This window comes from Erinaceus europaeus, chromosome 11 (assembly GCF_950295315.1).
Source record: "Erinaceus europaeus chromosome 11, mEriEur2.1, whole genome shotgun sequence".
NCBI classification, from domain to species: domain Eukaryota; kingdom Metazoa; phylum Chordata; class Mammalia; order Eulipotyphla; family Erinaceidae; genus Erinaceus; species Erinaceus europaeus.
Genome location: NC_080172.1, coordinates 71,041,198 through 71,111,136, shown reverse-complemented (window position 1 = coordinate 71,111,136; position 69,939 = coordinate 71,041,198). Strand labels below are relative to the sequence as shown.

At 46.4% G+C, this 69,939-nt stretch overlaps 17 non-coding genes across 17 annotated transcripts; 5 read left to right on the top strand and 12 right to left on the bottom strand.

The window, feature by feature from the left end:
• Nucleotides 1-358: 358 nt before the first annotated feature.
• On the bottom strand, nt 359-432 carry TRNAN-GUU (transfer RNA asparagine (anticodon GUU)). Its single transcript has one exon. It is a non-coding gene; the product is annotated as a tRNA-Asn (tRNA).
• Nucleotides 433-912: 480 nt separating this feature from the next.
• On the top strand, nt 913-984 carry TRNAH-GUG (transfer RNA histidin (anticodon GUG)). Its single transcript has one exon. It is a non-coding gene; the product is annotated as a tRNA-His (tRNA).
• A 4,323-nt stretch (nt 985-5,307) lies between these two features.
• TRNAE-UUC (transfer RNA glutamic acid (anticodon UUC)) lies at nt 5,308-5,379 on the top strand. Its single transcript has one exon. It is a non-coding gene; the product is annotated as a tRNA-Glu (tRNA).
• Nucleotides 5,380-7,754: 2,375 nt separating this feature from the next.
• On the bottom strand, nt 7,755-7,826 carry TRNAQ-CUG (transfer RNA glutamine (anticodon CUG)). The gene has a single exon. It is a non-coding gene; the product is annotated as a tRNA-Gln (tRNA).
• A 7,211-nt stretch (nt 7,827-15,037) lies between these two features.
• On the bottom strand, nt 15,038-15,110 carry TRNAV-CAC (transfer RNA valine (anticodon CAC)). The gene has a single exon. It is a non-coding gene; the product is annotated as a tRNA-Val (tRNA).
• A 2,865-nt stretch (nt 15,111-17,975) lies between these two features.
• TRNAQ-CUG (transfer RNA glutamine (anticodon CUG)) lies at nt 17,976-18,047 on the top strand. The gene has a single exon. It is a non-coding gene; the product is annotated as a tRNA-Gln (tRNA).
• Nucleotides 18,048-20,424: 2,377 nt separating this feature from the next.
• On the bottom strand, nt 20,425-20,496 carry TRNAE-UUC (transfer RNA glutamic acid (anticodon UUC)). The gene has a single exon. It is a non-coding gene; the product is annotated as a tRNA-Glu (tRNA).
• Nucleotides 20,497-24,812: 4,316 nt separating this feature from the next.
• Nucleotides 24,813-24,884, bottom strand: TRNAH-GUG (transfer RNA histidin (anticodon GUG)). The gene has a single exon. It is a non-coding gene; the product is annotated as a tRNA-His (tRNA).
• Nucleotides 24,885-25,364: 480 nt separating this feature from the next.
• TRNAN-GUU (transfer RNA asparagine (anticodon GUU)) lies at nt 25,365-25,438 on the top strand. The gene has a single exon. It is a non-coding gene; the product is annotated as a tRNA-Asn (tRNA).
• Nucleotides 25,439-27,479: 2,041 nt separating this feature from the next.
• TRNAE-CUC (transfer RNA glutamic acid (anticodon CUC)) lies at nt 27,480-27,551 on the bottom strand. The gene has a single exon. It is a non-coding gene; the product is annotated as a tRNA-Glu (tRNA).
• A 741-nt stretch (nt 27,552-28,292) lies between these two features.
• On the bottom strand, nt 28,293-28,365 carry TRNAV-CAC (transfer RNA valine (anticodon CAC)). Its single transcript has one exon. It is a non-coding gene; the product is annotated as a tRNA-Val (tRNA).
• Nucleotides 28,366-32,865: 4,500 nt separating this feature from the next.
• Nucleotides 32,866-32,937, bottom strand: TRNAQ-CUG (transfer RNA glutamine (anticodon CUG)). Its single transcript has one exon. It is a non-coding gene; the product is annotated as a tRNA-Gln (tRNA).
• Nucleotides 32,938-33,871: 934 nt separating this feature from the next.
• LOC132541497 (U1 spliceosomal RNA) lies at nt 33,872-34,035 on the bottom strand. Its single transcript, XR_009552662.1, has one exon. It is a non-coding gene; the product is annotated as a U1 spliceosomal RNA (small nuclear RNA).
• A 9,989-nt stretch (nt 34,036-44,024) lies between these two features.
• On the bottom strand, nt 44,025-44,098 carry TRNAN-GUU (transfer RNA asparagine (anticodon GUU)). Its single transcript has one exon. It is a non-coding gene; the product is annotated as a tRNA-Asn (tRNA).
• A 4,715-nt stretch (nt 44,099-48,813) lies between these two features.
• TRNAE-UUC (transfer RNA glutamic acid (anticodon UUC)) lies at nt 48,814-48,885 on the top strand. Its single transcript has one exon. It is a non-coding gene; the product is annotated as a tRNA-Glu (tRNA).
• Nucleotides 48,886-50,079: 1,194 nt separating this feature from the next.
• TRNAG-CCC (transfer RNA glycine (anticodon CCC)) lies at nt 50,080-50,150 on the bottom strand. The gene has a single exon. It is a non-coding gene; the product is annotated as a tRNA-Gly (tRNA).
• Nucleotides 50,151-67,115: 16,965 nt separating this feature from the next.
• Nucleotides 67,116-67,186, bottom strand: TRNAG-CCC (transfer RNA glycine (anticodon CCC)). Its single transcript has one exon. It is a non-coding gene; the product is annotated as a tRNA-Gly (tRNA).
• Nucleotides 67,187-69,939: the final 2,753 nt, after the last annotated feature.

The window sequence follows — 69,939 nt, the reverse complement described above, 5'->3', positions numbered from 1 at the left end:
AAGTAAAAAAGAAAAGTACGTTGGTCCGAGAGGTGGTACAGTGAACAAAGCATCAGACTCTCAAGCATAGGTCCTCAGTTCAATCCCGGGCAGCACATGTACCAGAGTGATGTCTGGCTCTTTCTCTCCTTCTATGTTTCTCATAAATAAATAAATAAATAAATAAAACTTTTTTTTTAAAAAAAGTGTTCTTAGGCAGTAATCTTTCTTTAAAGAATTGTACAAACAATTCAGAACACAGCACAGGAAAGGGGAGGGTGGAGAAAAGACATTTGAACGATCACATGATGATTCTTAGCTCTTAACAATTTTTTGTTTCACGCTGCAGAATTTATCCTGAAGAACTAAAAGCCACTGACGTCCCTGGGTGGGCTCGAACCACCAACCTTTCGGTTAACAGCCGAACGCGCTAACCGATTGCGCCACAGAGACTCACGGAGATGTACGTTGCAGTCAGTCTTGAGAGTGAGCATTTACTCAACGCCGGGCGGAGCACTTGGTCCCAGTACCGCGAGCTGGTGCCCAACCACGCGAAGCAAATGCTTGGGGGTCCAAGCGGCGCGCTCGGCCGAGGGGAGCGGGAAAGAGCGCGGTCCGCCTGGGGAGAAGGACAAGACCGAGCGGCCGGAGAAAAACCGGGGAGACGGGGCCCACGAGCGCTAGTCCTCTCGGTAGACCAGCGCAGACGCCGGGCCAGATACCCGGCACTCGATGAGCAGTGGGTAGTCTGTAATCTGTAGTCGGGGCTGAGAGTGGAGGAAGGGTGTCGGTAGGGTCGAGAACGCGAAAGAGTGAAAAACATAATATAAAAGTCCGTCCGCACACTCCAGGGACAAAGCTGGGCGGCGGCTGGAAAGAAGTCACGTCAGAAGGAAAGAACCATGACGTCTGTACTCACAGGCAGCATGGCTTGCCGTGATCGTATAGTGGTTAGTACTCTGCGTTGTGGCCGCAGCAACCTCGGTTCGAATCCGAGTCACGGCATTTATGAGTTGCCTGTTCTTTTACACTACCCTATCTTGAGGGTTAGAGATACCATCCTCAGTCCTGCTGAGGAAGAAAACGCAGCAGCCCTCAGGTAAACCAGAAAATACACCCCCAAAGTCACAGCTACTAGTTAGCACAATGTCTATGTGTGTCCTTTTTTTTCTGCTACAATGTTTCAAGTATCATCAGAGCGTTAGGGGCATAGATACACGAAGACAACCAGCTTTTTTTAGAATCTTACGATTAAGTTCAAAACCTTACGAAGAAATTCAAAGCACGCTCTCAACACAGATCAAATGGGCTGACCTCAGCTTGTACCCCAGTTTTTTATGCTAACAGGATGCTACTGAAGCATACTTTACAGAGGAGAAAACACACAGTTTAAAAAATACATCTATTTATTCATTCCCTTTTGTTGTCCTTGTTGTTTTATTGTTGTAGTTATTATTGTTGTCGTCGTTGTGGGATAGGACAGAGGGAAATGGAGAGAGGAGGGGAAGGCAGAGAGGGGGAGAGAAAGATAGACACCTGAGATCTGCTTCACTGCTTGTGAAGCGACTCTCCTGCAGGTGGGGACCCTTGGGCTCAACCTGGGATCCTTACTCCAGTCCTTGCACTTTATTCCATGTGAGCTTAACCTGCTGCACTACTGCCCGACTCCCAAATGCACATTTTTTTTTTCAAACAAAAATATGTGTGCAAATTTTTGAAAGTATGTATTTGTGGGGTGGGGCATAAAAAAGAAAAAAGTATACAATTGCTAAATCACACACACACACACACACACACACACACACACACATCTTTAAAGCTCAGTGGCTTGCCTTTTCACAAATGTCATACACATGAGACCTTGTAACAGAAAACTGTCACAAGCCCAGCAAGGTTCTTAGAGCCCCTTTCCAGACAGTGTCCTCCTCCCCCTTATTAGGACACAACTATTGTGACAACTGTCTGGGCAGATGAGTTTGACTTTTGTTTTTTGCCTCCAGGGTAATCACTGGGACTCAGTGCCAACACTACAAATCCACTGTTGCTGGAAGCCATTCTTTCCCATTTTGTTGCTCTTGTTGTTGTTTTTATTGCTATTGTTGCCATTGATGTTGTTGTTGGAGAGGACAGAGAGAAATCGAGAGAGGAGGGAAAAACGTAAAAGGGGAGAGAAAAACAGACACCTACAGACCTGCTTCACCACTTGTGAAGAGAGCCCCTGCAGGTGGGAAGCTGGGGGCTCAAACTGGGATCCTTACACTGGTCCTTGGGCTTCAGGCTATGGAATTTAACCTCTTTTTTGAAGTCACTCAATGAGGGTGCAGATGCCAGAAGATGAGAAAAGGGAAAAGGATGGAGAGAGGTCACAACAGAGTGAAAAGCACAATGGTCCACATCTGTCAGGAGCATCTGAATTTTCTGTTAAAGAATATATTTAATTTCTTTTATTTTAGTGAGAGAGATACAGAAAGAGACCAAAGCAGTGCTCAGCTCTGGTTTATGATGATTCATGGTGCATTGAACCTGGGACTTTGCATAACCATTATGCTATCTCCCCAGCTCAGACATTTTTTTTATTATTATTATCCAGATTTGTTTATTTATGAGAGAGAGAACCAGAGCACCACTGTACTATTTGCAATGTTGGGGAACAAGCTCTGAACCTAATACGTTTGTGTCCAATGCTTTTATCTATTGTGTTACCTCCCAGCCGGTGGACTCTGTTTTTTCAGTGAATATCATGCTTCTGAGATCCATCCATGATGCTGCAATGATAAGCCGTTGGTCATGCTGCTCATGGGTGCCACTACAACATGGGAAGCATCTCAGCTAGCTATGGACTGTGTGAAAATAAACACTTTTGAACACTCCTGCACCAACTGTTTTGTTCTGTTTCATTGTTTCTGCTTCATTGTACATCAAATGCTAGAGATGCCTAGGCAGGGGGCAAGTGCCATCTTAACTTTGACAGAAATTCTGGGGTCTGGGGAGATAGCATAATGGTTATGTGAAAGAGTCTTATGCCTGAAGCTCTGAAGTCTCAGATTTAATCCACAGTATCACCATAAGCCAGAGCTGACCAGTGCTCTGATCTATGGGTCTGTTTTTCACTTAAACAGGCAAGCAGTTTCCTAGAATAATTTCTCTGCAGCAAGGACAGTTATCCTGCATTGTGGTTTCCATTCTATGTTCTGTGTCTTTGAAAATGTGCTTGTACTAGGTAAATAATAGTGTCACGGTGATGGCTTAAATCCCTGTTTCCTGATGAGAAATGAAGTGGTACATAAATGTTCCTTTTCCCAGCTGGTTAAGTGCACATGGTGCAAAGCACAAGGACCACCATAAGGATCCCAGTTCAAGCCCCCGGCTCCCCACCTGCAGGGGAGTCCCTTCACAGGTGCTGAAGCAGGTCTGCAGGTATCTGTCTTTCTCTCCCCTTCTCTGTCTTCCCCTCCTCTCTCCATTTCTCTCTGTCCTATCCAACAACAATGACAATAAGAATAACTACAACAATCAAACAACAAGGGCAACAAAAGGGAATAAACAAGTAAATATATATATGTATATGTATATGTATATGTATATGTGTATGTGTATGTGTATGTGTATGTGTATGTGTATATATATATATATATATATATAATGATGCAGACTTTAAAAGAAAAACAAAAACAAACTTCTTTTTCCAAGCTGGTTCCAGAGCAGGTTGGATTTCAGGATATTAGAGATACTGACATCTTATTAACATGTTCTTCTCTTTTCTTTGAAATCTCAACCTATCCTATAAGAGAACGATCACCACTCTCTTACTCTCATCAGAAGTCTTGGGAAAGGGAGGCTATGCAGCTGGTTTCTCCTAGGCCAGAGGCAAAGGGCTTCTCTGGAGCTCTGGCTCATCTGGGAAGTAACTTTGGGTGGGTGGGACCACAGAGGGCCCTGAAGGCTGCATTGAGAAGGCTGCATTGAAGAGGGAAGGAGTGGATATGGATGCTTTGGCTCACACCACAATTAAGCTTCATTCTTTCTGTGGAAGGCAATGCATACCTGCTCATCAGGATTTAATGGGAGGCCAAATAAAATGCCCTTTGAAGACTCTCTCCAGATGAAATGAACTTGCAGAAGAAGGAGCCGTGCCAAGAGAATACTGCCTTCCACCTGGCTGGTTCTTATAGTCACACTCAAAAGAAACTTTTTATTTATTTATTTATTTTATTTAAATTTTAAAATTATTATTATTATTTTGATTTTCACTAGAGCACTGTACAGCTCTGGTTTATGGTGGTGTCAGGGGATTGAATCTGAGACTTTGGAACCTCAGGCAAGAGTGTCTCTCTGCATAAGCATTATGCTACCTACCCCACTTGAAGTTTGTTTTATTGTTATTTTTGTTGTTGTTGTTATAAAACCAAACTAATGAAAGGCTCAACTCTCGGTAATCTCAGGAGCTCCTATACATGGTCCCAGACCCTAAGGTCTAGTTGAGCCACAGTCATCAAAGAGAAAGAGAGAGCTGAGTGGATCTACGGGAGCTGTGGTGAGATCCTTCTACCACAGTTCAGTGACCAAAACCCGAGAGCTGTGCACTCCAAGAGTTTTCAATAGGGGGTTGATTTGGGCCTGGTGGCCACTTCTCCACCCAAGCAAGTGACGTCACATAAAGTCCTAAGCCATTGCTGCCAGATGGTGGTTAGACGTCCTGCCCACCAAGGAGAAGCCCTCCCAGTGGAGAACAGGAGAATAAATAACCTGACCCAAAGCCACCACCCTGCAGAGGGTGAAAACCCTGGCGCCGAGCCACGTCCACACACCTGAGCAACCGGACGTGAGGAGTGGCTTGCTGGCATGGCAGGTTGGCAGGTGGGCAGGTGGGGAAGGAGGGACACCCCCGCCTCCTCGGAGGAACCCAAGATTTGGGCCTGAGCGTCCTGAAGGGGGCGCTGGCGTCAGTCGCGATGGGAGACTGCAGGATCCGGGTCCAGCTCCGGGCCGGGAGTCTTGGTGGAGAGGGGGCTCCTGCCACGCGGTGTGGGTTCCTCAGCCCCGAGTCCTTTATGTAGTTGGGGTCCCGGGTCTTAGTCTGTACCTCTCCTCGCCGCCGCCGCCACCCAAAGGCGCCTCTCCCGGGCGGCCCTCGGAGCCGGCGGCCTGGAGGAGGCTAGTGAGTGGCCACAGGCTGTTTTTTGAAGCAAGTGGGGGCGGAACAGAATGGCCTTTTGCACCGATTTGGAGACCACGGGGGGACTGCCGCCACTGCCAGCCCGCCGGCCCTTAGGATGTCGGTGCAGGCGCAGTCCCGTTAGACAGAGAGAAAGGCCGCTTTGCAAGGTCTCCCTGGTGGTCTAGTGGCTAGGATTCGGCGCTTTCACCGCCGCGGCCCGGGTTCGATTCCCGGTCAGGGAAGCTTTTACCTAGCTAGCTTCCCTCATAACTTATCTTCACTTACTCTAGAAGGAGGAAAGTAAATAAACCAACCACACAAGTCAGCAAATTTCTCAGGCCGATATGCGTTTTGCTCACGTTTACTCCTGTATGTATTACAACTTAGAAAGTATTCACTACAACTTCAGGCTCCCAACCCTGTTTAACAAACGAGTATAGTCGTGATAGTAACGTCAGTAGTCCCTTTGTAGTTTCGCCGTCACTTAACAATGAAAATGTAGAATCACAGTGTAAGAAAATTAATCCATTTTACATTAAAAAAATATTCCACGGATAGTGCACTTTTTTTTTTTAGATTTCTTTAATATTTGTTTATTTATTTCCATTTGTTGCTCGTGTTGTTTTATTGTTGTAGTTATTATTGATGTCGTTGTTGTTGGATAAGACAGAGAGAAGTGGAGAGAGGAGGGGAAGACAGAGAGGGGGAGAGAAAGACAGACACCTGCAGACCAGCTTCACTGCCTGTGAAGCGACTCCCCTGCAGGTGGAGAGCCGGGGGCTCGAACCGGATCCTTACGCCGGTCCTTGCGCTTTGCGCCACCTGTGCTTAACCCCATTTTACATTTTAAAGACAAAGAGAAAAGTCCAGAGTATCACTGAGCTTCTTGGGAGCCACAGATCTCCACAGATTTGTACGTGACATTTGTTCACCCCTAGTCTCTCTAACAACCACAGCCTCAGGCCCCTGAAATCAGAAAAACTTCAGAGGACCGAACAAGAGACCTAAAACAACTCTCAGCAGCTCCCTCCTGCAGCAATCGGCGGCTTTCCCTTATTAAAGGTGTCATGTACAGGCTGCCGCCTGCTGCTACACAGGGACACGACAGGGACAGAGACAGGAACTCCGCTGGGTCCCCGAGGAACGCTCTGCGAAGCCACTTCTCGAGGCCGAAGTGGCTGAGGAAGTTGGCACGTCGGGTAGTAGACGTGGCTCGGAGCGACCCGGGGGCCTGTGTCGGCTCTGCGAGAGGCCCCTCGGAGCCCCTGGGCCTCTTCGCCGCGGGCTGCTCGCCACTCGCCTCCCCCGCAGCTCGGGCGCTCCTGCAGGGCCCGCCTCCCCTGCGTCCGGCTCCACAGCGAGACCCGGCCCAGCTCCCAGCCCAACGCCCAGCTTGTGATGCTGACCTCGCGGCGCTTCGGGTCCCTGGGGTCCTCCACACAAAGGCTGCGGGTAGCCGTGGGACAGTGGCCTTAGGTGCAAATATTCACACTCGCAGGCTCAGCGGAGACTTCCCCCCAAGGAGGAGTTGGTTGCTGTGTCGCCGGCTGCAAAAAGTTACTCCATAGAGGGGAGGCTGCAGTTTAGATACAGTGTAGAAGGAGGGACTCCTCATTGCCCAGTCAGAAATGTTCTTTGTTGTTAAGTTGTCGCTGTAGGACTACTAGTGTCAAAACCTAAGACATTAAATAATTCGAAGTTTTAGGTTCAGTCCCATAAACCAAAGCTGAGTAGTGCTCTTGTAAAGAAAAAAAAAATGTTTAAGATGTAATTTAAGACAGTCCCTCCTCGAAAGTACTAGGTAACATCACTTTTGCTTATATGTAGTTTTCGGACTATATATAAGCTAGAACTTATTCAAGGACTATACATAAGCTAGAACTTATTCAAGGGTCCAAATGGTGAAGGAATATATATATATATATATATATATATATATATATATATATATATATATATATATTCAATGGCCTGTATTTCTCTTCTTGGCTGGACTTGGGACCAAAGGAGAATTCTGAGAGGTCAAATTTCTGGAAATTCGGACTACGCAAGACTAGAATATACTGCAGTTGAGACTAAGAATGATCATTAGAACGACAACAGAAAAATACTTCCAATTTAGCTTGCCAACCCTCCATACAACGACTAGGAAGCTGCCAGTCACTGTAAGCCCCAGCCAGACTTGTACTCTAGAGAGCCCTTCCTCAGACTCACCAGGTAACAGGCCTGCCTCAGGAGAGCACCTCCTACTCTTGGGGTTCATGGGCTCAATCTCTGCCTTTCAACCAAATGGGCCAATGACTGGTGGGCCTTTTGACTGATGGGCAGAGCTGCAAGGACTGTGAGGTTGTGTGTGTGTGTGTGTGTGTGTGTGTGTGTGTGTGTGTGTGTGTGTTTCAACCACTCTTGGAATCAGTCCAATGTCCTGTGAGTCCAACTACTCGGAGCAATAGGTTTCTGGAAGCCTTAGTCCTGAGGTGGCAGCAATTCAAAGATGTGGGAGGGGTGGGAATAAACAAAACTGGGGGGTGGGTAAGATTGCAACTTCCTTCCTGTAACTGGATACTGGATCAAGAGGAGATGAATCTCTAAAAACCTGCTGTGTTTCAGCTAAACAAGGTCCCACCGAGACTTGAACTCGGATCGCTGGATTCAGAGTCCAGAGTGCTAACCATTACACCATGGAACCCCTCTGAACATAGCTCCATTACTTGTCTAGTAGTGGTGAGCGATGCATTCCTATCTAGTGTATTTTCTACCTGGAATCTAAGATATTGCTTAGGATTCAATTGATTCGTCATCAGTAAAATAATATAGAGATACAAAGTCATGCTAAGTGTTTAAGGACACTGGGAAAGGACACTGGTCTAAGGGGATTAGTTCCCTTTCTGCAACTGTACCAGCTCCCTCCTAGACCTAACAGACCACACATACAAGAGTTGCAGCCAGCAACAGATGGCAGCATAGATGTGCGGTGCATGTGTCCTTTGTGTGTCCTGCACACTTACTGTAGGATCAGGACTAAGGGATAACATTTCTCAGCACCACTCCTCCTCTGCCCAGAGAGCATGGACATCTGTAGATCTTTTGTGCAAACCCTAGTGAGGAAAGCCTGTCTAAAGAAAAAGTGTCTTGGGGCAAGGGTAGAGAGCATAATGGTTATGCAAAGAGACTCTCATGCCTGAGGCTCCAAAGTCCAAACTTTTTGGCCTAATGGATTCATTGTTTCCTTTGTGCATGGATAGTGCTCTGTAAACACATCTATAGCTAACACAAACTTGTGAGCCTGAAAGCAGCTCTCTACAAGCACAATCTGACGGTTCCCTGATTGAGGTCCTAACCTTGATTACCTAGTAACCAAGTCTTTTCACTTCCTTTTTTTAAATATTTATTTATTCCCTTTTGTTGCTCTTGTTGTTTTATTGTTGTAGCTATTATTGTTGTTGATGATGTCATCATTGTTGGATAGGACAGAGAGAAACTGAGAGAAGAGGGGAGACAGAGAGGGAGAGAGAAAGGTAGACACATGCAGACCTGCTTCACCACTTGCGAAGCGACTCCCCTGCAGGTGGGGAGCTGGGCCTGAACCTGGATCCTTATGCTGGTCCTTGTGCTTTGCGCCATGTGCGCTTAACCATCTTTTCCCTTTTTCACTTTCATCAGGGCCTTTGATTTCAGTAGACACTGGTGATGACAGATTCCTTCTCTGGGGAGGAAGCAGCCTCCCCACATGCAGGGGAATCGCTTCACAGGTGGTGAAGCAGTTCTGCATGTGTCTGTCTTTCCCCCTCTGTCTTCCCCTACTCTCTCATTTTTCTCTCTGTCCTATCCAACAATAATGACATCAATAACAACAATAATAACCACAACAACAATGAAAAACAACAAGGGCAACAAAAGGGAAAATCAATAAATATAAAAAATAAAACAAAATAAAGAAGAAAAGCTGTTAGACTGAGCTCCAGAAAAGATATGCTACCCAACATAGACAGTTGAAACAAAGGGAATAATGTCTGAAGTTATTTTGGCCATACCAAGGTCACACAGATGGTCAAAACCTAGGGCAGGGTAGGCCGTCTCAAGACCAAAGAAACTTTCAAGGAGATATTTGTCTATTATGATAATAATGTCTGGAGTTATTTTTATTGTTAATAATAATAGTTTTTCTTAAATGATGTCAACAGGATCCTTGATGTTAATGAAAACAATTATACAGGATGTCAGCTGTATCCAGGGAAAAAGTATTTAAATAAAGCTCTGCAGAGAGACAGCAGAGACACTTCTCTCCAGCACTTAAAGCAGCTGATGTGTCACTCACTTCATTTCTTCAACACCCACTCTCCTCCCCTTCAGGACATATCTTAGTAACTGTGTGGGGGGCTGGCTCCCAGCAGAGCCTGGTTGGAGCCCCCAGCTCCCCACCTGCAGGGGAGTTGCTTCACAGGCAGTGAAGCAGGTGTGCAGGTATCTGTCTTTCTCTCCCCCTCTGCCTTCCCCTCCCCTCTCCATTTCATTCTGTCCTATCTATCCAACCACAACAACATCAATAATAACTACAACAATAAACCAACAAGGGCAACAAAAGGGTATAAATAAATAAATATTTAAAAATAAATAAATAAATACATTTTAAAAGTGTGTGTTAAGGCTAAGAAAGAGTTAACTATCTAAACACCTGTAGGAAGCCCAAATGTACAGAAGAGAAGCCCCAGGCCTGTCTGGTCAGATAACACAAGAAGACCTCGAGGAAGGTCTCCCCCACTCCGGTGTTGGTCGTGGCAAATGCCCGCGGTTCCCCTTCTTCCCCCCCCCCCCCCCCCCCGCCCACCCCTCTGTTTTTCTGCTCTCCAGCAGGCAGGAAGATGGGCGTTGCGACACAGGGGTGCCTAATTTAATACCCGCACTGACTGCGTGTGGCCTGTGGTGCTCTGCTTTCTCTTCCTCTATCTCATGTAAAGCTCTCTCCTCTCTCAGTTGTAATAGACAAAATAAATCTGAAAGAAAGGAGGTGGAGAGAGAGAGAGAGAGAGAAAGAGGATATCTGGACAGGAGTGGAGTCAGTGCGGAGCAGGGATGGACTCATAAGGGGGTCGCGTCCACAAGGGAGGCGGGTGCTGTGAGATAGTGTCTACATCGCCTATACCTGCCGCTTTCCCAAGCAAGGAAGCGAGTGGGAAATCACAGGACCGCTTAGTTTAGAAAGAGGAGCACTGGATGGACAGAGGATACCCAAGGCAAAGGGTGTCAAGTGTCCTACTTTGGGGGAGTGGGATGGGATGGCCAAACTTAAGGTAGGGTTTCTGTGTTATATGGGGGCTGTTCGTTTGTTGACGAAGAGAGAAAGAGAGAGAGAGAGAGAGAGAGAGAGAGAGAAGAGAGAGAGAGAGAGAGAAAGAGAAAAGCAAAAAGGAAAGAGTGTAAGATAAAAGTTGGTGAGCAAAACAATAGTAGCAAGATTCAAGGATCGCTTGAGTAAATCCTCCAGGGGCGTCACTGTTACAACGCCTACCAGCAGAGTTTCCGTAGTGTAGTGGTTATCACGTTCGCCTCACACGCGAAAGGTCCCCGGTTCGAAACCATACTTTTGCCCCCATGGGAAATGGCCTCACTCAGGACAAAACAACACCTCGCCCGTGGGACCCGGGCTGGGGTCAGGAGTAGGGAGCGGAGCTCGTCCAGCGGCCTGTCGTGTCACCACAGACGCTGGGACCCCGTGCTCGGGCGATTCACCCGGCTGGGGCGCCACTCACCCTGAGCCACGCCGCCGTTCCGGGAGGAACAAGTTCCCCGCACTCTGTTCCCGCCGCAAAGCTGCAGCCTCTCCTGCCCCACCGAGGCCTTCTCCCTCCACGCCGCGCTTCCCGGTAACCCGCACTGGGCGCCGGCACTCGGCCTCCAGGGACAAGGGGCGCGAACCAGTGCCGGGCGCGGGTGCGCTGCTCCCCTTGGAGGTCCCCGGGCCTCTGTCCCCGCACCCCAGCCCGTTCACACCGCGCAGCTAACCGGGTCCCTTGCCCTCTGCGCGCCCAGCAGACGCGACTGCTGCGGAGGTCGGGTTGCAGACACAGCGCGTCTTTCTTGGCCGCGGGAGCGGGAGGCGCCAGAGGGCCACCGCGCTGCCCTGGGATGGAGGTGACGCTGGGGAGCCGGGCAGCGGAGAGCCCGCAGGCAGCGCTGGGCCGCGGGGCGCTCGCCTTCCTCCATAAGTGGCTGGGCTGCTCTTGACAGGGTCATGGTGACCTATTAGAGGTGTGATTGGGAGTTTTAGCTTCATCCTTGACTTTAATGACCCAGATGCATTTGTTACCACCTTCATGGTGCTCTGAAAGACATCAGGATAAAGAGAAGTACACTTTCCCCGTCATCTGCAACTCCCAATTCCATCTGAGATGTGGTTTCCAGAGAGAGCATCCCCAAAGGCATTGGCCTTACTTTCCATCCCTCTTTGTTTTTGTTTTTTAAAATCTTCTATATTAGATGAAAAAAATTTAAATTTCTTTGTTGGAGGACTAATGGTTTACAGTCAACAGTAAAACACAATGGTTACTAGTACATGCATAACATTTCCCAGTTTTCCATATAACAATGCAATCCCCAATAGGTCCTCCTCCACCATCATCTTCCAGGACCTGAACCCCACCCCCTCCACCCCAGAGTCTTTTACACCAACTCTAGTCCAGGTTCTGCTTAGTGTTTTCTCTTCTGATCTTGTTTTTCCACTTCTGCCTGTGAGTGAGATCATCCCATACTCATCCTTCTCTTTCTGACTTATCTCAACATGATTCCTTCAAGCTCCATCCAAGATGGGGTGAAAAATGTGAAATCACCATTTTTAATAGCTGAGTAGTGTTCCATTGTGTATATATACTACAACTTATTCAGCCACTCATCTGTTGTTGGACACTTGGGTTTCTTCCAGGTTTTGCCTATTACAATTTTTTTTTTTAATTTTTAAAAAAATATTTTCCCTTTTGGGGAGTCGGGCTGTAGTACAGCGGGCTAAGCGCAGGTGGCGCAAAACACAAAGACCGGCATAAGGATCCTGGTTCGAGCCCCGGCTCCCCACCTGCAGGGGAGTCGCTTCACAGGCGGTGAAGCAGGTCTGCAGGTGTCTATCTTTCTCTCCTCCTCTCTGTCTTACCCTCCCTCTCTCCATTTCTCTCTGTCCTATCCTCTGTCTTTTCTTTCTTTCTTTCTTTCTTTTTTTTTTAAAAGATTTTATTTATATATTAATGAGAAAGATAGGAGAGAGAAAGAACCAGACATCACTCTGGCACATGTGCTGCTGGGGAATAACCAAAAGCTAATAACCAAAATATATAAGGAATTCACCAAACTCAGCAGCAAGAAAACATATGACCCCATCCAAAAATGGGGAGAAGATATGAACAGAATACTCACCATGGAAGAGATCCAAAAGGCTAACAAACATGAAAAAATGCTCCAAGTCACTGACTGTCATAGAAATGCAAATAAAGACAACTTCACTCCTGTGAGAATGTTATACATCAGAAAAAGTAGCAGCATCAAATGTTAGAGAGGTTGTGGGGACAAAGGAACCCTCCTGCACTGCTGGTGGGAATGTAAATTGGTCCAACCCCATGTGGAGAGCAGTCTGGAGAACTCTCAGAAGGTTAGAAATGGACCTACCCTATGACCCTGCAAATCCTCTCTGAGGATATATCTTAAGGAACCAAACACACCCATCCAAAAAATATTTGTGTATACCTATGTTCATAGCAGCACAGTTTTTAAAAAAAAAATTTTTTTGTTTATTAATGAGAAAGATAGGAGGAGAGGGAAAGAACCAGATATCACCCTGGCATATGTGCTGTTGGGGCTTGAACTCAGGACCTCATACTTGACAGTTCAGTGCTTTATCTACTGAGCTGTCTCCCAGATCACCACAAAAAAAAAAAAAAAAAAAAAAAAGGGAGTCAGGCGGTAGCGCAGCAGGTTAAGTGCACGTGGTGCAAAGTGCAAGGACCGGCATAAGGATCCTAGTTCCAGCCCTGGGCTCCCCACCTGCAGGGGAGTTGCTTCACAAGTGTTGAAGCAGGTCTGCAGGTGTCTATCTTTCTCTCCCCCTCTCTGTCTTCCCCTCCTCTCCCTGTTTCTCTCTGTTCTATCCAACAACGACGACATCAACAGCAACAATAATAACTACAACAATAAAAAAAAAAAAAAACAAGGGCAACAAAAGGGAAAATTTTTTTAAAATTTTATTTATTTATTCCCTTTTGTTGCCCTTGTTTTTTTTTTTTTATTGTTGTAGTTATTATTGTTGTTGTTGTTGTTGTTGGATAGGACAGAGAGAAATGGAGAGAGGGAGGGTAAGACAGAGAGGAGGAGAGAAAGATAGACACCTGCAGACCTGCTTCACCGCCTGTGAAGCGACTCCCCTGCAGGTGGGGAGCCGGGGCTCGAACCAGGATCCTTATGCCGGTCTTTGTGTTTTGCGCCACCTGCGCTTAGCCCGCTGTACTACAGCCCGACTCCCCAAAAGGGAAAATATTTTTTTAAAAATTAAAAAAAAAAATTGTAATAGGCAAAACCTGGAAGAAACCCAAGTGTCCAACAACAGATGAGTGGCTGAATAAGTTGTAGTATATATACACAATGGAACACTACTCAGCTATTAAAAATGGTGATTTCACATTTTTCACCCCATCTTGGATGGAGCTTGAAGGAATCATGTTGAGATAAGTCAGAAAGAGAAGGATGAGTATGGGATGATCTCACTCACAGGCAGAAGTGGAAAAACAAGATCAGAAGAGAAAACACTAAGCAGAACCTGGACTAGAGTTGGTGTAAAAGACTCTGGGGTGGAGGGGGTGGGGTTCAGGTCCTGGAAGATGATGGTGGAGGAGGACCTATTGGGGATTGCATTGTTATATGGAAAACTGGGAAATGTTATGCATGTACTAGTAACCATTGTGTTTTACTGTTGACTGTAAACCATTAGTCCTCCAACAAAGAAATTTAAATTTTTTTCATCTAATATAGAAGATTTTAAAAAACAAAAACAAAGAGGGATGGAAAGTAAGGCCAATGCCTTTGGGGATGCTCTCTCTGGAAACCACATCTCAGATGGAATTGGGAGTTGCAGATGACGGGGAAAGTGTACTTCTCTTTATCCTGATGTCTTTCAGAGCACCATGAAGGTGGTAACAAATGCATCTGGGTCATTAAAGTCAAGGATGAAGCTAAAACTCCCAATCACACCTCTAATAGGTCACCATGACCCTGTCAAGAGCAGCCCAGCCACTTATGGAGGAAGGCGAGCGCCCCGCGGCCCAGCGCTGCCTGCGGGCTCTCCGCTGCCCGGCTCCCCAGCGTCACCTCCATCCCAGGGCAGCGCGGTGGCCCTCTGGCGCCTCCCGCTCCCGCGGCCAAGAAAGACGCGCTGTGTCTGCAACCCGACCTCCGCAGCAGTCGCGTCTGCTGGGCGCGCAGAGGGCAAGGGACCCGGTTAGCTGCGCGGTGTGAACGGGCTGGGGTGCGGGGACAGAGGCCCGGGGACCTCCAAGGGGAGCAGCGCACCCGCGCCCGGCACTGGTTCGCGCCCCTTGTCCCTGGAGGCCGAGTGCCGGCGCCCAGTGCGGGTTACCGGGAAGCGCGGCGTGGAGGGAGAAGGCCTCGGTGGGGCAGGAGAGGCTGCAGCTTTGCGGCGGGAACAGAGTGCGGGGAACTTGTTCCTCCCGGAACGGCGGCGTGGCTCAGGGTGAGTGGCGCCCCAGCCGGGTGAATCGCCCGAGCACGGGGTCCCAGCGTCTGTGGTGACACGACAGGCCGCTGGACGAGCTCCGCTCCCTACTCCTGACCCCAGCCCGGGTCCCACGGGCGAGGTGTTGTTTTGTCCTGAGTGAGGCCATTTCCCATGGGGGCAAAAGTATGACGTGTTTCCGCCCGGTTTCGAACCGGGGACCTTTCGCGTGTGAGGCGAACGTGATAACCACTACACTACGGAAACTCTGCTGGTAGGCGTTGTAACAGTGACGCCCCTGGAGGATTTACTCAAGCGATCCTTGAATCTTGCTACTATTGTTTTGCTCACCAACTTTTATCTTACACTCTTTCCTTTTTGCTTTTCTCTTTCTCTCTCTCTCTCTCTCTTTCTCTCTCTCTCTCTCTCTCTCTCTCTCTCTTTCTCTCTTCGTCAACAAACGAACAGCCCCCATATAACACAGAAACCCTACCTTAAGTTTGGCCATCCCATCCCACTCCCCCAAAGTAGGACACTTGACACCCTTTGCCTTGGGTATCCTCTGTCCATCCAGTGCTCCTCTTTCTAAACTAAGCGGTCCTGTGATTTCCCACTCGCTTCCTTGCTTGGGAAAGCGGCAGGTATAGGCGATGTAGACACTATCTCACAGCACCCGCCTCCCTTGTGGACGCGACCCCCTTATGAGTCCATCCCTGCTCCGCACTGACTCCACTCCTGTCCAGATATCCTCTTTCTCTCTCTCTCTCTCTCTCCACCTCCTTTCTTTCAGATTTATTTTGTCTATTACAACTGAGAGAGGAGAGAGCTTTACATGAGATAGAGGAAGAGAAAGCAGAGCACCACAGGCCACACGCAGTCAGTGCGGGTATTAAATTAGGCACCCCTGTGTCGCAACGCCCATCTTCCTGCCTGCTGGAGAGCAGAAAAACAGAGGGGTGGGCGGGGGGGGGGGGGGGGGGGGGGAAGAAGGGGAACCGCGGGCATTTGCCACGACCAACACCGGAGTGGGGGAGACCTTCCTCGAGGTCTTCTTGTGTTATCTGACCAGACAGGCCTGGGGCTTCTCTTCTGTACATTTGGGCTTCCTACAGGTGTTTAGATAGTTAACTCTTTCTTAGCCTTAACACACACTTTTAAAATGTATTTATTTATTTATTTTTAAATATTTATTTATTTATACCCTTTTGTTGCCCTTGTTGGTTTATTGTTGTAGTTATTATTGATGTTGTTGTGGTTGGATAGATAGGACAGAATGAAATGGAGAGGGGAGGGGAAGGCAGAGGGGGAGAGAAAGACAGATACCTGCACACCTGCTTCACTGCCTGTGAAGCAACTCCCCTGCAGGTGGGGAGCTGGGGGCTCCAACCAGGCTCTGCTGGGAGCCAGCCCCCCACACAGTTACTAAGATATGTCCTGAAGGGGAGGAGAGTGGGTGTTGAAGAAATGAAGTGAGTGACACATCAGCTGCTTTAAGTGCTGGAGAGAAGTGTCTCTGCTGTCTCTCTGCAGAGCTTTATTTAAATAAAATATTTATTTAAATATTATTTAAATATTTAAACTTTTTCCCTGGATACAGCTGACATCCTGTATAATTGTTTTCATTAACATCAAGGATCCTGTTGACATCATTTAAGAAAAACTATTATTATTAACAATAAAAATAACTCCAGACATTATTATCATAATAGACAAATATCTCCTTGAAAGTTTCTTTGGTCTTGAGACGGCCTACCCTGCCCTAGGTTTTGACCATCTGTGTGACCTTGGTATGGCCAAAATAACTTCAGACATTATTCCCTTTGTTTCAACTGTCTATGTTGGGTAGCATATCTTTTCTGGAGCTCAGTCTAACAGCTTTTCTTCTTTATTTTGTTTTATTTTTTATATTTATTGATTTTCCCTTTTGTTGCCCTTGTTGTTTTTCATTGTTGTTGTGGTTATTATTGTTGTTATTGATGTCATTATTGTTGGATAGGACAGAGAGAAAAATGAGAGAGTAGGGGAAGACAGAGGGGGAAAGACAGACACATGCAGAACTGCTTCACCACCTGTGAAGCGATTCCCCTGCATGTGGGGAGGCTGCTTCCTCCCCAGAGAAGGAATCTGTCATCACCAGTGTCTACTGAAATCAAAGGCCCTGATGAAAGTGAAAAAGGGAAAAGATGGTTAAGCGCACATGGCGCAAAGCACAAGGACCAGCATAAGGATCCAGGTTCAGGCCCAGCTCCCCACCTGCAGGGGAGTCGCTTCGCAAGTGGTGAAGCAGGTCTGCATGTGTCTACCTTTCTCTCTCCCTCTCTGTCTCCCCTCTTCTCTCAGTTTCTCTCTGTCCTATCCAACAATGATGACATCATCAACAACAATAATAGCTACAACAATAAAACAACAAGAGCAACAAAAGGGAATAAATAAATATTTAAAAAAAGGAAGTGAAAAGACTTGGTTACTAGGTAATCAAGGTTAGGACCTCAATCAGGGAACCGTCAGATTGTGCTTGTAGAGAGCTGCTTTCAGGCTCACAAGTTTGTGTTAGCTATAGATGTGTTTACAGAGCACTATCCATGCACAAAGGAAACAATGAATCCATTAGGCCAAAAAGTTTGGACTTTGGAGCCTCAGGCATGAGAGTCTCTTTGCATAACCATTATGCTCTCTACCCTTGCCCCAAGACACTTTTTCTTTAGACAGGCTTTCCTCACTAGGGTTTGCACAAAAGATCTACAGATGTCCATGCTCTCTGGGCAGAGGAGGAGTGGTGCTGAGAAATGTTATCCCTTAGTCCTGATCCTACAGTAAGTGTGCAGGACACACAAAGGACACATGCACCGCACATCTATGCTGCCATCTGTTGCTGGCTGCAACTCTTGTATGTGTGGTCTGTTAGGTCTAGGAGGGAGCTGGTACAGTTGCAGAAAGGGAACTAATCCCCTTAGACCAGTGTCCTTTCCCAGTGTCCTTAAACACTTAGCATGACTTTGTATCTCTATATTATTTTACTGATGACGAATCAATTGAATCCTAAGCAATATCTTAGATTCCAGGTAGAAAATACACTAGATAGGAATGCATCGCTCACCACTACTAGACAAGTAATGGAGCTATGTTCAGAGGGGTTCCATGGTGTAATGGTTAGCACTCTGGACTCTGAATCCAGCGATCCGAGTTCAAGTCTCGGTGGGACCTTGTTTAGCTGAAACACAGCAGGTTTTTAGAGATTCATCTCCTCTTGATCCAGTATCCAGTTACAGGAAGGAAGTTGCAATCTTACCCACCCCCCAGTTTTGTTTATTCCCACCCCTCCCACATCTTTGAATTGCTGCCACCTCAGGACTAAGGCTTCCAGAAACCTATTGCTCCGAGTAGTTGGACTCACAGGACATTGGACTGATTCCAAGAGTGGTTGAAACACACACACACACACACACACACACACACACACACACACACACACACAACCTCACAGTCCTTGCAGCTCTGCCCATCAGTCAAAAGGCCCACCAGTCATTGGCCCATTTGGTTGAAAGGCAGAGATTGAGCCCATGAACCCCAAGAGTAGGAGGTGCTCTCCTGAGGCAGGCCTGTTACCTGGTGAGTCTGAGGAAGGGCTCTCTAGAGTACAAGTCTGGCTGGGGCTTACAGTGACTGGCAGCTTCCTAGTCGTTGTATGGAGGGTTGGCAAGCTAAATTGGAAGTATTTTTCTGTTGTCGTTCTAATGATCATTCTTAGTCTCAACTGCAGTATATTCTAGTCTTGCGTAGTCCGAATTTCCAGAAATTTGACCTCTCAGAATTCTCCTTTGGTCCCAAGTCCAGCCAAGAAGAGAAATACAGGCCATTGAATATATATATATATATATATATATATATATATATATATATATATATATATATATTCCTTCACCATTTGGACCCTTGAATAAGTTCTAGCTTATGTATAGTCCTTGAATAAGTTCTAGCTTATATATAGTCCGAAAACTACATATAAGCAAAAGTGATGTTACCTAGTACTTTCGAGGAGGGACTGTCTTAAATTACATCTTAAACATTTTTTTTTTCTTTACAAGAGCACTACTCAGCTTTGGTTTATGGGACTGAACCTAAAACTTCGAATTATTTAATGTCTTAGGTTTTGACACTAGTAGTCCTACAGCGACAACTTAACAACAAAGAACATTTCTGACTGGGCAATGAGGAGTCCCTCCTTCTACACTGTATCTAAACTGCAGCCTCCCCTCTATGGAGTAACTTTTTGCAGCCGGCGACACAGCAACCAACTCCTCCTTGGGGGGAAGTCTCCGCTGAGCCTGCGAGTGTGAATATTTGCACCTAAGGCCACTGTCCCACGGCTACCCGCAGCCTTTGTGTGGAGGACCCCAGGGACCCGAAGCGCCGCGAGGTCAGCATCACAAGCTGGGCGTTGGGCTGGGAGCTGGGCCGGGTCTCGCTGTGGAGCCGGACGCAGGGGAGGCGGGCCCTGCAGGAGCGCCCGAGCTGCGGGGGAGGCGAGTGGCGAGCAGCCCGCGGCGAAGAGGCCCAGGGGCTCCGAGGGGCCTCTCGCAGAGCCGACACAGGCCCCCGGGTCGCTCCGAGCCACGTCTACTACCCGACGTGCCAACTTCCTCAGCCACTTCGGCCTCGAGAAGTGGCTTCGCAGAGCGTTCCTCGGGGACCCAGCGGAGTTCCTGTCTCTGTCCCTGTCGTGTCCCTGTGTAGCAGCAGGCGGCAGCCTGTACATGACACCTTTAATAAGGGAAAGCCGCCGATTGCTGCAGGAGGGAGCTGCTGAGAGTTGTTTTAGGTCTCTTGTTCGGTCCTCTGAAGTTTTTCTGATTTCAGGGGCCTGAGGCTGTGGTTGTTAGAGAGACTAGGGGTGAACAAATGTCACGTACAAATCTGTGGAGATCTGTGGCTCCCAAGAAGCTCAGTGATACTCTGGACTTTTCTCTTTGTCTTTAAAATGTAAAATGGGGTTAAGCACAGGTGGCGCAAAGCGCAAGGACCGGCGTAAGGATCCGGTTCGAGCCCCCGGCTCTCCACCTGCAGGGGAGTCGCTTCACAGGCAGTGAAGCTGGTCTGCAGGTGTCTGTCTTTCTCTCCCCCTCTCTGTCTTCCCCTCCTCTCTCCACTTCTCTCTGTCTTATCCAACAACAACGACATCAATAATAACTACAACAATAAAACAACACGAGCAACAAATGGAAATAAATAAACAAATATTAAAGAAATCTAAAAAAAAAAAGTGCACTATCCGTGGAATATTTTTTTAATGTAAAATGGATTAATTTTCTTACACTGTGATTCTACATTTTCATTGTTAAGTGACGGCGAAACTACAAAGGGACTACTGACGTTACTATCACGACTATACTCGTTTGTTAAACAGGGTTGGGAGCCTGAAGTTGTAGTGAATACTTTCTAAGTTGTAATACATACAGGAGTAAACGTGAGCAAAACGCATATCGGCCTGAGAAATTTGCTGACTTGTGTGGTTGGTTTATTTACTTTCCTCCTTCTAGAGTAAGTGAAGATAAGTTATGAGGGAAGCTAGCTAGGTAAAAGCTTCCCTGACCGGGAATCGAACCCGGGCCGCGGCGGTGAAAGCGCCGAATCCTAGCCACTAGACCACCAGGGAGACCTTGCAAAGCGGCCTTTCTCTCTGTCTAACGGGACTGCGCCTGCACCGACATCCTAAGGGCCGGCGGGCTGGCAGTGGCGGCAGTCCCCCCGTGGTCTCCAAATCGGTGCAAAAGGCCATTCTGTTCCGCCCCCACTTGCTTCAAAAAACAGCCTGTGGCCACTCACTAGCCTCCTCCAGGCCGCCGGCTCCGAGGGCCGCCCGGGAGAGGCGCCTTTGGGTGGCGGCGGCGGCGAGGAGAGGTACAGACTAAGACCCGGGACCCCAACTACATAAAGGACTCGGGGCTGAGGAACCCACACCGCGTGGCAGGAGCCCCCTCTCCACCAAGACTCCCGGCCCGGAGCTGGACCCGGATCCTGCAGTCTCCCATCGCGACTGACGCCAGCGCCCCCTTCAGGACGCTCAGGCCCAAATCTTGGGTTCCTCCGAGGAGGCGGGGGTGTCCCTCCTTCCCCACCTGCCCACCTGCCAACCTGCCATGCCAGCAAGCCACTCCTCACGTCCGGTTGCTCAGGTGTGTGGACGTGGCTCGGCGCCAGGGTTTTCACCCTCTGCAGGGTGGTGGCTTTGGGTCAGGTTATTTATTCTCCTGTTCTCCACTGGGAGGGCTTCTCCTTGGTGGGCAGGACGTCTAACCACCATCTGGCAGCAATGGCTTAGGACTTTATGTGACGTCACTTGCTTGGGTGGAGAAGTGGCCACCAGGCCCAAATCAACCCCCTATTGAAAACTCTTGGAGTGCACAGCTCTCGGGTTTTGGTCACTGAACTGTGGTAGAAGGATCTCACCACAGCTCCCGTAGATCCACTCAGCTCTCTCTTTCTCTTTGATGACTGTGGCTCAACTAGACCTTAGGGTCTGGGACCATGTATAGGAGCTCCTGAGATTACCGAGAGTTGAGCCTTTCATTAGTTTGGTTTTATAACAACAACAACAAAAATAACAATAAAACAAACTTCAAGTGGGGTAGGTAGCATAATGCTTATGCAGAGAGACACTCTTGCCTGAGGTTCCAAAGTCTCAGATTCAATCCCCTGACACCACCATAAACCAGAGCTGTACAGTGCTCTAGTGAAAATCAAAATAATAATAATAATTTTAAAATTTAAATAAAATAAATAAATAAATAAAAAGTTTCTTTTGAGTGTGACTATAAGAACCAGCCAGGTGGAAGGCAGTATTCTCTTGGCACGGCTCCTTCTTCTGCAAGTTCATTTCATCTGGAGAGAGTCTTCAAAGGGCATTTTATTTGGCCTCCCATTAAATCCTGATGAGCAGGTATGCATTGCCTTCCACAGAAAGAATGAAGCTTAATTGTGGTGTGAGCCAAAGCATCCATATCCACTCCTTCCCTCTTCAATGCAGCCTTCAGGGCCCTCTGTGGTCCCACCCACCCAAAGTTACTTCCCAGATGAGCCAGAGCTCCAGAGAAGCCCTTTGCCTCTGGCCTAGGAGAAACCAGCTGCATAGCCTCCCTTTCCCAAGACTTCTGATGAGAGTAAGAGAGTGGTGATCGTTCTCTTATAGGATAGGTTGAGATTTCAAAGAAAAGAGAAGAACATGTTAATAAGATGTCAGTATCTCTAATATCCTGAAATCCAACCTGCTCTGGAACCAGCTTGGAAAAAGAAGTTTGTTTTTGTTTTTCTTTTAAAGTCTGCATCATATATATATATATATATATATATATACATACACATACACATACACATACACATACACATACACATACACATATACATATACATATACATATATATATTTACTTGTTTATTCCCTTTTGTTGCCCTTGTTGTTTGATTGTTGTAGTTATTCTTATTGTCATTGTTGTTGGATAGGACAGAGAGAAATGGAGAGAGGAGGGGAAGACAGAGAAGGGGAGAGAAAGACAGATACCTGCAGACCTGCTTCAGCACCTGTGAAGGGACTCCCCTGCAGGTGGGGAGCCGGGGGCTTGAACTGGGATCCTTATGGTGGTCCTTGTGCTTTGCACCATGTGCACTTAACCAGCTGGGAAAAGGAACATTTATGTACCACTTCATTTCTCATCAGGAAACAGGGATTTAAGCCATCACCGTGACACTATTATTTACCTAGTACAAGCACATTTTCAAAGACACAGAACATAGAATGGAAACCACAATGCAGGATAACTGTCCTTGCTGCAGAGAAATTATTCTAGGAAACTGCTTGCCTGTTTAAGTGAAAAACAGACCCATAGATCAGAGCACTGGTCAGCTCTGGCTTATGGTGATACTGTGGATTAAATCTGAGACTTCAGAGCTTCAGGCATAAGACTCTTTCACATAACCATTATGCTATCTCCCCAGACCCCAGAATTTCTGTCAAAGTTAAGATGGCACTTGCCCCCTGCCTAGGCATCTCTAGCATTTGATGTACAATGAAGCAGAAACAATGAAACAGAACAAAACAGTTGGTGCAGGAGTGTTCAAAAGTGTTTATTTTCACACAGTCCATAGCTAGCTGAGATGCTTCCCATGTTGTAGTGGCACCCATGAGCAGCATGACCAACGGCTTATCATTGCAGCATCATGGATGGATCTCAGAAGCATGATATTCACTGAAAAAACAGAGTCCACCGGCTGGGAGGTAACACAATAGATAAAAGCATTGGACACAAACGTATTAGGTTCAGAGCTTGTTCCCCAACATTGCAAATAGTACAGTGGTGCTCTGGTTCTCTCTCTCATAAATAAACAAATCTGGATAATAATAATAAAAAAAATGTCTGAGCTGGGGAGATAGCATAATGGTTATGCAAAGTCCCAGGTTCAATGCACCATGAATCATCATAAACCAGAGCTGAGCACTGCTTTGGTCTCTTTCTGTATCTCTCTCACTAAAATAAAAGAAATTAAATATATTCTTTAACAGAAAATTCAGATGCTCCTGACAGATGTGGACCATTGTGCTTTTCACTCTGTTGTGACCTCTCTCCATCCTTTTCCCTTTTCTCATCTTCTGGCATCTGCACCCTCATTGAGTGACTTCAAAAAAGAGGTTAAATTCCATAGCCTGAAGCCCAAGGACCAGTGTAAGGATCCCAGTTTGAGCCCCCAGCTTCCCACCTGCAGGGGCTCTCTTCACAAGTGGTGAAGCAGGTCTGTAGGTGTCTGTTTTTCTCTCCCCTTTTACGTTTTTCCCTCCTCTCTCGATTTCTCTCTGTCCTCTCCAACAACAACATCAATGGCAACAATAGCAATAAAAACAACAACAAGAGCAACAAAATGGGAAAGAATGGCTTCCAGCAACAGTGGATTTGTAGTGTTGGCACTGAGTCCCAGTGATTACCCTGGAGGCAAAAAACAAAAGTCAAACTCATCTGCCCAGACAGTTGTCACAATAGTTGTGTCCTAATAAGGGGGAGGAGGACACTGTCTGGAAAGGGGCTCTAAGAACCTTGCTGGGCTTGTGACAGTTTTCTGTTACAAGGTCTCATGTGTATGACATTTGTGAAAAGGCAAGCCACTGAGCTTTAAAGATGTGTGTGTGTGTGTGTGTGTGTGTGTGTGTGTGTGTGATTTAGCAATTGTATACTTTTTTCTTTTTTATGCCCCACCCCACAAATACATACTTTCAAAAATTTGCACACATATTTTTGTTTGAAAAAAAAAATGTGCATTTGGGAGTCGGGCAGTAGTGCAGCAGGTTAAGCTCACATGGAATAAAGTGCAAGGACTGGAGTAAGGATCCCAGGTTGAGCCCAAGGGTCCCCACCTGCAGGAGAGTCGCTTCACAAGCAGTGAAGCAGATCTCAGGTGTCTATCTTTCTCTCCCCCTCTCTGCCTTCCCCTCCTCTCTCCATTTCCCTCTGTCCTATCCCACAACGACGACAACAATAATAACTACAACAATAAAACAACAAGGACAACAAAAGGGAATGAATAAATAGATGTATTTTTTAAACTGTGTGTTTTCTCCTCTGTAAAGTATGCTTCAGTAGCATCCTGTTAGCATAAAAAACTGGGGTACAAGCTGAGGTCAGCCCATTTGATCTGTGTTGAGAGCGTGCTTTGAATTTCTTCGTAAGGTTTTGAACTTAATCGTAAGATTCTAAAAAAAGCTGGTTGTCTTCGTGTATCTATGCCCCTAACGCTCTGATGATACTTGAAACATTGTAGCAGAAAAAAAAGGACACACATAGACATTGTGCTAACTAGTAGCTGTGACTTTGGGGGTGTATTTTCTGGTTTACCTGAGGGCTGCTGCGTTTTCTTCCTCAGCAGGACTGAGGATGGTATCTCTAACCCTCAAGATAGGGTAGTGTAAAAGAACAGGCAACTCATAAATGCCGTGACTCGGATTCGAACCGAGGTTGCTGCGGCCACAACGCAGAGTACTAACCACTATACGATCACGGCAAGCCATGCTGCCTGTGAGTACAGACGTCATGGTTCTTTCCTTCTGACGTGACTTCTTTCCAGCCGCCGCCCAGCTTTGTCCCTGGAGTGTGCGGACGGACTTTTATATTATGTTTTTCACTCTTTCGCGTTCTCGACCCTACCGACACCCTTCCTCCACTCTCAGCCCCGACTACAGATTACAGACTACCCACTGCTCATCGAGTGCCGGGTATCTGGCCCGGCGTCTGCGCTGGTCTACCGAGAGGACTAGCGCTCGTGGGCCCCGTCTCCCCGGTTTTTCTCCGGCCGCTCGGTCTTGTCCTTCTCCCCAGGCGGACCGCGCTCTTTCCCGCTCCCCTCGGCCGAGCGCGCCGCTTGGACCCCCAAGCATTTGCTTCGCGTGGTTGGGCACCAGCTCGCGGTACTGGGACCAAGTGCTCCGCCCGGCGTTGAGTAAATGCTCACTCTCAAGACTGACTGCAACGTACATCTCCGTGAGTCTCTGTGGCGCAATCGGTTAGCGCGTTCGGCTGTTAACCGAAAGGTTGGTGGTTCGAGCCCACCCAGGGACGTCAGTGGCTTTTAGTTCTTCAGGATAAATTCTGCAGCGTGAAACAAAAAATTGTTAAGAGCTAAGAATCATCATGTGATCGTTCAAATGTCTTTTCTCCACCCTCCCCTTTCCTGTGCTGTGTTCTGAATTGTTTGTACAATTCTTTAAAGAAAGATTACTGCCTAAGAACACTTTTTTTAAAAAAAAAGTTTTATTTATTTATTTATTTATTTATGAGAAACATAGAAGGAGAGAAAGAGCCAGACATCACTCTGGTACATGTGCTGCCCGGGATTGAACTGAGGACCTATGCTTGAGAGTCTGATGCTTTGTTCACTGTACCACCTCTCGGACCAACGTACTTTTCTTTTTTACTTTGGCCTATTTAGATGTTTCAAATTAAGTGTGCTCTATGGTTGTATACTTACAACTTGGGCTAATCAATTACAACTTGAGGTAATCAATTCTGCATACCTTTTTATACACAGGAGAGAGTCCGGGAAGGTCACTTAAATTACTTAATCTTCCTGTGTGTACTCTCTTCCTCTGTTTGCTTTGGAGACTTTCCCACCCAAAGGATTTGGATGATTTCATTCTAATGTGACTAGGTATGCTTTTCTCCTGCTCTTGTACTGGTGTATATTGGTTCTTTGTATTTAGTGGGTTTAGAGTTTTCCTTATAAGTGGAATACTTTTTATAGCTGGGCCTCCCCACCCCCTTCAGTTTGTTCAGGTAGGAGCGCAATGACAAACAGCTGCCACCAGGTGGTGTCTGCCACCTGTTGCCTTGTGGGTGACCCTGGAGGCTGCTCTTCTTTCTCACTGAAGTGTTCCCTTTATACCTGACCACTTGCAGGCCTCAGTCTTAGGCTCTAGACAGGTACATAGGTGCTTTTGGACAGTCCCAGGTACTGTGGCTGGTGTCCCCACTGGCTAGGTCATCATGCTGTGTTGGTATGCTTAAAAAACCCCTTCTGTTTCATTAGTTTAATCCCCCCTGCTTAACACCGTATTCTATTTACATAACCTCTGTTAACAAGCACCACCTTCCCTCCAGGGCATTGGTGGTTTAGTGGTAGAATTCTCACCTTCTCCACCCCCTCTCCTTGTCATACCCTGATTTTCACCAGTCACTTTTCTCTCCACCCTCTCTGCGTCGCATCCTGTTCCCACCCTACTGGGCTAGTATATTTATAAGGACAAGATTGTAGTTTTTAGTTTAGCTTAGCTTGGCTTAGATTGTGCTGCGTCCTGCATGAATAAAGAGATACTGTGTACAACCCAGCCATGAGTCCCGGGTCGTCTGTTACCCGCCTGTGAAGCCAGCCCGTTGAAAACAACACTGCTGAATAAGGAGTGTGTGACTAAGGCCTTGGGCAGGGCCAAGTTCAATCTGTTGCCTCCCAGAATCTGAACACCTCCAATTAGTAGGCCCTCAAGTTGAATGTGTATGAATTTGAGGATGTGGTGGCTAAAAAGAACCTCATTGCATGTGGCAGTATGAGTGAAATACATCCATAGTGGAGTCGCTAGAGGAAGGACAGGCCCTGTGCTCAGGAGTGTCAAGATCCATGCAGGGCAGAGAGAGGCAGACAGGAGCCAAGGGCTCAACTGTGCTCTGTTATCCAAGGTGAGTGCTTCTAGAGCTCAGGCTGCCCCAGGACTCCCACCACACACAAAGCCATGGGAAGTGTGGATGGTGGCCTGCACTGGGAAGATGACAATCCTAGTATTCCTACAAGCACAGGAGGAGTTTTATCTGCACTGTCAGGTGGATAAAACAGGGTTGGGGACATGAAGGGAGGGGGCGAGGCAAAGATCAGGTGCCACTGTGACCTGAGCAAAGGAGGCTGGAAGTTGCCTTCCTATGATTGGTCGATTGATACACATGGAGACAGTGTGCAACTTGGTGGAGCTGAGCAGTGCTCCTGCAAAAAGAAAAGAAAAAAAAAAAAAGTGGTGTGGGAAAACGCTAAGTAATTTAAAGGTTGTATGGTCTCCTAGGTGTTAATTATGCGGTGTGGCTACGGAGGGCAGATGACAGGGAATTCTAAAACGGATTCCCTGACCGGGAATCGAACCCGGGCCGCGGCGGTGAGAGCGCCGAATCCTAACCACTAGACTACCAGGGAGAGCGCACGTAAAAACTTCTCCCGTCCCTGACAAGCTTCAAGAGTGACCCTACGTAGAACCCGGAGCAGGAGGGAGCCGAGCGACCCGGCCCAGCGCTTCCTGCCGGCTCCCCGCTGCGGGGCACCCCATCGTCACCTCCATCCCAGGGCAGCGCGGTGGTCCCCGCCCGAACACGGGGAGTGGCCCGGGGCCCTCTGGCACCTCCCGCTCTGGCGGCCGAGAAGGACGCGCCGTGTCTGCAACCCGAGCTCCGCAGCAGTCGCGTCCGCTGGGCGCGCAGAGGGCGAGGGACCCGGTTAGCTGCGCGGGTGTGAACGCGCTGGGGTGCGGGGACAGAGGCCCGGGGACCTCCAAGGGGAGCAGCGCACCCGCGCCCGGCACTGGTTCGCGCCCCAGCTGAGAGCAGCGGGGTTTTCCCTTGTCCCTGGAGGCCGAGTGCCGGCGCCCAGTGCGGGTTACCGGGAAGCGCGGCGTGGAGGGAGAAGGCCTCGGTGGGGCAGGAGAGGCTGCAGCTTTGCGGCGGGAACAGAGTGCGGGGAACTTGTTCCTCCCGGAACTGGCGGTGGGGCTCAGGGTGAGCGGCGCCCCCGCCGGGTGAATCGGGGTCCCAGCGTCTGTGGTGACACCACAGGCCGCTGGAGGAGCTCCGCTCCCCCCATCTGCCCCCAGCCGAGGTCCCATGGGCGAGGTTTCGTTTTGTCCTGAGTGAGGTCATTTCCCACGGGGGCAAAAGTGTAACTTGTTTCCGCCCGGTTTCGAACCGGGGACCTTTCGCGTGTGAGGCGAACGTGATAACCACTACACTACGGAAACCCTGCTGGTAGGTGACATAACAGTGACCCCTGGAGGATTTACTCAAGCGGTCCTTGAATCTTACCACTATTGTTTTTGCTCACCAACATTTATCTTATACTCTTTCCTTTTTTCTTTTTCTCTTTCTCCATCTCTCTCTCTCTCTCTCTCTCTCTCTCTCTTCTCCCCCACCCCCGTCAACTAATGAACAGCCCCCCCATATGACACAGAAATCCTACCTTAGGTTTGCCCAACCCCATCCCACACCCCCATAGTAGGACTCTTGACACTCTTTGTCTTGGGTATCCTCCGTCCATCCAGTGCTCCTCCTTGGAAACTAAGCGGCCCTTGCTTGGGAAAGCGGTGTAGGCGGTGTAGACATTGAATTATCGCACGGCCCCCCTTTTGGGTCCATCCCTGCGCCGCACTGAATCCGGTCCAGATATCCTCTCCCTCTCCCTCCCTTTCTCCCCACCTCCTTTCTTTCAGATTTATTTTGTCTCTTACAACTGAGAGAGGAGAGAACGTTACATGAGATAGAGGAAGAGAAACCAGAGCACCACACGCCCCACGCCGTGCGCGGATTAAATTAGGCACCCCCGTGTCGCAGCGCCCACGTTCGTGCCCGCTGGCGAGCAGCAAAGGGGGTGGGGGGGGGCGGGGAGGAAGCCGACCAACACCGGAGTGGGGGAGACCTTCCTGGAGGTCTTGTGTTATCTGGCCAGACAGGCCTCGGGCTTCTCTTCTATATATTTGGGCTTCCTGTTACAGGTGTTTAGTTAGTTAACTCTTTCTTTGCCTTAACACATACTTTTAAATTTTATTTATTTATTTTAAAATATTTATTTATTTATACCCTTTTGTTGCCCTTGTTGTTTTATTGTTGTAGTTATTATCGTTGTTGTAGTTGTTGGACAGGACAGAGAGCAATGGTGAGAGGAGGGAAAGACGGAGAAGGGAAGAGAAAGACAGACACACCTGTAGACCTGCTTCACCGCCTGTGAAGAGACACCCCTGCAGGTGGGGAGCCGGGAGCTAGAACCCGGATCCTTATGCCAGGCTTTGCACCACCTGCGCTTAACCCGGTGTGCTACCTACCGCCCGATTCCCTAAAATCTGTTTATTTATGTATTCATTTTATTTTTTAAGAGATTTTATTTACTTATCCATGAGAAAGAGAGTGACATCACACTGGTACATGTGGAGCCAGGGACTGAACTCAGGGCCTCATGCTTGAGCTTGAGAGTTCACTGCTATATCCACTGTGCCACATCCCGGAACACTTAAAATATACTTATTTATGAAAGAGAGAGAGAGAGAGAGAGCAAGAACCAGAGCATCATTCTGGCACATGTGATGCTGAGGACCACACCTTGGATCTCATGCCCAAGAGTCCAACACAACAGTCATTGTGTCACCTCCTGGGCCACTGCATTTATTTTATTTTACCAAATGCACTGCCCTGCTCTGGTTTATGGTGGTGCTGGAGATTGAATGTGGGACCTTGGAGCCTCAGGCTTGAAAGTGTTTTTTTCATAATCATTATGCGGTCTCCCCAGTCCTCACCTATATTTAAATATAATGTAATATACAAACAATATACATACCATGTGAATAATAACATATGTATGTAGGTTTTCAAACTAAGAATTGTCTTTTTAAAGAATTTTTAAATTTTCACTTTTATTTATTTATTTATTTTTAAAGATTTTTATTTATTTATTAATGAGAAAGATAGGAGGAGAGAGAAAGAACCAGACATCAGTCTGGCACATGTGCTGCCGGGGATCGAACTCAGGACCTCATGCTTGAGAGTCCAAAGCCTTATTGCAGTGCCACCTGCCGGGCCACACTTTAATTTATTTTATTACTTTTAATTATTTATTTATTTGTTTATTTTCCCATTTGTTGCCCTTGTTGCTTGCTTTATTGTTGTGGTTATTTTTGTTGTTGTTAGATAGGACAGAGAGAGATGGAGAGAGGAGGGGAAGACAGAGAGGGGGAGAGAAAGACACCTGCAGACCTGCTTCACTGCTTATGAAGCCACTTCCCTGCAGGTGGGAGAGCCAGGGGCTCGAACCGGGATCCTTAAGCCTTTCCTTGTGCTTTGTGCCACATGCGCTTAAGCAGCTGCGCTACCATTGACTCCCTCATTTTTATTTCTTAACCAGAGCACTGCTCAACTCTGGTTTATGATGGTGTGGAGGATTGGACCTGTGGCTTTGGAACCTCAGGCAAGAGAGTCTCTTTGCATAACCATTATGCTATCTACTTCCACCCTTATGTATTTATTTTACCAGAGCAATGCTCAACTCTGGTTTATGGTAGTGCAGGGGATTGAACCTGGGAGTTAGGAGCCTCAGGCATGAGAGTCTCTTTGCATAACCATTCTGCTATGTACCCCTACCCAAACAAAGAATTTTCAGAGATGATTATTTTACTTCCTGCTTGTGCACCGACAGAATACTCCATGGATTTTGTGTCTAAGATGGGAGCTACCCAGCGGCAGAGGTAGTGATGATGCTTGCTCAGTGCTTCCTCCCCAGAGAAGGAATCTGTCATCACCAGTGTCTACTGAAATCAAAGGCCCCTGATGAAAGTGAAAAGATGGTTTTAAGCGCACATGGCCATGCAAAGCACAAGGACCAACATAAGGATTCTGGTTGGAGCCCCCGGCTCCCCGCCTGCAGGGAGTCGCTTCACAAGTGGCGAAGCAGGTCTGCATGTGTCTATCTTTCTCTCTCCCTCTCTGTCTCTCCTCCTCTCTCAGTTTCTCTCTGTCCTATCCAGCAACGACGACGACATCAACAACAACAATAATAGCTACAACAATAAAACAACAAGAGCAACAAAAGGGAATAAATATATATTTTAAAAAAGAAAGTGAAAAGACTTGGTTACTAGGTAATCAAGGTTAGGACCTCAATCAGGGAACCATCAGATTGTGCTTGTAGAGAGCTGCTTTCAGGCTCACAAGTTTGTGTTAGTTATAGAGGTGTTTACAGAGCACTATCCATGCACAAAGGAAACAATGAATCCATTAGGCCAAAAACGTTTGGACTTTGGAGCCTCAGGCATGAGAGTCTCTTTGCATAACCATCATGCTCTCTACCCCTGCCCCAAGACATTTCTAATTTTTTTTTTTTTAAATTACTTTTAATTTACTTATTGGATAGGGACAGCCAGAAAGCGAGAAGGAAGGGGGTGATGGGGAGGAGAGACAGAGAGACACCTGCAGCCCTGCTTCACTACTAGTGAAGCTTTCCCTCTGCAGGTGGAGACAGGGGCTCGAACCCGGCTCCTTGCGCGCTGCAACATGTGCGCTTAGACAGGTGCACTACCGACCTGCCCCTGACATTCTTTCTTTAGACAGGCTTTCCTCACTAGGGTTTGCACATCAGATCTATAGATGTCCATGCTCTCTGGGCAGAGGAGGAGTGGTGCTGAAAAATGTCAGCCCTTAGTCCTGATCCTACAGTAAGTGTGCAGGACACATGCACCACACATCTATGCTGCCATCTGTTGCTGGCTGCAACTCTTGTATATGTGATCTGTTAGGTCTGGGAGGGAGTTGGTATAGTTGCAGAAAGGGAACTAATTCCCTTAGACCAGTGTCCTTTCACACTTAGCATGACATTGTATCTCTGTATTATTTTATTGATTACGAATCAAGTGAATCCTAGGCAATATCTTAGATTCCAGGTAGAAAATACATTAGATAGGAATGATTATTTTTAGATTATTATGATTATTTTAGATTATTTTAGTTTGGGACTATATATAAGCTAGAACTTATTCAAGGACTATACATAAGCTGGAACTTATTCAAGGGCCCAATTGGTAAAGGACCAGAGAGTGAAAAAAAAATATATATATATATATATATATTTATATATATAGTCAACGGCCTGTATTTCTCTTCTTGACTGGACTTGGGACCAAAGGAGATTTCTGGGAGGTCAAATTTCTGGAAATTCGGACTACGCAAGACTAGAATATACTGCAGTTGAGACTAAGAATGATCATTAGAACGACAACAGAAAAATACTTCCAATTTAGCTTGCCAACCCTCCATACAACGACTAGGAAGCTGCCAGTCACTGTAAGCCCCAGCCAGACTTGTACTCCAGAGAGCCCTTCCTCGGACTCACCAGGTAACCCGCCTGCCTCAGGAGAGCACCTCCTGCTCTTGGGGTTCATGAGCTCAATCTCTGCCTTTCAACCAAATGGGCCAATGACTGGTGGGCCTTTTGACTGATGGGCAGAGCTGCAAGGACTGTGAGGTTGTGTGTGTGTGTTTCAACCACTCTTGGAATCAGTCCAATGTTCCTGTGAGTCCAACTACTCGGAGCAATAGGTTTCTGAAAGCCTTAGTCCTGAGGTGGCAGCAATTCAAAGAGGTGGGAGGGGCGGGAATAAACAAAACTGGGGGGTGGGTAAGATTGCAACTTGCTTCCTGTAACCGGATACTGGATCAAGAGGAGAGAAATCTCTAAAAACCTGCTGTGTTTCAGCTAAATAAGGTCCCACCGAGATTTGAACTCGGATCGCTGGATTCAGAGTCCAGAGTGCTAACCATTACACCATGGAACCCCTCTGAACATAGCTCCATTACTTGTCTAGTAGTGGTGAGCGATGCATTCCTATCTAGTGTATTTTCTACCTGGAATCTAAGATTTTGCTTAGGATTCAATTGATTCGTCATCAGTAAAATAATATAGAGATACAAAGTCATGCTAAGTGTTTAAGGACACTGGGAAAGGACACTGGTCTAAGGGGATTAGTTCCCTTTCTGCAACTGTACCAGCTCCCTCCTAGACCTAACAGACCACACATACAAGAGTTGCAGCCAGCAACAGATGGCAGCATAGATGTGCGGTGCATGTGTCCTTTGTGTGTCCTGCACACTTACTGTAGGATCAGGACTAAGGGATAACATTTCTCAGCACCACTACTCCTCTGCCCAGAGAGCATGGACATCTGTAGATCTTTTGTGCAAACCCTAGTGAGGAAAGCCTATCTAAAGAAACAATGTCCTGGCCAGGGGTAAAGAGCAAGCATCATCACTACCTCTGCTGCTGGGTAGCTCCCATCTTAAACACAGAATCCATAATCTTAAAACACAAAATCCATGGGCGTATTCTGCCAAAGTACCAGCAAGAAGTAAGATAAAAAACCATTTTTTTCCTACACACCTTTGGTTTAGGGCACTGAACCTAAAACGACGGAGTCACAGCCCTGAGAGTCTCTTTTCCTAACCATGTCCATCTAGGCCTAGGCCCCCGCCCGCCCCGGTGGGATATAAAGATCCTGCCTGAATGAGAAGACATTTCCTTTCGCTTCCAGTAGCTGCCAAGAAAGAAATACCACCTTATATTGCAATATACAAGTTAAAAACAGGTCTTCCGAGAGAGGAAAGAGAATAGATGCAACGACTTTGCCACTGTCTTATGTGATGCCACCAGAAAAGGACAGAACGACAAATATACAGCTAGGGTACTGTGTCCTGACTTTCAAACTCCACTACCAGGGGAGAGCGCGAACGCAGTCGCCCACTACCACAAATTATGCAGTCGAGTTTCCCACATTTGGGGAAATCGCAGGGGTCAGCACATCCGGAGTGCAATGGATAAGCCTCGCCCTGGGAAAACCACCTTCGTGATCATGGTATCTCCCCTGCCAGGTAAGTATGACTTGCTCGCCCGCAGCCCCTCTACAGCCTCACGCGACATACACTGTAAACTCACGCTCACTTTACCAAACACACTCGCAGCCTCCACACAACTCCCACACACCGAGGACGCTCGCCTGCAAACAACCGGCCTGCACTCGCTCACAAAAGCACCCGCGACCACGCCGCCCTTCATCCGCACAACAACAACCATCAGCCCCTGCGCGCCCTCCCTCATCTGCATAGACGCGCCTGCTGTCTGCGCCCTTAGGAATCGTAGCCCTGCCTTTCACTCCGTGCAACACCCCCCTTTGCTCCCGGAGTGATGTCGCACTCTCTCTTTTCCACCTTCATTATTAGAGCTGCCTATGTATGTTAGGCAGGCCTCTACTGTTGCTGTCGAAAGGTGCTGCATATGTAGATTGCTGATCTAGTATAGTGCCTCTGCACAGGGCCTCTGAGGCAGAAGAGCTTTAGGTTCAAACCCCATTCTCACCAGAAAACAGAGATCCCCCTCTCTGGGGAAAAAAAAAAAAAGTGCTGTCAAAAATTTAGGGATTGTTTTGTTGTTTGTTTTAGTCATAGTCTAACATTTTCAGATAGGGAAGAAATTAAAATTACTTCTGATAGTGCTGAAAATATATTATTGAGGCTGGGTGGTGGGGTGCTTGGTTAACTGCAAGTGATACCATGGGCAAGGTCTCAGGTTCAAATCCTTGGCTCCCATATGTTCTCCCAGTGGGGAACACCAGGAATGGTAAAACAGTGCTGCAGGTGTCTCTTGTCTCTCTCTTCCTCTCTATAACCCTCCCCTCTCAATTGCTCTCTGTCCTTCCTGTCAGATAAATATGATAGAATAACATGTATGATTTAGGGGCCAGGTGGTGGTGCACCTGCTTGAGCACACCTTAGAATGTGCTAGGGCCTGGCTTCAAGCCCCTGGTCCCCACCCGTAGGGGAAAAACTTTATGAGTGGTGAAGCAGTGCCACAGGTGTCTCTCTGTCTCTCCCTTCCCTCTTGATTTTTGTCTGTCTCTATCCAATGAGTAAGTAAAGATAAAATAAAATTAAATTAAATGAATTATTTGCAAATCCTGCTGAGAGAGTCAAGGAGAAATGGACACTAAAGATTTCTATACTGCTGTTGCATGTCAGGTGCAAAGAAGGAGAGCTTGTGTTCTCTGTGTTTGAAGGTGATGAGAAGGACAAGAAGAGTGAGAGTAAATGAGCCAGAAATATGAAAAGAGTGCTTTGGGGCTGTTGTATGCTTTACATTGGGTAGTTCTTCCCCGCCAAGAGAATTGCATCAGTCCTGTTAATTTCGCGGGCCTGCTTGGCCCCGCCCCAAGGAACCCCGAGAGAGGGTTCCTGAGTCCGAGAGAGTTCCTGAGTTCTGGAGATCAGATCGAGAGTTTCAGAGTTACAGAGTAAGAGAGAGTTCCACAGTGGAAGAGTTTCAGAGGGTTCCCCAGTACGAGAGTTCCAGAGTTCCAGAGTTCCAGAGTTGGAGAGTTCCCGAGTTACAGAGTAAGAGGGAGTTCCGCTTGTGCCGCAGCAAAGAGACAGCAGAGTTCTGTTTGGTGATTAGTTTGTCTTAGTTTATGAATCGTTGTTCCTGAATAAAGAAATACAGCTTCCCTGCCCAGCCGTTGTCTCCGCGTCTCTGTTACCCGCCGTGAAGCTAGACCCGCCTGGCAAGAGCCTTCCGAATTTTAACAACAGGGGCAGGTGAGATACCGTAAGAGTTCTGCAAAGTGACTTAAACCTGAGGCTCCAAAGGCCTAGGTTCAATCCCCAGTATTACTATAATACTATAAACTCCTTTCCAAATACACCCCATATGATTCTTGCTGATGTCAGCTTTCTGTGTTATTTCTTTGTTACACACTTGTAAAAAGATAGACTGTTCTCTGATAAGGCACACACTTTTTCTGTCTCCCTCAGACAGAAGGGTGTTTGCCACACTGGCCTTTTTTTTTTTTTTTTTTAATTTATTTATTGGGGAATTAATGTTTTACATTCAACAGTAAATACAATAGTTTGTACATGCATAACATTCCCCATATTCCCATATAACAATACAACCCCCACTAGGTCCTCTGTCATCCTTCTTGGACCTGTATTCTCTCCACCCACCCACCCCCACCCCAGAGTCTTTTACTTTGATGCAATACGCCAATTCCATTTCAGGTTCAACTTGTGTGGGTTTTTTTGTTTTTTTGTTTTTCCTTCTGATCTTGTTTTTCAACTTCTGCCTGAGAGTGAGATCATCCCATATTCATCCTTCTGTTTCTGACTTATTTCACTTAACATGGATTTTTCAAGGTCCACCCAAGATCGGCTGAAAACGGTGAAGTCACCATTTATTTTACAGCTGAGTAGTATTCCATTGTGTATATAGATAGACCACAACTTGCTCAGCCACTCATCTGTTGTTGGACACCTGGGTTGCTTCCAGGTTTTGGCTATTACAAATTGTGCCGCCAAGAACATATGTGTACACAGATCTTTTTGGATGGATGTGTTGGGTTCCTTAGGATCTGTCCCCAGGAGAGGAATTGCAGGGTCATAGGGTAGGTCCATTTCTAGCCTTCTGAGTGTTCTCCAGACTGTTCTCTACAGAGGTTGGGCCAATTGACATTCCCACCAGCAGTGTAGGAGGGTTCCTTTGATCCCACACCCTCTCCAGCATTTGCTGCTGTTACCTTTTCTGATGTATGACATTCTCACAGGAGTGAAGTGGTATCTCATTGTTGTCTTTATTTGCATTTCTCTGACAATCAGAGACTTGGAGCATTTTTTCATGTGTTTCTTGTCCTTTTGGATCTCTTCTGTGGTGAATATTCTGTGCATGCCCTCCCCCCATTTTTGGATGGGGTTATTTGTTGTCTCGTTGTTACACTGGCCTTTCTTAAAATAAAATTTAGTCTTAGAATATTTGTCCTTGTTTGAGTAACTTTGTTTGCATTAGCCAGAGTGGAGATTGCAGTGTCAAGACCAATGGCACATGTTTCCCAGCACCACCATAAGTCAGAACGCTGGTAAACACACACACACACACACACACACACACACACACACACATACATGCTTATGTGCACCGTACTCTAGCAAAAACTTTTAAAATGTATATGAAAGTAGGGAGTTTGGCGGTAGCTCAGGGGGTTAAGCACAGGTGGCGCAAAGCACAAGGACTGGAGTAAGGATCCCAGTTGGAGCCCCTGGCTCCCCACCTGCAGGGGAGTTGCTTCACAGGCTGGAAGCAGTTGTGCAGGTGTCCATCTTTCTGTCCCCCTCTCTGTCTTCCCCTCCTCTCTCCATTTCTCTCTGTCCTTTCTAACAATGACAACATCATCATCAACAACAACAATAACGACAACAATAAAAAACAACAAAGGCAACAATAGGGAAAATAAATAATTTTTTCAAAATGTATATGAAAGCACAGGAGAGATGGGCAGGTAGGGGAGACAGCATACTTGTTATACAAAAAGACTTTAATACCCAAAGGCTCCAAAACCCAATTTCCCACACCATGATAAGACATCACCATTCAGTGCTCGGCTAAGAAAATAAGTAAAAATAGAGGAGATAGGTAGCACAGTCTGGTGCAAATTCTCACAAAAGACTCAGATGAGCAACTTAAAAAACTCCATTATCCTATGTTCTCAGGAGCCTAACTAGATAATTTCCTTTCTTTCTTTCTTTCTTTCTTCTTCCTTCCTTTTTTTTTTTTTTTTTTACCCATATTGAGTCTTCCTGGTTCTTACAGAATTATGAAAAGTTTAACCAAATATGAGAATGATCAGCAAGTACAAGTGTGTTAAGAAGAGTTATTAGACAACAACAATAACTACAACAATGAAATAAATATTAAAAAAAAGAAGAAGAAGAAGAAGAGTTATTAGGCACAAGGACTGGTGTAAGGATCCCAGTTCAAGCCCCAGCTCCCCAGCTGCAGGGATGTCGCTTCACAGGCAGTGAAGCAGGTCTGCAGGTGTCTATCTTTCTCTCCCCCTCTCTGTCTTCCCCATCTCTCTCCATTTCTCTCTGTCCTATCTAATGACAACGACATCAATAACAGCAACAATAATAACCACAACAACAGGTCCGGGAGGTGGCGCAGTGGATAAAGCGTTGGACTCTCAAGCGTGAGGTCCTCAGTTCAAGCCCCGGCACCACATGTACCAGTGATGTCTGGTTCTTTATCTCCTCCTATCTTTCTCATCAATCAATAAATAAAATCCTTTAAAAAAAAAAAACCCACAACAACAATAAAAAACCAGGGCTCCAAAATGGAGAATAAATAAATAAATAAATAAATAAGAAGAGTTATTAGAAAAAGTAAGTGATGGGTATAGCATACTGGTTATCAGAGGCTACAGGGATTTAGGTTCAGACCTTACACCACCATAAACCAGAGATGAGCCATGCTCTCATAAAAATAAATGCATAAATAAGTAAACAAATAAAATTAAGTTGTGGCTTGGATACAGTGGATAAAGTGGATACAGTGGATAAAGCCCTACACTCTCAAGCATAAGGTCCCAAGTTCACCACCACCACCCCCCCGCCCCCCCGCATTGTATATGTCAGAGTGATTGTCTGGTTCTCTGAGAGAAATGGAGGGGGGAGGGGGATAAAGAGATGGAGAGAGAAAGAGAAATATCTGCTGCTTCACTACTCTCTAAGCTTTCCAGGTGGAGCTTCACGATTGATTCACCTGGCACGGATAAAACTGGCTGGTGGTCTCTGGAACCTCATGGCTGGACTAGGTTGGTTTTAGGTGGTCCTAGCTGCAGTTATGTGCTGATCTGCGTGTCCTTTCTATGCAAAATTGTGCAGTTCCCAACACCTGGGGTACATGTCTGTACAAGGACCCAGGTTCAAGGCCCTGGCCCCCACCTGTAGGGGGAAAGCTTCATGAGTGGTAAAGTAGGGCCGCCAGGTGTCTCTCTGTTTCCCCTTCTCTTCTCAATTTCTTGTAGTCCCTATCTAAAAACAAAAACAAAAAAACTGTTTTGTAGTTTTCATTGAAAAGGTCCTCACCTCCTTTGTTAGATTTATTCCCAGGGATTTTATCTTTTTGGATGCAAATGTAAATGGGATTGCTTCCTTGAGTTCTTTATCCTCTGGCCCATCATTTGTATAAAGAAATGCCACAGATTTATGAGTATTGATTTTGCAACCTGTTACTGTATTCAATGTGTTGATGATTACTGGTAGCTTTTTGGGCAGAGTTTCTGGGGTCCACTAGATATAACGGGATATCATCTGCTTCATACTTTCCTATCTGAATTTTTTTGGTATCTCTTTTATATATATAATTGTTTTATTATTGGATGGAGACAGAGAGACATTGAGAGGGGAGGGAGAGAGATAGAGGGAGAGAAACAGAGAGACACCTGCAGCCCTGCTTTACCACTTATGAAGCGTTCCTCCTGCAGGTAGGGACCAGGGGCTTGACCTGGGTGCTTGTGCACTGCAATGTGTGTACTCAACCAGGCGTGCCACTGCCTGGCCCATTGATATCTCTCTTTTACCTGGTTGCGATGGCAACGACTTCTAGAAGTTTACTGAACAATAATGGTGAAAGTGGACATCCTTGCCCACTTCATGACTTTAGGGGGTTTGTCATATATAAGCTTTATTATGTTGAGAAATTTTCCTTTCACTTCCAATTTCTTGAGGGCCTTTCCATAAATGGATGTTGGATGTTATCAAATGCTTTTTCTGCATCAGTTGATAAGGATCATGTGATTTAAATTTTTTAATATTTTTACTTGTATTTTAATTTCTTTAGTGGGGGATTAATGGTTTACTGTCAATAGTTAAATACAATAGTTTGTACATACATAACATTTATTAGTTTTCCACATAACAATTCAACCCACCACCACCACCACCACCACCACCCCACCCCCTGTCCTCCTCTGCCATCATGTTCCAGGACCTGAACCCTCCCCCCAACCCCAGAGTCTTTTATTTTGGTGCAACACACCAACTCCAGTTCAAGTTCTGCTTAATGTTTTTCTTCTGTTCTTGTTTTTCAACTTCTGTCTCTGAGTGAAATCATCCCTTATTCATCCTTCTCTTTCTAACTTATCTCACTTAACATGATTCCTTCAAGCTCCATCCAAGTGATGAGGTGAAGAAGGTGAAATCACCATTTTTAATAGCTGAGTAGTATTCCATTATGTATGTGGTATATATACCACAACTTACTCAGTCACTCATCAGTTGCTGGACACCGGGGCTGCTTCCAGGTTTCGGCTGTTACAGATTGTGCTGCTGTGAACATAGGCATATACAGATCTTTTTGGGTGGGTGGGTTTGGTTCCTTAGGATTTATCCCCAGGAAAGGAATTGTGGGGTGATAGCGTAGGTCCCCTTCTAAGTTTCTGAGAGTTTTCTAGACTGTTCTCCACAGAGATTGGATTAATTTACATTCCCACAAGCAGTGCAGGAAGGCTCCTTTTTTTTTCTCTCTCTTAAGTAAAATTGGCCTGGAGCCAATTAAAATAATTTTTTAAATTATCTTCATTTCTTGATAGAGGCAGTCAGAAATTGAGAGGAAGGGGGATATGGGAGAAAAAGAGACAGAGAGACACCTGCAGCACTCCTTCACCACTTGTGAAGCTTCCCCCTTGCAGGTGGGGACCTGGGACTCAAACCCATGTCCTTATACATTGCAACATGTGTATTCATCTAGGTGAGTCAACACCTGGCCCCCAGGAGGGTTCCTTTGTCCCTACAACCTCTCCAGCATTTGTTGCTGCTACCTTTTCTTTCTTTCAAGATTTTTTTGTAAAAATATATTTACTTATTAATGAGAAAGATAGGAGGAGAGACAGAATGAACCAGACATCACTCTGTTTACATGTGCTGCCAGGGATTGAGCTCAGGACCTCATGCTTGACAGTCCAATGCCATACGCACTGTGCCACCTCCTGGACTACTTGCTGCTACATTTTCCGATGTAAGACATTCTCACAGGGGATGTTTCATGAGTGATGGGGGAAGTAACACACACACACACACATGCAACAGAATCTCATACTGATGGAAGAAAACAATGAGAAAGAAAGACTCAGTTTCCAACTCAACAGGTGCACTGACAGAATGTGGACCAATAGTTTAAGGTTTCAGTGCCATAAGAGGTGCCTGTCATATGGAAGATTCTGTAGATGCTCATGATATTTCTTAGAAGAACTATTTTTTTTAGACATGGGGAAAAATCTGTCAATAAATATTATAGACAGTTATTTGCATGCTAATTTCCCACAGTAGAGGAGGGAGGATAGGCAATTAGATTGTCTTATCAAATAAAAGCAAAGCCAATATTTATTTACTTATTTATTTATTTATTTATTAGAAAGACAGAGATATATAGCTGATAGATTGATAGAATGAACCAGGACATCACTCTGGGACATGTCTTTTTTTTTTTTTTTTTTATTTAAGAAAGGATTAATTAACAAAACCATAGGGTAGGAGGGGTACAACTCCACACAATTCCCACCGCCCAATCTCCATATCCCACCCCCTCCCCCGATAGCTTTCCCATTCTCTATCCCTCTGGGAGCATGGACCCAGGGTCATTGTGGGTTGCAGAAGGTAGAAGGTCTGGCTTCTGTAATTGTTTCCCCGCTGAACATGGGCGTTGACTGGTTGGTCCATACTCCCAGTCTGCCTCTCTCTTTCCCTAGTAGGGTGGGTCTCTGGGGAAGCTGAGTTCCAGGACATATTGGTGGGGTCTTCAATCCAGGGAAGTCTGGCCGGCATCCTGATGACACCTGGAACCTGGTGACTGAAAAGAGAGTTAACATACAAAGCCAAACAAATTGTTGAGCAATCATGGACCCTAAGTTTGGAAAAGTGGAGAGGAAGTATTAGGGAGGTACTCACAGCAAACTCTAGTGTACTTCTGCTTTCTTACTTTGGTGCCATACTCCAAACTCAGTCATTTCTGCTTTGCGTTTCTACTTCTTTTTTTTTTTTTTTTACATGCATAACATTCCCCAGATTCCCATTTAACAATACAACCCCCACTATTTCACTCATCATTTTTCATGGACCTGTATTCTCCCCACCCACCCACCCACCCACCCCAGAGTCTTTTACTTTGGTGTAATACTCAAATTCCATTTCAGGTTCGACTTGTGTTTTCTTTTCTAATCTTGTTTTTCAACTTCGGCCTGAGAGTGAGATCATCCCGTATATATATATTTTTTTTAATTCAGTTCTGTCTTACAGTGGTGCAGGAGACTGAGCCTAGGACTTCTCAGGAATGATCGTCTCTTTGCATAACCGTTATACTATCTACCCCTACACTGGCACATGTGATACCAGGGATCACACTTAGGACCTCATGCTTCCAAGTTCAATAGTTTATCTAGTGTGCTACCTCCCAGCCACAAAACCAGTATTTATTTTAAAAGAGTAGAAAACACTTGGAGCCAGAAAGACTTTTCTCCCCTTGTACAAACTACCTGGCCAGAAGCAAAGAGACCACTCTAATGTTCTCTGGAGACAATTAGAATTGAAAGTCTAGTGCAAGGACCGGTGTAAGGATCCCGGTTCGAGTGCCCAGCTCCCCACCTGCAGGGGAGTCGCTTCACAGAAGGTGAAGCAGGTCTGCAGGTGTCTTATCTTTCTCTCCTGATCTCTGTCTTCCCCTCCTCTCTCCATTTCTCTCTGTCCTGTCTAACAATGACAACATCAATAACTACAACAATGAAAAACAAAAAAGGCAACAAAAGGGAAAATAAAGAAATAAATAAATAAGACTGTTGCATTGGCAAATTCATGAAGAAAATAATTGATAAAGTGGAAAATAATCTAGAGTAATCCTACAATTGTGTAATCCACTCAAATAAAAAATGGAAAGATGTTTAAAAAGTAAAGAAACTAAATTGGAAATTAATTTGGCATGACTTCTGTGGAAAGCATGTCTTCTGGACTTACTAAAGTGAGAAGTATATAAATAATATTATGCTACCATTGCATTGCCAGTTTTCTCTTGACAGAGACAGAGAAAAATTGAGAGGGGAGGGGTAGATGGAGAGGGTGAGAGGCAGAGAGATACCTACAGCTCTGCTTCACTACTCAAGAAGATCTCCCCCTGCAGGTGGTGAGCAGGGGCCTGAAGCTAGGCCTTTGTGCACTGTAATGTGAGCACTTAAACAGATGTACCACCACCTGGCCCCCGTTGCCAGTTTTCTATACTCTAGAAATACTTAGAAATAAATTATGGGGACTGGGGAGACAACATAATGGTTATTCAAAAGATTTTCTGAAGCTCCAAAGCCTTGGGTTCAATCCCCCCACATCACTATAGGCTAGAATTCAGCAGTGCTTTGGTAAATAAATATCTAGATAAATAAAACAAAAATGGTTATGCTTGTTTCATTACAAATTAAAAAAAAAAAAGTCTTCTGTGCCTGAGGCTCTGAACTTCCAGATTCAATTCCCTGCACTGCCACAAGCCAGAGCTGAGTGGTTCTGGTAAAGATAAGTAAATAAATGAATAACTAAAATTAAGCTACATTTATTTATTCATTTATTTTAATGTTATTTTAAATATTAATATAAATTAATATTTATCCAACATTTTATTTAGAGAGCAAGAGCAAGAGGAGGAAAAGAAAGGACCACATGATGTCTATCAAATGCATGAGGTGTCAGTTTTTGAACTCAGGACCCCATGCCTGAAATTCCAAAGCTTTACACATTGTACCACCTTCCAGGCCACTGAGAATAAAGATTTTATCTGGACACAGTGTAGACTGTTCTGTCTCTTCTTGGAGGCCGAAGTTCCACATGCATAGTCACAAACATATATATGTTCAGAAGATATTCTATGAGAACAATAGAACAAAGTAACCCTAGATTTAACAGCGTTGAAGTGGATAAGAACAGAAGGCAGGATGATAATAACTTTACACCCACAATTATGCAGATGGTTCGAGAACACAAAGCATACAGAATGGGTTTAAAAAGGCCACTGCGTCCCTGGGTGGGCTCGAACCACCAACCTTTCGGTTAACAGCCGAACGCGCTAACCGATTGCGCCACAGAGACAATGTGTACGACTTATGCTGCAGGCCCTAGACAGTAAGCACCTATAGACGCTTGGCGGCTGCAGTCAGGCGTGACGGGGGGGTGGGGGGTGGGGGTGGGGGGAGGACGACGGGGGGGGGGGGAGGGTCACACAATCGTACAGCCTGGGAAAACCTGAAAGCTAACAGCGGCGAGCGGTTAGTTTTGTCCCAGGAAACCAGCTGAAAGGACCGCAGAACAGCCTGGACCAGCCGAGCTCCTCGCCCGCGTCTGGTGGCAGCGCCCGAGGAGCCACCGGGGAGCCACCGTGCGAGACTCAGCAGATGGGGGGCCCAGTGGAAACCTAAGGCCGGTTAGGCTCCCTTCGTCCCCCAAGATTCACCGCCCAGTGAAGAAGCCCACCCTGCCCAGGGGCCTGTGGGGACAGCGCGGATTTCTGGGTCCCAAACCGGAGTCCTGAGAGCAGGAGACTTTATGAGGTCGCTCTGTGAGAAGGAATCCGGGACATATAAGGGCGCTCTACCAGGACTTACTGTATCAATGCACTGCTGTTTTAGGCTTAGCTTCTAGTTCCAGGAAGAACCCTGAGAGTGGAAATGATAGTTTTCTTGTTTAAATTATTTGCTTACTTACAAGAATGAGAGAAAGAGAGAGAGATACTAGAGCACTGCTCAGCTCTGGCTTACGCTGGTAAGGAGGTTCAAATCTAGGACTTTGTAACTTTGCCAAACTACTATGTTATCTGCCTCACCCTGACTGTTTATTTTTATTTACTTATTATTATTATTATTTTTTAATGAAGCTGTGGAGAGGTCTAGGTATAGTTTGAGGAATAATGGGCTAGTGTTGCAGAAATGATCCCCAAAGCACAAGACTAGAGCTAGTGCTTGGTGAAAGAGAGGAGTTTATTACACCGGTGTATAGGAGACTCCTGATCACTCTGGGAAGTTCTCTTTCGCACCTTCACACCTTGGAAAAGTACACAGTTTTATTGTGGTCCACCTCCCCAAAGAGGTGGAGGGAGCAGTTTGTTTCACTGTTACAAAGTAGGCAGAAACAGACAAAGGCAGTCTGTCACTTAATTGCCCTGGCTCCCCACCTGCAGGGGGATCAGTGAAGCAGGTCAGCAGGTGTCTATCTTTCTCTCCCCATCTCTGTCTTCATCTCTTCTCTCCATTTTTCTCTGTCCTATCTAACAAAGACGACATCAACAACAACAACAACAATAATAATAAAAAACAAGGGCAACAAAAGGGGAAAATAAATAAATAAATAAATAAATAAAAAGTCAACCAATTTTAAAGACCGTGGGAGAACTATAGCGGTTATCCATGGGTGTGGGGATGGGGACACAGACCTTTAGTGACAGGAGTGGTGAAATAAAAATAAATAAATAAATAAATAAAGAAAGAAAGAAGAAAAAAAAAAGGAATACAGCAATTTTATTCTACTTTTAAATTTTTTAAATTTTATTTTATTATTAGAGACATAGAGAAATTGAGAGGGGGAGGGGACATAGAGAAGGAGAGAGACAGAGAAACACTTGCAGCCCTGCTTCACCACTCGTGAAGCTTTCCCCCTGTAGGTGGGGACCAGGGGCAAGAACCTGGGCTCTTACTCACTGCTATGTGTGCGCTTAACCAGGTGTGCCACCACCGGGCCCCAAATACAGCAATTTCGGTGGTTCACTGACACGATCATTTTAGATTGAAAATAAAAAGACACCATTCCCCCAGACAATAGCTTAGGTCACCTGCATATTAGATGTCAGGTGTAAGCAAAAACTAGTTGGATCATGGGTCCCTTGGGATACACCTAGAATAGACCTACTAGCTTTTTCCAAAATGGAGACCCCAAATCTCCATCCACAATATTCTCGCCTTTAGGTTCATGATTAGTCATCAATTTGCTCTGCTTTCTATCTTAACTCTTTTTCAGCCACCAGGTTCCAGATGCTACCATAATGCCCACCGGATTTCCCAGGGCAGACGACCCCACCAATGTGTCCTGGAGCCCCATCTCCCCAGATCCCTGCCCCACTAGTAAAAGAGAGAGACAGGCTGGGAGTATGGATAGACCTGTCAACATCCATGTTTGGCAGGAAAGCAACTACAGAAGCCAGACCTTCCACCTTCCGCACCCTATAATGACCCTGGGTCCATGCTCCCAGAGGGTTCAAGAATAGGAAAGCTATCAGGGGAGGTAATGGGTTATGGAGATTTGGTGGTAGGAGTTGTGTGGAATTGTACCCCTTTTATCCTATGGTCGTGTCAGTGTTTCCATTTTATAAATAAAAACTTAAAGAAAGAAAGAAAGAAAGAAAGAAAGAAAGAAAGAAAGAAAGAAGGAAAGAAAGAAAGAAGGAAAGGGAGAAAATACTAAGAGTCAGGGCCAGGCGGTAGTGCATCTGGCTAAGTGCACACACTACGGTGCACAAGGACCCGGACTCAAGTCCCTGGTCCCCACCTGCAGGGGGAAAGCTTCACAAGTGGTGAAGCAGGGCTGCAGGTGTCTCCGTCTCTTTCCTTCTCTATCTTCCCCTCCCCTCCCAATTTTTTTCTGTCTCTATCCAACCATAAATAACTTATTTAATTAAAAAGAATTGGAACTGGCAGTGGCAAAACTGGTTGAGTGCACACCCTAGAGTGCACAAGGACCTGGATCCAAGCCCCCAGTCCCCACCTGCAGAGGAAAGCTTCAAAATGAAGCAGTTCTGCAGGTTTTTCTCTGTCTCTTTCCCTCTCTGTCTCCTCCTTTATCCTCAATTTCTGACTGTCTCTATCAAATAAATAAAGATAATAAAATTATAAAAAAATTAAAAAGAATTTCAAAACATTTAAAAAAGAAAGTTGTCATATATATTATATTATATATATTACAAAAAGTCAGAGTAAGGCTATAAATCAAATTCTTTTTTTAATTGTTACTTTAAAAAATATTTATTTCCTTTTATTGCCCTTGTTTTTTTTTTATAACTGTTGTAGTTATTATTGTTGTTGTTGTTGATGTCATCGTTGTTGGATAGGACAGAGAAATGAAGAGAGGAGGGGAAGACAGATAGACACCTGCTGACGTGCTTCAGCGCCTGAGAAGGGACTCCCCTGCAGGTGGGGAGCAGGCTGGTCCTTGTGCTTTGCACCACGTGTGCTTAACCCGCTGCGCTACCGCCCGATCCCCCCCCCCCCCTTTTTGTGCCTCCAGGGTTATCGCTGGGGCTCGGTGCCTGCACTAAGAACCCACTACTCCTGGAGGCCATTATTTCCCATTTTGTTGCCCTTGCTGTTGTTGCTGCTGGATAAAACAGAGAGAAAGCGAGAGAGGAAAGGAAGACGGGGGGGGGGGGGAGAGAGAAAGATAAACACCTACAGACCTGCCTCACCGCTTGTGAAGCGACCCCCCTGCAGGTGGGGAGCCGTGCTCAATCCCGGATCCTTCAGGTGGTCCTTGCGTTTCGCGCCACGTACGCTTAACCCGCTGCGCTACCGCCCGACCCCCCAAATTCGGATTAAAAAATTATATTTACTTACCTTTTTGTTGCTCTTGTTGTTTTTTATTGTTGTTGTAGTTATTGTTGTTGTTATTGATATCGTCGTTGTTAGATAGGACAGAGAGAGGAGGAGAGAAAGACAGACACCTGCAGACCTGCTTCACAGGTGAGGGGGAGCTCGAACCGGGATTTTTATGCCGGTCCTTGCGCTTTGCGCCATGTGCGCTTAACCCTCTGCGTTACTGCCCAACTCCCCGCCAGTTTCATTTTTAAAAGTCGGAGAAAAAGAAATCTTCAAATGTATCTGAACTTCTTATGTAGGACAAACCTCCACAGATTTGTTCAGCATTAGTTTCGGCCACAACCCCTGTTCCCTGAAATCAAAATCCTTAGGAGGACAGAATAAGATCTAAATCACTGCAGCAGCTCCCCAAGGAGGCAGTAGGGTTTCCCTTATTAAAGGTGTAATTTCCAGGCAGAGGATACATAATCCGACCCAAAGCCGCCACCCTGAAGAGGGTGAAAACCCTGGCGCCGAGCCACGTCCACGCACCTGAGCAGCCAAACGTGAGGAGTGGCTTGCTGACATGGCTGGTTAGCAGGTGGGGAAGGAGGGACACCCAGCCTCCTCCGAGGAACCCAAGATTTAGGCCTGGGCGTCCTGAAGGGGGCGCTGGCGTCAGTGGCGATGGGAGACTGCAGGATCCGGGTCCAGCTCCGGGCTGGGAGTCTAGGTGGAGAGGGGGCTCCTGCCACGCGGTGTGGGTTCCTCAGCCCGGAGTCCTTTATGTAGTTGGGGTCCCAGGTCTTAATCTGTACCTCTCCTCGCCGCCGCCTCCACCCAAAGGCGCCTCTCCCGGGCGACCCTCGGAGCCGGCGGCCTGGAGGAGGCTAGTGAGTGGCCACACGCTGTTTTTTAAAGCAAGTGGGGCCGGAGCAGAATGGCCTTTTGCACCGATTTGGAGACCACGGGGGGACTGCCGCCACTGCCAGCCCGCTGGCCCTTGAGATGTCAGGGTAGGTGCAGTCCCGTTAGACAGGGAGAGAGAGAGGGAGAGGGAGAGGGAGAGGGAGAGGGAGAGGAGAGGGAGAGGGAGAGGGAGAGGGAGAGGGAGAGGGAGAGGGAGAGGGAGAGGGAGAGGGAGAGGGAGAGGGAGAGGGAGAGGGAGAGGGAGAGGGAGAGGGAGAGGGAGAGGGAGAGGGAGAGGGAGAGGGAGAGGGAGAGGGAGAGGGAGATACTCCTGTGTGTTCCCTGGTGGTCTAGTGGCTAGGATTCGGCGCTTTCACCGCCGCGGCCCGGGTTCGATTCCCGGTCAGGGAAATTTTTGTCCTCTACTTGGGTAACTCACTAAACCTCATATGATTTCTTCTTCCACCAGAACCAACGCAAACATTCCCAGGCCTCCTTTCCTTTAGTTCCCCAGCCGCCAACAGCACAGAAGGCTGTACCAGTCTGTGTGTGTGTGTGTGTGTGTGTGTGTGTGTGTGTGTGTGTGTGTGTGTGTGTGTAGAGGGGGAGTTGCAGGTGGTGGCGCACCTGGTTCAGAGCACACACTACAGTGCCTAACTACCAGGGTCAAGCCCCTCGTCCCCACCTGCAGGGGGAAGCTTCACGCGTGGTAAAAACACAGCTGCAGTTGACTCTCTGTCTCTTCCCCCTCCCCTCGCAGTCTCTCTGTCTCTGTCTTATAATAAATTAAATTAACCATCCTTAGTCTCTGGGTAAAGCCACGACTCCAATACCCTGCAATCGAATCTTTTCGAAAGATCTAGTAAGGTATCTAAAAGCGGCTAGCAGCAGTCGGCTTTCCCTTATTAAAGGTGTCATGTACAGGCTGCCGCCTGCTGCTACACAGGGACAGGACAGGGACAGAGACACGGATCCGTTTCTGGAACTCCGCTGGGTCCCCGAGGAACGCTCTGCGAAGCCACTTCTCGAGGCCGAAGTGGCTGAGGAAGTTGGCACGTCGGGTAGTAGACGTGGCTCGGAGCGACCCGGGGGCCTGTGTCGGCTCTGCGAGAGGCCCCTCGGAGCCCCTGGGCCGCTCGCCGCGGCTGCTCGCCACTCGCCTCCCCCGCAGCTCTGGCGCTCCTGCAGGGCCCGCCTCCCCTGCGTCGGGCTCCACAGCGAGACCCGGCCCAGCTCCCAGCCCAACGGCCAGCTTGTGATGCTGACCTCGCGGCGCTTCGGGTCCCTGGGGTCCTCCAAGACAAAGGCTGCGGGTAGCCGTGGGACAGTGGCCTTAGGTGCAAATATTCACACTCGCAGGCTCAGCGGAGTCTTTGGCGGGTGAAAGGAGGGAGCTCGCCCGCCAAGGGGGAGGTGGTTGCCAAAAGTTCCTCCTTAGAAGAGGGGGGGGGGGTGGGCTGCATACTTTGGGACTCTCATTGCCTTCTGATGAGGAATTTCATCAAGACTTAAGTTGTCACAATATGGAAATGAGGTGACTTGTTAAGTGGCACAGTTACTTAGAGTCCTGTGGTGGGAGGCAAAAGTAGAACCTACACTGCACGATGCATTGGCCGGGAATTGAACCCGGGTCTCCCGCGTGGGAGGCGAGAATTCTACCACTGAACCACCAATGCCTCACGAAGGCACAAAACTTAGACATGCCTACAGAAAGAATCTCCAGCACCAGCAAGTGACTGGAGAAGAAGCATAGGGGTGGGCAGGGTTGTCTCTGTGAGAATACCAACACGCTCCAAAACTGCTTTTCGTCTTCCTGTCCGGAAAGCAGATGACAGACCCTGGCGGGCCTCTCCTGGGCGGTGTCGCTGGGGCGGCAGGACGCTTGGCGAGTGCTGTCTTTCCATGGCCTGTCACCTGGGCCTTCCTGGGAATGGAGTGCGGCAAGTAGGTGGGAGGTGGGTCGGGGCTTTATGGGGTTGGGGATCTGGGCTGTCCCCCTACCTCGACCTCCACCTCCACCTCGCCTCTTCTGGATACTTCCTCCAATCCCGGTTGCCCACCTCCTCATGCCACTCATCCATCTGGGAGTTCTGAGCTGTGAGGCCCAGGCTTCTCTCCCCGGAATTTGGACCTGGTGTCCTGGCAGGGGCTCTGTGAGTGACCTAGGACTCTTTGAGCATGCAGGAGGAGCTGAGGCTAGATAGCATAGTGATTATGCAGAGAGAGACTGTGATGCCCCAGGCTCCAATGTCCCCCTTCAATCTTCCCTGCACCACCATAAGCCAGAGACTGAAAAAAAAAAAAAGATAGAAAGAAAGAAAGAAAGAAAAGGAAAAGGAAAAAAAGAAAGAAAGCAGGAATGGAGTGGACTTTTGCACTTATTGAAACACTTGAGTGACAGACACTGCTGCCACTGCACTTCTCAAAACCAAGACATTCCAGAGCTCAGGACAGCTGCAATGGAATCACACAGCAAGAAAGCAAGTTAATTGGCTTTTCCCCTGCTGGTCTAGCAGTGGCTAAGATTTGGTGCTTTCACTGCCACGTCCCAGGTTTGAGTTTCAGTCAGGGAAATTTTTAGTACTGTCTAGAATCAAAATATGAATCCTGGTGGGTAGAGAGCTCTTTCCTTATCTGTCTGGAGGCAGATATCAGGTAGCCAAGATGGGCACTTACAAGTTCATCCAGTAGTTATGCAGGAAGAAACTGTGGGCTGTGATGTGCTTTCTTCTCAGGGTGTGTTGCTGGCAGTACCATCAGCTCTCTGAGCTCCACAGGGCCTCTGCCCCACCTGGCCTATAAAGCCCACAGACTGGGTTACAAGGCCAAGCAAGGTTATGTCATATATCGGATTCGAGTCTGCTGTGGTAGCCATAAACATCCAGTTCCTAAGAGGGCAACCTATGGCAAGCCTGTCCGTTACCTGATGTTAATCTGCTGAAGTTTGTGCAGAGCCTTCAGTCTGTTGCTGAGGAGGTAGCTGGATGCCACTGTGGGGCTCTGAGAATCCTCATTTCTTACTGGGTAGGTGAAGATTCCATATACAAGTCTTTGAGGTTATCCTCCATGACCCATTCCATAAAGCTACGCGAAGAAATTCTGACACCCAATGGTGTCAAAACCAGTCCACAAGTTCAGGGAGATGCAGGGATTGACATCTGCAGGCTGCAAGAGCCATGGCCTTGAAAAAGGGCCACAAGTTCCACCACACTATTAATGGTTCTGGCCATGCAGCTTGAAGAAGGCACAGTACTCCCCACCATTGCCACTAATAAGTATTGTTTGTAAAAATAAATAAGTAAATAAACAAATAAATAAATAAGTAAAAAATTACCAAATAAACAATTTGTAACAGTCATCTCTGCTTAGAGGTGTCCTTTAGTTGTTAAAACTAGTCTGTCGTTATTTTCTGAATGCATTGTCAAGTTAGGGAAGTTGAAAGTGCAATACTATTTAATACTTTAAGTGGTGTTTATCTTGTTTCTAATACAACATAGCTTTTAAAAAATTATTTATTTCCTTTTTGTTGCTCTTGTTTTTATAGTTGTCATAGTTATTATTGATGTCATCGTTTTTGGATAGGACAGAGAGAAATGGAGAGAGGAGAGGAAGACAGAGAGGGGGAGAGAAAGATAGACACCTGCAGACCTGCTTCACCTTGTGAAGCAACTCCCCTGCAGGTCGGGAGCCGGGGGCTTGAACTGGTATCCTTATGCCGGTTCTTGCGCTTCGCACCATGTGCGTTGAACTCACTGCGCTACTGCCCGACTCCCTGTCTCTCTTTTTTTTTTAATGTCTTTTTTTTTTGTAAATTTTTTAAAATTATTTTTATCCATTTATTGGATAGAGACAGCCAGAAATCTAGAGGGAAGGGGTAATAGAAAGGGAAGGAGAGAGACAGAGACAGACACACCTGCAGCACTGCTTTACCACTTGCAAAGCTCGAACCTGGGTCCTTATGCATTGTAACATGTGCGCTCAACCAGGTGTGCCACCACCCCGGCCCCTTGCAGTTTTTCTCACTACATTCAGATGCCAAAATACCCTGCCATTCCACAAACTAGCCAGATCATCAACTGTCCAGTTTAACATTACATATACACATTGAATTGAATTTTGTTTGCATCTCATCCAGTAAATTAGGATTCTGTTTCCTGGGAGAATTTGTAGGTAGTAGGTGTTTCCCAAGTCTTTACCAACTCTGGGTTTGTTAATTAAAAAGAAAATTCAAAGTTCAATTGCTAGGTGTCCTTAAATCATTTTTTTTTTCCAATTTAGGAGTCTTAAAGACTCAGTTAAGTAATGTCCAGAAAATTGGTAGTAGGCTCATTAAATCTGAGACCTAAATTTCTTTTCACTCAGTTTCTTAAATCACATGTTTTGATTATGTGCAGAGCTTATTCAGCTAAAGGAATACATGTCTTATTAAACTAACATGTATATATATATATGCGTGTGTGTGTGTGTGTGTGTGTGTGTTACAGGAAAAATTCTGTAATACAGCTCTCAGTGTTACAGCTCAAAAGTAACCAAAGAACAAGACCAAGGCCACTTGGAAGGCAGGAGTTACATCTATTTCTCCTTAATGGGTTTCAGGTTGATTCCTACTGGGCCTGAACAACTTTCACCTCAGCACCCAGCCTTTTATCTGTTTTAAGCTGGGTGCAGCACAAGCTAACTGGTAACAGAGTCCATCAAGGTGCTGACTTATATCAAAAGTGAGAACAGGTTGGCTACAGTCAGAGTCCACCAAGGTTCCCACTCCACTCGGAATATTGGAATGCCAAGTGAGAGTCCACCACTTGCAGCAGATTTCTTTCATTCTTTTGCCTGTGGATGGTGATTATATATATATATATATGATCTTTATTGGCCTTGAATACTAAAGGGAACCAGTGCAAACACCCTCACTTGCTTAGTTCCTTGCCAAGCACTTGCACAGCTGGCTTCACAGGCCACTTTCCAGTGAACCCAAGAGTCTTGACTTCTCTGTGGCCTGAAGAACCAAGGTCTTTGTTAGTGCTGGTGCTACCAACAGTTGCCCACCCTGCCAAGGCAGAGGGTGGATGGGTGCCATCTTACAAACGGTTGTGCCATTTTACACTCAGCGCTGGAACAAGCTGGAACCAGCTCAGCCCTACACAGCTTTGCACGGATGGGAAATTGGGCCCCTTCCCCGTGGTCTCCTCGCCACACACTTCCCCTGCTCCTGGGGGTCACTGGCTGCTTCCTTCCCCTGAGTCCAGTCCTGCTCCACAGGGAGACTTAGCCCACCTCCCAGCCCAATGTCCAGCCTGTGATGGTGATCCTGCGGCTCTTTGGGTACCCGGGGTCCTCCAATGACAAAGGCTTTGAGCAGCAACAAGACAATAATAAACTTATGTGTAAACATTCTCACTCATAGGCCCACCTGAGACTCTGGCGGGTGAAAGGAGGGAATTCTCCAAGCGAGGAGGTTTGCTGCATGTCCAATCAAAAGTTACTTGGCAGAGGGGAGAGTTTGCTGAGTTTAGACCCAATTCTGAGGGTCAGAAATATCTTCCTGATTTGAGCTGTCACATGAGATTCCTAGTATCAGAACCTGGGCATCATTCACTTGCTAGTATGACAGGATGAGGCATTTTTTTTTCTTTTCCTTTCTTTTGAAATTGTAGTTAATTAATTAGTTTTATGGGGTCAGAGAGAGATCTAGAGGGAAAGGAAAGATATAGATGGTCATCGTGGGCCATGTGGTGGTGCACCTGGTTAAGTGCACATATTACCATGCCGGGGCTAGGCGGTGGACACCTGGTTAAGAGCTCACATCACACATTATCATGCACAAGGAACCAGGTTCAAGCCCTTGGTCTGCACCTGTCCCAGTCTCCACTTGCTTCATGAGTGGTCAAGCAGTGCTGCAGGCATCTCGTTATCTCTCCGAACAGTCTGTTCCTCTCAACTTCTTCCTTTTCTATCAAATAAAATAAATAAATAATGTTTTAAAAATAAAAAATAAATTGTGGGCCCCATAGGACCCACAACTTGGTTGAGTGCCCTCAACTTGGATCAACAGTGGTAGAGAATGTTCCATCCTCCAAAGGGAGGCTGGACAATATACTCTATGCTACACCTGAGGAAGATGGGTCCTGATATTGGGGTAGCTTGGAATGTTCCTACTTATGACCACAGTATGTGAGCTCAGATCTACAGGGATGCAGAGGTCACATAGGCTCCTAAGCTGAATATGGGCCCCAGACCAAATCAAATTGATGGGGTTTACAGTCAACAATATTGATACACCTTTCCCGTATTTGGGAGTTACTCTCTTCCCTGATCCAGCTTTCTGGTCCTTCTGCCAGCCATGACATCACCTCCCCAGACAATAATACAATAATTAGGACACACCTGCATATCAGATTTCAGGCTCAGGCAAGGAAAAAAAAAAAAAAAAAACTAGTATAGCCACAGGCCCTTTGGAATATAACTAAATTATGCCTGCTAGCTATCTACAAAATGGAGCCCCCCACCCCCAACTCTTCATCTGCACTATTCCAGCCTTTATGTTCATGATTGTTCAACAATTTGTTTGGCTTTGTATGTTAACTCTCTTTTCAACCACTAGGTTCCAGGTGCTAGCATGATGGCGACCAGATTTCCCTGGACAGACAACCCCACCAATGTGCCTTGGAGCTCCACTTCCCCATATCCCTTCCCTACTAGGGAAAGAGAAAGACAGACTGGGATTATGGACCAATCTATCAATGCCCATGTTCAGCAGGGAAGCAATTCCAGAAGCCAGACCTTCCACCTTCTACATCCCACAATGACCTTGGGTCCATACTCCCAGAGGGTTAAAGAATAGGAAGGCTATCAGGGGAGGGGATGGGATACAGAGTTCTGGTGATGGGAATTGTGTGGAGTTGTACCCCTCTTATCCTATGGTTTTGTCAGTGTTTCCATATATATATATATATATATATATATTTTATATATATATATATACATATATATTTTATATATATATTTTATATATATATTTTTATTTATATATATATATTTGTTTGTTTGTTTCCTTTTTGTTGCCCTTGTTTTTTTATTGTTGTTGTAGTAATTATTGTTGATGTCGTCGTTGTTCAATAAGACAGAAAGAAATGGAGAGAGGAGGGGAAGACAGAGAGGGGGAGAGAAAGATAGACACCTGCAGACCTGCTTCACAGTCTGTGAATCAACTCCTCTGCAAGTGGGGAACCGGGGCTCGAACCGGGATCCTTACTCCAGTCCTTCCGTTTTGCGCCATGTGCTCTGAACCCGCTGCGCTACCGCCCGACTCCCCAGCGTTTCCTTTTTATAAATTAAAAAAAAAGGGGGGGGGATGAAGAAGGCCATTGTGGGGGTGGGGTGGGGGGCGGCGGCAGCGCAGCGGGTTCAGCTCACATGGAGCAAAGCTCAAGGACCAATATAAAGATCCGTGTTTGAGCCGCCCCTCCCCTTTCTTACCTGCAAGGGGGTCGCTTCACAGGTGGTGAAGCAGGTCTGCAGGTGTCTATCTTTCTCTCCTCCTCTCTGTCTTTCTGTCCTCTCTCAACTTCTCTCTATTCTATGCAACAACAATAACAACAACAACAACAATAAATAACTAGGGCAACAAAAGGGAAAAACAGCCTCCAGGAGCAGTGGATTCCTAATGTAGGCACTGAACCCCAGCAATAACCCTGGAGGCAAAAAAAAAAAAAAAAAAAGAAGAAGAAGGAGGAGGAGGAGGAGGAGAAAGAGAAGGCCATTACTTGCTCACCCCTACAAACAAAATGGGACCGGTACTACATGAAACATTACAGGCCAGGAATTGAACCCAAGTCTCCCAGGTAGGAGGCAAGGATCCTACCACTGAGCCAGCAATGCCTCCTAGGGATAGACTTCTAGATATGTCTATAGAAAGAATCCCTTGGGGCCAGGCAGTGGTGCACCTGGCTAAGTGCTCACATTACAGTGCAGGTGACTCAGGTTCAAGCCTCTTGTCCCCAACTGCAAAATGAAAGCTTCACAAGTCATGAAGCAGGGCTACAGATGTCTCTCGGTCTCTCTCTCTCTCCCCCACTCCCCTCTCAAATTCTCTCTGTCTCTATCCAATAATAAATAAAAGACTTTAAGCAAAGAAAGAGAGAGAGAAAGGAAGAAAGAAGAAAGAAATGAAGAAAGGAAGAAAGGAAAAAAGGAAGAAAGAAAGATAGAGTGAGTCCCTACAGTGACCCACAGACTAGGGATGAGATATTGGGGCAGTGGCGATATTGTGTGTCTCCTTGTGTTCCTGGAATAAATGCCACTTGATCAAGATGAATGATTCTCTAAGTATATCCTTGGGTTTGATTTGCCAGGATTCTATTAAGCAGTTTTTTTGTATGAAGAGTAAGAGTAACTTGTGTATTGTTGTTTTTAATTATCTATGGATAGTTTGAATGATACATATAGAAACTCTGGATTGTTTAAGAAAAAAAACACATTGATTCTCTTTTGAAGCAACCTTGTGTAATATTAAGCTGCAAACTCAGTCTCCCTTGCAGTGGATGACCCATGAAATCTTCATTTAGTCACTTTAATTTCACTGAACTACTTGTAGGCTGCCCAAACAGACATAATTCAGTAGTCACCCAGAAATTTGAGCAGACTTTTAACACAATTTGGAACTTGTCTTTAGTGATTTTTTTTTCCTTCAGAGATTTCTCCCAACTCTTGACTTTTCCAGCTACTACTGTAGTTGTCCAGACATTGTGTTTTTTTTTTTTTCCCTTTAATTTAGTAGGGTAAAAATTTTTTTCTTTAAGTTTAGCTGAAAAACTCAGTACATGAAGCTCTAGGATATGTCATCTGCTTTTGGTGGAGGTATATAGCATAATGGTTATGCAAAAGGACAGCTATTCCTGAGCATCCAAAGTCCTAGGTTCAGTCCCCCATACCATCATAAGCCAGAGCTGAGAAGTGCGCTGGGGGGAAGAAGAAAAAAATCATCTGCTTTTATTCAGTCTCCTAGCACATTTATATAAGATATTATAGAATATTAGAAGTTTGTTTGTTGTTTATAGTTGCTATCTGTAGGAGACTTACTCTGGGGAAGAAAGGGAAGGGGAAGGAGAAGGAGAAGAAGAAGGAGAAAACAAACAAAAAACCCTACCAAACAAACAAACAAAACTCTACTACCAGAAGCAAAAGGCATTCTCTCCATTTTGGCTGCTTGGTTGAGTAAGCTTGAACAAGTTGTCTAATGAATCGCTAAAGCCACCTATGTCTGGTGTGTGAAAAACAGACCAGGGTCTGGGAAAGAAGGAAGAAAGCTTTCTTCTGCACTGGGGGCAAGAAACTGTGTGATAAGCACCTTTATGAATGAAGACCAAATCAACAATAATCAAGTTCCCTTCCTTCACTGGAATCCTAGAGTTCCAAAGTTTGAGGTGATGTCTATACACAATATGGTTCTGTCTCACTCTTCTGGGAGATTCTTGTGTTTGTGTGTAAGAATATCAAAGTCAGGGGAATCAGGCAGTAGCGCAGCCGGGGGAATCCGGCGTTAGCATAGCCAGTTAAGCGCAGGTGGCACAAAGCGCAAGGAGCCGCCTAAGGATCCCGGTTTGAGCCCCCGGCTCCCCACCTGCAGGGGAGTCTCTGGTCTGTAGGTGTCTGCCTTTCTTTCTCTCTTCCTCTTCTCTCTTCTCCTCCTCCTCTCTCCTATCCCACGAAGACGACATCAATAACTGCAACGATTAAAAACAAGGGCAACAAAAGAAAAGGGAATGAATAAGAATATTAAAGTCATGATGCTCCCTGACTGGGAGTCGAACCCAGGCCGCTGTGGTGAAAGCGCCGAACCCTAGCCACTAGACCACTAGGGAATCAAAGGACAACAGCCCTCTCTAGAACCCATACCTGCTCAGTTGCTCAGTTGTCTGCGAATGGAGCCGGCTTCCAGGCAGCAAGTGCGAGTACAAGTGGACAGGTGTACAAATTGACTAGGGACTTACAACCCACTACCTCCCCAAACCTACCTGGCCATATGACTTTCCCAGGCAGTTTGTGAGGGAAAGGTTGGCAAAGCCTGAAGTGTAGATGTCAGACTGGCGTAGAGGCAGAATGCATGGTCCCCATCTATGGCGGTGGGGAGTGGGGTGAGAGTTTCATCAGTAGTGAAGTAATGCCCCCCCCCCTTTTCTATTAAAAATAAAAAGCCACTGAGGCAGTTGGTTATGCAGGCCCTGAGCCCCCGGGATAAATACTGAAGACAAATAAATAAATCTGTTGAAGAAAGTGGCACATTTCCTTCAAAACTTGTTAACTTTTTAGAGATAAAAGAAAGCTTGAGCTGGCGAGATAGGATAATGGCTTTGAAAAAGACCCTCATGTCTGAGGTTTTGAAGCCTGAAGCACTGTCCATAAGCCAGAGCTTAACAGTGCTCAGTGTAGCTTTCTGACTATCTCTTTCATTAAAAAGCAAAGTATTTTTTTAAATACTTTTATTGGAGTCTGCCGGTCTAGCTTCGCAGGCGGGAGAGAGACTACCAGGGACTCATGGCTGAGCCGAGAAGCAGTTCAATCTTTATTGAGGAGCGGGGATGCAGTGCAAGCTAGCTAGCTCTAATCACAACCCTGTCCTATATCTATCTCCTGAGGCGGAAGTGTCAGGTCAGAAGAGGATGTACATAGGCTAGGGGGTGGGGAGAAGGAAAAAGCACGCAAACCAATGGGGATTAAATCAGTGTGAACAAAGCAATGATTATGTAAATAGACCACAAGCAATGCAACAAAAGGGGTCTTAGAAGCAGAATTTAGAAGCAGATCAACAGGAATCAGAGTCCGGCGGTATCGCAGCGGATTAAGCACAGGTGGCACAAAGCACAAGGACTGGCTCAAAGATCCTGCATCGGATCGAGCTCCTGGCACCCCACCTGCAGGGGAGTAGCTTCACAGGTGGTGAAGCAGATCTGCAGGTGTCTATCTTTCTCTCCCCCTCTCTGTCTTCCCCTCCTCTCTCCATTTCTCTCTGTCCTATCTAACAACAACAATAACTAAAACAACAAGGGCAACAAAAGGCAAACTAAATAAATATAAAGGATTAAAAAAATACTTTTATTGACTTTATTTGCGAGAGACAGCCAGAAGTCCAGGGGGAACGGGGTGATAGAGACACCAGCAACACTGCTGCTCGACCCCGGCACTTGAGCATTGTAACATATGCACCTAACCAGCTGCGCCACAACCCAGCCCCTAAAAAGCAAAGTATTAGAAAGAGTTCAATGCTTAAAAACAAACAAACAAACAAAAGATGGAGACATAAAGAGACCTATGTTGGATGTTTCATTCATTTCTTCCTTCCTTCTCTTTCTTCTTCTTCCTCTTTTTTTTTTTTTCTTTTATTTTTTCTTTTAAGATCTATTGATTTTCCAATGAGGGGTAAGTGGAGGGAGAACCAGAGCATCACTCTGGCTCATGTGATTCCGGGATCAAACTTGGGAGCTCATGCTGGAGAGTCCAATGCTTCACACCACTGCTCCATGACCACACCATCACCCCCTATAGCTCCATATTTTTTCCTCTCTCTTCATTTCTTAAATTATTGATTTAACATCAGCTGGCAACATTATACAACTTTGGGGTATAAATTCAAACATACATATTTACACTTTTTATTAGTGATTCAAACCTGTTGTACAGTCAATTTCTGACTTCCAGAGGCAGAGCTATGAGCAGCAGATAGCTTTCTCTCCTCTCTTCTCCTCTCCTCTCCTCTCCTCTCCTCTCCCGGATCAACTAGGAATCCCAAAGGAGACCACCCGGGACTGAAACAAGACAGGACTTGAATGACCACAGGAACCCACTAAATCACCGGTGAGTACAAACACGTGTGGCTGGTGACAGAGAGGAGAGAGGAGCCTAAGGAGAGATTAAGTGACTGCTAACAGTTCAGCAGTTTATCAGTGGAGACATCACCTCCAGTCTGCTCCACCAACAAGGGGACAGCTTAAGGGAGGAGAGAACTCCCCAGAGACTCACCAAGTGCAACTCTGAGTCTCCATTGCTACTACCCTCAGAATCTGGAGCAGCGACAGGGAGGGACACCAGGGGACAGAGATCTAACCAGGAAACTCAGGAGAAGACCTATACCTCAGTGGCATAGCTGAGGGGCTGTGAAAGTCTCTTTGCATAACCACTGGATTATCTCTGCCACACCCTGCTTTATCTCTTGGTCAGGAGTCAGTGATTAAGCTAAGAAGCCTATTGATAGTTTAAAAGCCCTCAGGCTCCCATAGCCTACAGGGAAGACAAAAAAAAAAAAAAAAAAAAAGAGGCTTTTAAACCACTGAGCTCCAACTCAGGGATTGAAACAACTGTTAACTTCCACCACTCTGAACCCTTTAATTAACTTACTTAGACACAAGTCAATCCAGGCAATAGTGATCAATAATTTGAAAAGTACTGATAAAGGGAACTCATAACATAATAAATAAAATGGTAAAAACAACAAGAAAAAATATTGGAGAATCGAACCAGGACAAGAGTCCAGCTAAAAGTCCTCCAGAGGGTGAAGCACAAAATAACGAGTTCAACATCCAAACATTAGCTAAGGAAATAATAACAGGAGTGAGTAAAGAAATTGAAAAAATTGTAATCAGAAATACAGGAACAACAAATGAGAATATGGAAGAAAATACTAATTATCTCATGGTTATTAGAGAGCTGAAAGCTGAAATTGCTGAGCTAAGAATGCAACTAGCTGAACAAGCTAAAACAGTATCAGAGCAGGGCAACAAAATAGATGAACTCCAGAAAACAGTAGAGGGCAGAGAGAATAGAATCAATGAGGCTGAAGACAGAATTAGCAAGATTGAGGATGAATTAGAGACAACTAAAAAAGAAGTAAGAGATCTCAAAAAGAGATTAAGAGATGCTGAAAACAACAACAGAGTCCTATGGGATGACTTCAAAAGAAACAATATACGCATTATTGGCATACCAGCGGAAGAAAGAGAAGGAGAGGAAGAAAGCATTTTCCAGGCCATAATAGCTGAAAACTTCCATAGTCTAGACAACATCAAAGACATAAAGATTCAAGAAGCCCAGAGGGTCCCAAACAGAATTAACCCAGACCTAAAGACACCAAGACATATCATACTTAGAATGGAAAGGAATAAGGATAAAGACAGGATCCTCAAGCCTGCAAGAGAAAAACAAAGAGTCACCTACAAAGGAAAACCCATAAGATTAGCAGCAGACTTCTCCATACAAACACTACAGGCCAGAAGAGAACGGCAAGATATCTATCGAGTGCTTAATGAGAAAGGCTTTCAGCCAAGAATACTATATCCTGCTAGACTGTCATTCAGACTAGATGGAGGCATCAAAACCTTCTCAGACAAGCAACAGTTGAAGGAATCAACCATCACCAAGCCTGCCCTGAAAGAAGTTCTGAAAGGTCTCCTTAAACAACCAGACCAGCACAAATAGGACATATATCAAAACACCCTAAAACTCTGCAAGAATGGCATTAAAATATCTTCAATCTTTGATATCAATAAAGGTCAATGGCCTGAATTCACCTATTAAAAGACACAGAGTAGGAAGATGGATCAGAAAACACAACCCAACAATATGCTGTCTACAGGAAACCCACCTAACTCAACAAGACAAACACAGACTTAAAGTGAAAGGATGGAAAACTATCATACAAGCCAACGGCCCATAAAAAAGGGCAGGAACAGCTATTCTCATATCTGACATGATAGACTTTAAGATAGATAAGATTAAAAAAGATAGGAATGGACACTACTTAATGCTCAGAGGATCAGTCAATCAAGAGGATTTAACAATGATTAACATCTATGCACCCAATGAGAAGCCATCTAAATACATCAAACTTCTACTGAAAGAGCTTCAGCAATATATTAACAGTAACACAATCATAGCAGGGGACTTCAGCACCCCACTCTCTCAACTTGACAGATCATCCAGGCAGAAAATCAATAAAGACATAAGGGAGCTAAATGAAGAGATAGATAAACTAGAACTCTTGGACATTTTCAGAGTCATTCATCCCAAGAAACTGGAATACACATTTTACTCAAATCCACATGGGTCATTCTCAAGGATAGACCATATGTTAGGCCACAAAGACAGCACCAGCCAATTCAAGAGCATTGAAATCATCCCAAGCATCTTCTCAGACCACAGTGGAATTAAACTAACACTTAACAATCAACAAAAGATTAGTAACAGTCCCAAAATGTGGAAGCTCAACAGTATACTTCTTAACAACTTCTGGGTCAAAGAGGAAATCAAGGAAGAAATCAAAATGTTTCAAGAGTTCAATGAAAATGAAGACACAAGCTATCAAAATATTTGGGACACAGCTAAAGCAGTCCTAAGAGGGAAGTTCATAGCTATACAATCACACATTAGGAAACAAGAAAAAGCACAAATAAAGAGCCTGATTACACATCTTAAAGACCTAGAAGAAGAACAACAAAGGAACCCTAAAGCAACGAGAAGGTCAGAAATCACTAAAGTTAGGGCAGAAATAAATAACATTGAGAATAGGAAAACCATACAAAAGATCAACGAAAGTAAATGTTGGTTCTTCGAAAGAGTAAACAAAATCGACAAACCTTTAGCCAGACTCACAAAACAAAAAAGGGAGAAGACCCAAATAAATCGGATAGTAAATGAAAGAGGAGATATCACAACAGACACCACAGAAATTCAACATATCATGCGAGGCTTCTATGAACAACTATATGCCACCAAGCTAGAGAACCTGGAAGAAATGGACGATTTCCTAGATACCTACCAACTTCCAAAACTAAGTCAAGAGGAAGTGGATAACATGAACAGGCCCATCACAGCTAATGAAATTGAAACAGTTATCAAAAATCTTCCCAAAAATAAAAGTCCTGGACAAGATGGTTTTACAAATGAATTCTGCAAAACCTTCAAAGAAGAACTAATACCTCTACTTTTAAAAGTCTTCCAGAAGATTGAAGACACTGGAATACTCCCTGCCAGCTTCTATGAAGCCAACATCACCCTGATACCAAAAGTAGACAGGGACACAATCAAACCTGGTGTACAGAATTATAAGAATTCAGGGGTTTATAGCTTTATGCCGCAACCACCAGTAAATTTCTGTGTCACCCTCTCTATAACCATCATAGTTCTCACAAAATCTGGACACTTCTTTCTTTCTTCCTTTCTCTCTTTCTTTCTTTCTTTCTTTCTTTCTTTCTTTCTTTCTTCCTCTTCTTCCTTTTTGGGCAAATACTGTAAGACATTGCCATTTGGCACAGAACTTCCTCAGCGTGGAAGCGTGATTAAAACATTGAGTTTGGGAGTCCGGCGGTAGTGCAGTGGGTTAAGCACACATGGCGCAAAGCGCAAGGACTGGCATAAGGATCCCGTTCAAGCCCTGGCTCCCCACCTGCAGGGGAGTCGCTTCACAGGCGGTGAAGCAGGTCTGCAGGTGTCTATCTTTCTCTCCCCCTCTATCTTCCCCTCCTCTTTGCATTTCTCTCTGTCCTATCCAACAACGACAACAATAACTACAACAACATTGAGTTTGACTATAAATCGAGGCAAGTAGTGTTAATTTACAGAAGCAGGAACCAGAGAGAGAGAGAGAAATATTAGTCTTTCATCAGAAGAAGCAGAGAGACTCTCTAAGGCACAGTGCGACACTGAGGACACAGGCTGGCAACAGAGTGCAACTCTGAATGGATGGAGCAGGGAAAACGAGTGTTGGAGCAGGGAAAGCGAGTGTGTGGTGTGGTGGTATGTGGGTGGTGGCGGTGGTGGTGATGGAGGCAGCGACGATGTGTGTGTGTGTGTGTGTGTGTGTGTGTGTGTGTCTTGTGCATCAAAGCATTAGGACCAGAGCTGGGAGTTTTGAACAGGCACTGGTTCCACCGTTATGTGTGTTACTAGGGAAACTTTTCTTGGGGGTGGGGCGAGGGAGAGGAAAATTGCTAGGCAGAGTGATTGGGGAAAGAATTAAGATTTTCATAGATACGTCCTCTATGTTTCATTAGAGAAGGTTCTATCTGTGTGTTTCTGTAGTGAACTGGTTATCATGTTCACCTCATATGCAAAAGGTCCCCAGTTCAAAACTGGGCAGGGATAGCCTCAGCTTTTTTTCTTCTTCTTCTTCTTCTTTTTTTTTGCCCCACCTGAAAAAAGACAATGTTGTTAAAAAAAAAAAAAAAGAACAACTTTGAGTGTATAATATTAATTCCCCAATAAAGAAATTAAAAAAAAAAAACCACACACACACAGGCACGGGGATGGACCTGGCTGGCGGTGAGCATCCATAGCTGACCGCACTCCTTCACTCCAAACATGAGGGGGTGGCAGTGTTCAATGACCACCTCAAAGCCTACGTACCACACTGAGACCTGACCTACCTACTCACACTGAGACCAGACCACCAAAAGCACAACGCAAGTCCAAATCGACAGCTGCTTCCTTTTCTGCTACAAGCCTGTCCTCTGTCACCAAAGTCTTTTCTAAGCCTGACATGAGGACTAGGGCTCAGCCCACAGTGTTTCCTGGGAGCTCCTAGGGTGCCCCTACCAGCTCATGGCTCTGGAGCTGGTGGTTATGTCTCACAGGACAGAAGAACCCCCCACCTGATCTGCACCAGGGGTGCAAAACAAAGATACCCAAATGGGACTTTTGCTTTTAGGATTTTCACTTGGAGGGAGCAAAGTAGAGTTGTCTCACTAGACCCTGGTGGTCTCATGGCTAGGGTTCAAGAGTTTCACGGCTGTGACCTGGTTAAGGAAAAGGAATCTTTTTACAAAGTCTGTTGTGTGCCACAAGATCCAGACCAAGAGGCTCTCTGTTCCGAGTCTCTACACTTAGGTGAAATCCAGAAGATTGGGTGGTGTTCTGTCCTGGCCTTGTCCTGATCCTACCTACAGTTGGAACCCAAGCATTTGTGGTGTGAATTCAGCTGTGCCTTTCCCCAACTTACTAACAGAGTTTTGATTTCAACAATTCCGGTTGGTCCAAGGTTGTTATGGACAGGTAGGTATGTCATTATCTTCCCCCAACCCCACCTCCACCTTCACCCCTTACCCCTCAAACTGGTTTTCATCTTCCTGTCTGGAAAGCAGCTGACAGACCCTGGTGGGCCTCTCGAGGCGGTGGCGGTGTCGCTGGCTCGGCAGGACGACAGGTGCTGTCTTTCCGTGGCCTGGCACCTGGGTCTTCCTGGGAAGGGAGTGCGGCAAATACTTGGGGTGGTGGGTCCAGCTTTATGAGGTTGGGGATCTGGGTTGTTACCCTCCCCCAACCTCCACCTCGCCTCTTCTGGACACTTCACTTCGTCCACTCACAATTCCCCACCTCCTCTCATTCACCCGCCTGGGTGTTCTGAGCTGTGAGGCCCAGGCTACTCTCCCCGGAATTTGGGCCTCGCATCCTGGCAGGGGTTCTGTGAGTGACTGTAGAACTCTTTGAAGCATGCAGGAGCCAGGAGCAGAATGCTCTTTTGTGCAGCGCCTTGGAGACCACGAGTGACAGATACTGACTGCGGGCACTTCCTCAAGACCAAAGCGGCCCAGGCCTGTGGACAGCGGCAATCGAATCAGACAGCGAGAAAGAGCGACTTCTCTTTTCCTTGGTGGTCTAGTGGCTAGGATTTGAAGCTTTCACTGCCATGATCCCGGGTTCGATTCCCGGTCAGGGGACATTTCCCCCCTGAATCCTTCTTAGCCTCCCAAAGGGAACCAACGGAAATACTCCCGCTTCCTTGGCTCAGCACAAGCCGCTGATACAACTGGCTTCACAGGCCGCTAAGCTCTTTTGTTCACATTCACACCTTCCTCCACTTCCCAGTGGGGCCGTAGCTCCTGACTCCTCCAGTTCTGAAGGGCTGAGGCCTCTGCCAGTGCTGGCGCTGCCAATAGGTGCCCACCCCGCCAGGGCAGAGTGTGGATGGATCGGGCCCTGCCGGGCTGCGCTTTGCATCCACAGCAAGCTGGGCTCTTGTACTCCCGGGCTCCTGCCATACATAGCCCTCCCACCCCCGTCGCCGCTGGGGGACGCTGGGCGTGGGCTCCGCTCCTGCAGGGAATTCCACCCCTGCGTTCTGCTCCACCGGGAGACCCGGCCCAATCATCATCAGATCAATGATAGGCTGACCCTTCGGTCTTTGGGGCCCTGGGGTTCTCCAGATAAAGGATGAAAGACTCACCCTCGAGGGACTCACTGTGCCTCCAGCCAAACGTTTGTCTATTGATGAAAGACGCTGCGTTTAGTCCAGTGCACTCTCCGAATTTAGTCGCAGTTTAAATGGATTTCTCATTCTTCTGATCACAGATACCACTATCCCGAGTTGCCCCTTTAAAGCACTTGGTGTCAGATTCTGGGAATAAGGTCACTTGTTTGTGCCAAGGACAGAAGGTCAGGGTTTTGGTTTTTGTTTGTTTTCACGCTTTTTTCTTTTTCTTTTTCTTTTTCTCTTTCTTTCTTTCTTTTTAACCACAAGACCCTTCGACAATGGCTTATGGTGGTGCTGAGGACTGAAGCTGCGACCTTCGGTCCTTTTAGACATGGAAGTACTTTGCATAACATTTAAGCTGCCTCCCTCCCAAAAAACAGGACAAAATGGAACCGGTACTGCACGATGCATTGGCCGGGAATCGAACCCGGGTCTCCCGCGTGGGAGGCGAGAATTCTACCACTGAACCACCAATGCCTCACGAAGGCATAAAACTTAGACATGCCTACAGAAAGAATCTCCAGCACCAGCAAGTGACTGGAGAAGAAGCATAGGGGTGGGCAGGGTTGTCTTTGTGAGAATACCAACACGTTCCAAAACTGCTTTTCGTCTTCCTGTCCGGAAAGCAGATGACAGACCCTGGCGGGCCTCTCCGGGGCGGTGTCGCTAGGGCGGCAGGACGCGAGGCGAGTGCTGTCTCTCCATGGCCTGCCACCTGTGTCTTCCTGGGAAGGGAGTGCGGCAAGTAGGTGGGAGGTGGGTCGGGGCTTTATGGGGTTGGGGATCTGGGCTGTCCCCCTGCCCCGACCTCCACCTCCACCTCGCCTCTTCTGGACACTTCCTCCACTCCCGGTTGCCCACCTCCTCGCCACTCATCCGCCTGGGTGCTCTTACTGACCCCGCTGAAGTCACTTTCCCTGAGATTTGGACCCGGTGGCCTAGCAATGATCTCTTCCTTGAGTTAAGGCGGGAAGGGAGGGAGGGGTCAGGAGAGAATGGCCTTTTGTAAGATTGGAGATTATAGGTGAAAGCCATGGCTGCCATGCTACACACACTTCTCAAGACCAAGCACCCCAGAACTCTGGGCACCTGCAGTCAGGTCAGACAGGAAGCAGGAGACTTATTTGTCCTTTATTCTGGTGGTCTAATGCCTAGCATTTGGTGTTTTTTGTCCTTGTAGCCCAGGTTCAATTCCCAGTTAGGGAAACTTTAGGTCCAGGCGGTGACACATCTAATTGAGTACACATACTGCTATGTGCAAGAACCTGTGTTTAACCCTCTGGACCTCAACTACGGAGGGGATGCTTCAAGAACGGTGAAGCAGTGCTGCAGGTCCCTCTCTCTCTCTCTCTGTCTCTCTCTCTCTCTTTCTCTTTCTCTCTCCCCCCTCCCCTTTTCCTCTTGGTTTCTATGTGTCTAGACAATACAACAAAGTAAATAAAACACGAAAAAAAAAAAGAAACAAACAAACAAAATGATAGACATTAACAAAAGAAATGACAATGCAACCAGTACCACCTCGGCATGCTTCACTTCGGACCGTGTCCAGAGACGTCAGGCATGGAATGTCAACCCTTCAGCTTCATTACTTTGCCACCAGGTTCCAGGTGATATAACATGATGCCAACCTGACTCCCTTGGGCAGAGGACCCCACCTCCCCAGATCCGTGCCCCACTGGGGAAAGAGTGAGACATGCTGGGAGTATGGATCGACCTGTCAGTGCCCATGTTCAGCGGAGAAGCAATTATAGAAGCCAGACCTTCCACCTTCTGCACCCCATAATGACACTGGGTCCATACTCCTAGAGGGATAAAGAATAGGAAAGCTATCAAGGGAGGTGTTTGGATATGGAGCTCTGGAGGTGGGCATTCTGTAGGGATGTATCCCTCTTATCCTGTAGTCTTGTCAATATTTCCATTTTATTACAAAAGAAAGAAAGAAAGAAAGAAATGAATCAATGTTTGAATCATTTTTGCCCCTCCCCCAACTCCTGCAGGGGAACCAAAGGAAACGAAAATCCCCACCCCTACTCCCTTTGCTTAGAGCTCAGCGCCAGTCACCCACACAACTGGCCACTCAGGACAGTTCACATTCACACCTCCCTCTAATTCCCAGTGTATCCGTGGTTCCTGGCTTCTCGGTGCCCTGAAGAGCTGAGGCCTCGGCCAGTGTTGGAGTTGCCAATAGGAGCCAGGGCAGAGGGTGGATGGGTCAGGCCTACAGGGCTGTGCCATTTTACACTCAGCGCTGTAGCTAGTTCACCCCACACAGCTTTGCACAGACCTGAAGTTGGGCCACAACTTCCCACACCACTGGGAGTGTGCGGGCCTCCCTCCCCTGCGACCTGTTCCACAAGAAGATAGGTCCCAGTTTCCCAGCTGGTGAGGACAAAATGGAACTAGTACTGCACTATGCATTGGCCAAGAATTGAAGCCGGGTAGTCCGGTGTGGGAGGTGAGAATTCTACCACTGAACCACCAATGCCTCCTCAAGTCCTGAGATTTACCCATGCCTACAGAAGGAACCTCCAACACCATCAGGTAGTTGTGGAAGAAGTATTGGGGTGGGCAGAATTGTCTGTAAGAAAATACTTACAGTTTCCAAAATTGGTTTCCACCTTCTAGTCTGAAAAACAGTGAACAAACCTGGCAGGCCTCTCAGGTCAGTGTCACTGGTGTTGCAGAACACCCTGGCCTGGGCTCTGCTCTCTAGGGGTCCAGGGGGTGTTTCTGACTCTCCTCACATGTATCTCTTCATTCCCAGAGCCTTGATGACAGCAAGGACCAGGCGTAGAAATGTCTCTGCTGAAATAAGGAACAGGAGTGATGGCAATTGACTGGATGCTACTCTAACTCTGTATTGACCACCAGATCCTCTCTATTGTTACAAGATGTCCTCTTGTACCCACCCCTTCACTGTCTGTCTGTCTGTCTCTCTCCATGTGTGTGTGCATGTGCGTGTGCGTGTGCGTGTGCGTGTGCGTGTGTGTGTGTCTCTCTCTCTCTCTCAGCAAGAAATTTCTCCAGAATTTTATAGTAGGTTTTGTCATTCTTCTTCGCCTCTAGGTTTCACTACTCCAGGCCAACTTTTTCAGACAGAGAAGCAAGAGGAAGAGACAGGGCAAGACACCATAGTACCAAAGCTTCCTCCACTACAGTGGAGACAAGGCTCACACCTGCTCACAAGACAGAGGAGGGGGTGGTGGTGGTGCACATGTTACAATGCACAA